This window comes from Erithacus rubecula, assembly GCF_903797595.1.
Source record: "Erithacus rubecula genome assembly, chromosome: 3".
In the NCBI taxonomy this organism is placed as follows: domain Eukaryota; kingdom Metazoa; phylum Chordata; class Aves; order Passeriformes; family Muscicapidae; genus Erithacus; species Erithacus rubecula.
In genome coordinates this window covers 29,042,142-29,106,343 of record NC_136689.1, presented here as the reverse complement: position 1 = coordinate 29,106,343, position 64,202 = coordinate 29,042,142, and the positions used below count along the sequence as shown (strand labels likewise).

Here is a 64,202-nt window from a genome sequence, read left to right as displayed (position 1 = left end):
AATGAGAAATCACAACATTTTTATCTTGAAGTGACTCTGTCAAGCCCTTTCTGGCTGAATCTCAGGTCACATAAGAAAAAGTTACAAAGCAACAAAAACCAATGTGCAGCATGGTTTTATAGGTGCTCTCTGTGAATTACAGCATGCAAGATGAAGGTGATCAGCTGTAATTAAGGTAGTGGGTCAAATGCTAGCCCTGACTTCCCACAGGTGGTTTCTGAGTGCAGAGAGGTGTCTTGCTGGTGTTCTGGTCTGTTGAAGAAATCAAAAAGTGCTAAGGAGCTATAATACCAGTGAAATAGAGTACACCTCCTTTGTATTTGACTGTCATTTTGAGGAAATGTTTCAGTAAAGCTGGGTGTCACCTGGTTTTGCACAGCATGCATTGCATTCTTTTCAGGGTTAATGGTTTTCTTGGGAAAACAAGTTGTCATTTCCAGCTAGTGTTACAGGGTGTTTCTGGTAGGGTGTTTCATTTGCTTGTTTTTACTAATGTGCTTATGGATAATAGTTCTTTTAAGTAGATCTGTTTCCTATTATGGCTGGTGTTAATCAATGATATTTGATTGTGTTTAACATTACTCTTCCTGTCAGTGTCAACATTTGCACAGATGAACCAAACAAATGGAGACATTGGGTGTATATTGGTTGTTTGGAATAGAATATTTTCAGATGCATCAAGTATTTTCCAAAGATAGAAAATACTTTTTGATAAAGAAAGAATACTATATCTTCTCCAAACTGTATTATGATATTTTTATCATAATGTGTTCACCCCAAAATTACAAAGGCAAAATTTTAAACCTCTGAAATCCGGTCCTTGTGATTTTTTTTTGCATTCGTGTTACATCCATTCTTCTACTTTGCTATCTATGTGCTCTCAATCCCACACCAGGAGTTTGCTTTCCAGGTGGGATGTCCCTCTGTCTAAAATTTTATATGCAAATACGGTTTTCTTCTGAAAATAACAGTTTATAACTGGTTTAAACAAAAATCTGAGATATGGTAAGGAGCCGAGCAAGAAGAAGACCTGTTACCTTTGGTGAAAGAAATACTGCATAAAATTTTGAAGCCCGAGACTGGGACAGTGAAGTAATTTCAGTTTGCTGTTCTGTCTCTTCCAAAAACTTGTAAATTCATATTCTTCAAGGCAGCAAAAGCCAAAGCCCTTCTTAACTTTTTGAAACATAGAACAGATGTGTATGTGCATAACACAGGCTTAACACTGAGCTGTAGAATCACAGAACCATTTAGGTTTGAAAAGATCTCTAAGATCAGTGAGTCAGACTCATTAACCCAGCACTGACAAGTCCACCACTCAGCCATGTCCCTACATGCCACAGCTGGCATGTCTTAAATGCCTTCAGGAATGGTGACAAACCAAATTCCCTGGGCAGCTATTCCAATGCTTAACAGCATTGGTAAAGATATTTTTTTCATAATATCCAAACTTAACCTCCTCTGGCACAACTGAAGGCCACTTCCTCTTCCTGTCCCTTGTTATTTGGGAAAATAGGCAGATGTCAAAACCTCCTTTCAGGTAGTTCTAGAGAATGACAGTGCTTCCTTTCTCCAGGCTATTATTAATTATATATATATATATATAAATAATTACTATAAAATATAATTATGTGATATAAACCCTAGGTAATGCTAATGAGATAAGAAAGTACTAAAGAAATCATAGGTCTGATATGCAGGAGTTTGACTCTACCTGAACATACAGGGCTCCAGTGGGCAGGAGCCAATAATACCCAATAATGCATTTTCTTCTGAGGTTCTTTCAGAGCATCATAAGCAATGAATGTAAAATATACATAATCTGAATACTGAGAGGGAGGTGGATTAGAGAAACCTAAATTAGGCCAGGTCTTGAACTTGTTACTTGAGAAAAATTTCAGCTGAGCAACTAGTTTAAATACCTGGGAGGCTTCTTTGGGATACTGGCATTTGAGTGGATAGAAGAACCACTAGGAGTTTATAGATCATAAACCCTAGAGGCATTACTGAAAGCAAATGATATAGATTATAATATGTATCAGTGGGGGAGCTGAAGAACTGTTATTTTTAAGCTTGTGCAGAAAACCTTGTTCACCTGATTTCTTCAGACAGGGGAGAAAAAAAACAACACGTCAACAAAACCAACCACCACCCTCTCAACTAACCCAAAACAAGAAACAGTCTAATTTCGGGGGGGGGGGGGAAGATATGTGAAAAATCAACAAAATCCAAAATCCCACACAAATTGTGGGGAAGAAGTGAGAACTAAATGAGCAAAACATGTTGCTTAGCTTCTCTAAAAACAATTTTGAATTTAGCTGCTTTCTGTTGTCATGTAATTTAGGAGTGGAACACATAAGCCTTTATTTAATAACATTTCTTAGATGAATTTCACCGGGATATCTTCAGTCTTATTTGAAATTCTCCAAGTGCAGTGATGCAATTTCCCAAATGTGGCAGGACCTTGCAGATAGCTTTCCCAAATCAGAATGTTTCCCTGGACAAGGAATCTTCAAACACCCCTTTGTGCCTGCATAGCAGCTGACTTTTCTAGATTCAAATTCATCTAGATTTAGTAATGGTGAGACTCTGTGTCCAGTTCTGGGCTTCTCAGGATAAGAGAATTTCTTACAATGGAACTTCTGGAGTCGGTCCAGTGTAAGGCTATGAGGATGATGAGGGTACTGGAGCACCTCACTTATAAGGAACGGCTGAGGGAGCTGAGAGGGATCTCATCAATGCCTGTGAGTATCTGATGCCAAGAGGAGAGAGCATCTCTTCCCAGTGAGGCCAGGCAAGGGCAAGGGACAACAAACAGAAACAGGAACACGTAAAGTTCCACATGAACATGTGCAAGAACTCCTTTGTTTTGCAGGTGAGCACTCTAACAGGTTTCCCAGAGAGGCTGTGCAGTCCTCTTTCGCTGGGAATATTCAAAATAAGTCTATACTGATCAAGCCTAAATTATGTGCTCTAGGTGCTGGGAGGTTGGGCCGGGTGCCATCCCAGTGGTCCCCAGCTAATATTTACCATTCTGCCAGAGTCGGGATGGCCAGGCAAAGGGCTGAGGGGCTCTCTGTTGGTGCTTTGCAGGCTCGGAACCCCTCGGGCGGCTCCCGAAGGGCAGCAGAGGGCAGGAACCGCCCAGCATCCCTCTGCGGAGCCCTTATCCCGGCCGGCTGCAGCACCGACCTTTATCTGCAACCCGAGCCGGGCTGGGCTGGGCCGGGCTGGGCGGAGGCGGCTCTGCCTTCTGCGGCACCGACCCGCGCTGCAGCCCCAGCCCCAGCCCCAGCCCCAGCCCCAGCCCCAGGCCGAGCCGAGCCGAGCCGAGCCGAGCCGAGCCGAGCCGAGCCGAGCCGAGCCGAGCCGAGCCGAGCCGAGCCGAGCCGAGCCGAGCCGGGGCGGGCGGTGCCGCCGCTATAAAGAGGGCGAGCGCCGGGCCCGCCCCGCAGCCAGCGGCCGCGGCACCACCGGCGGAGGCGGCGTGGGCTGTGCAGGTGAGTTGGGGCAACGAGAGGGGAAAAGGGAAAAGCACAGGCAGAAATCCAACAGGTTGTTTCTCTCTCTCTTTTTTTTTTTCCTTTTTTTCTTTTTTCTTTTTTTTTTTTCCTCCCATCTAAAGTTGTTAAGGCATTTTCTTGTCAATATTATTTAATGCTCTGTCAGATTCACGTGTAGCTTTTAATTCGAGATTTTGTTGCTATTTTTGTTTGATTTTTTTTTGGGGGGGGGGGTTTGGGTTTTTTTTTTAAATCAGTGTGCTTGATAGATCCAAAGAAAAGCCTTGGGAGACTCAGAGCATCATTTATTTAATGCCTCTAAATGCATCCTAGTACCACATGACATAGCGAGTGTGTGTCTATCATTGTGCTTGAGTTATGGTTGTTTATATAGTTTTAATCAAACATAAGGTAATGAGAGATGCCATCTGTTCAGTAATAGACTGCTTGCAATAACTTTTATATGAATGATTTCAGGATTTAGCATAAAAGACTACTAAAACAGGCTACTGACCTAAGTTACCTAATAATAGTGTGCACTGTTCTTAATATCTCATTAATAGGAGTTCTTTCTTCATACTGTTACCTATTTTATTTATTTTTTTTCAGTCTTTCTATTTAAGTAAAATAATGTTGAGACCAAAATGTGATGAGTCATGGGAAAACCTACTGATGCGAACTCTTTAAATATTTACTAAATCAAAGTGTTTTGTTGGGGGGGTTTATTGCAGATTCTAATTAATGTGACTCTCTCATAAACGTACAACAAAAACAACAATGAAGGACTATTCTGCAAATTCTATAGAACAGGACCTCCCTGATCCTGGTAAGAAGGAAAACCATATGCATGTTTGAAGAATATGTTCCCCAGATTTGAGTCTAAAGAAAATTAGAAAGCTCTCCTGATTGCCATAGTGGTTTTGTAGGAGATAAATGATGAGATTCCTACGAATGAGCAAATTAAAGCCGCACCTATAAAACATTTTCTGCATGAATCAAGTTCAACAAAATTAATTTACATTGGCAAAACCATTCAGGAAGGCATGAAAATTCTCCTGAGTTAAGCTGGAAGAATGTTATTGCTTTCAAATAGTTTTCTAAAAGAGCCATTGTAAGCCAACTAACATTAAAGCGGTAAAAAATTCTATTCATCGTGAGTCAGCAGCTAAAGTTAAGGTAAATGTGATTTGGGAGTGGCTGATGCAGGGAACACCTTTTCTTCTGTTTTACAACTGGTTCTCCACTGTGGTTACTCATTGGTTTATTTATATATTTATTAGGTATTATTCTATGCATTTAGAACTTCAAGCTTCCAGGGTAGGATGATGCTTTCATGTATCTTTGATGTCCTCAGCACAAAGGAAGTGGGATGTGTAACAACTATTACAACAGAGTAGTGAAGATGATTATTAGAGTCAAGAACATGATTCTTTGGTCAACTGCCACCTATTCTGTGCCACCTACAGCAATTATAACCTCCACTATAAGCAATTCCACTCATTTCATTAGAACTTCTCCTAATTTGCATGCAGTTGTGCAGGTATTTGAAGAAAGAATTAACTCTTTGTTTTAGTTTTTGATAATATTTTTGTATAAATATATTTTAATTATAAAAGTAAAGTTGATTCTATCTCAGAAATGGACACAGAAGCTTTTTCTGGGAATAAAGATGAACTGAAGAGAAAAATTGAGCAGGCTTTCTTGAAATTTCTTCCCAAGAACGCCAAAAAACCACGAATCTTTAAATGCAAAAGAATCAGCAGTGAAAGACACAAGAAGGGGATACAATAGATGGATTATTATGCTAAAAGAAGTCTTTTTATTTCACAGAATCTGGAAACAAGGGGTGTGATGGTCCTTCTTTCCAGCATGAAGAACATGTAGAACAAATTGACCAGTTAGAGCCCAAGAAGAAAAAGTAGGTATTTTTTTTAACTTAAAGTTAAATGGGTGTATGGGGAAGTCAGAGGGGCACGGGAAGGAAGAGCTTAATACAGGTTTGCTAAAAAAAAACCCTCATCTTAATTAGTCTTTTGTACTTTACTCTAGGAAGGAAGATGAGAAGCCAGAGAAACAAATGGTTGGCATTCTTGAATTGGTTAGTGCCCTGTTTGATGGTCTGCTTTATACTTTCTTTATTTGGTATTGTGAGTTGTTTATGAATTAAAATTCATAGGCAATCAAAAACTGGAGAAGAGCCAGAGGACTACTGATTCTAGACCTGCTCTCTGAGAATCAATGATAAGGTTTTCTGTCAATTTTCTATAGCTATTCCCAACAAAAATAGCTCTTGCAGGTGGACTTGCTTACTCTGAAACAATAAAAGTTTTATTCTTATTCATGGTTTATTCCATGTGTATTTACACTTTCTCAGATGGTTAGGCAGTCAGGAATTAAATGCTCTGATTTCAGGTTAACCACATCCCAGCATATCTATAGCAGCTGAAGTTCACATCCTTATCTGAAAAAAAAAACAAAGCTTCAGGGATAAACAAGTCTTACAATACAATCTCTCTCTGGTGAAAACATTTTCTACTGGTAGGTGTAAGCCAGGTGCTGGTCAATAACTCTCTCTTGTTTACATTGTAGAGGCATTATCTTAGTAAATATGTAACTCAAGGAACACAAAACACATTATATTGTACAAAGGTCATCGTTGTTTGCAAACACGTAGTTTTTTTCCCAGACTGAGAATCAGTGTCCTGCCAGTATTCTCTTAGCCGCCTGAGTACTGATTTAAAGTTGTGTTGGGCTACTATAATATCTTTACATACAGAGTTTGATTTCAGTTGGAGTGTTGCTCCTTAGAATATGTGGATGAAGCGTGTTCTGCACATCTGCTGTACTATAGCAAACACATGAACTGTCAGGTGTAATGTCACATTTTTCTCTTTCTTCCTTTTCTTTTTAATGCTTACATAGTTTCGCTATGCTGATGGGGTGGATGTCCTGTTGATGATAGTTGGTTTGGTCGCAGCGGCTGCCAATGGTACTGGAATGCCACTTATGATCATTATCTTTGGAGAGATGACAAACAGCTTTGTGTTAAGTGGCATTCAATCCAATGGTAAAAAGTTTAAATTAAATTTCTATACATATTGATTTGCTTTGTTACTGAGGCAAAGATTTTTTTTTTTTTTCCCCCAGACTATACACTAGTACATATCTAAGGAAGTATATTATAAGTGTCACTCATCCTGCTGGTAATAAACCAGTCATTTCCATCCATCTTTAATGACTATACCAGGCTAAAACCAAAGCATCAGATATATATACTTTATGAATGAATTTTTTCTTTGTTGAGATAGTAGGGAGTACAACCAACCTCAGTTCTCAAGCACTAATTGCTTAAAAATAAATATGCATTTGCCAAATTATTTGTATTTCATTTTGTATTACAAGACCCCACTTGCAAAATACAAAACATTCCCAAACTGATGACCCCATATTACTATGAATCAACTGTTCTATATAACACTTGCGCAAATATTCTTACTTTTCATTTCTCCTTCACAGATACTTCAGTAAACAGTTCCAGCTGCCCATCAGACCCAAGCGTGGATATAGAAGGTGAAATGACAAAGTAAGGGTCTGTAGTTATCCTGTTAATGTGTTGGAGGTTTTTCTTTTATTGTGTTTTCTGTGCAGAAGCCATATTTGCTTCCCAATAATGCACTCACAGGCTTCACAGTATTTACTTTGGTGTGATTAATGAGGACTAGTTGCTGCTCTATGTCTGACCTCTCTCATGAGATACAGTGGGATCACATGAGGTTTTTGTTCTCTTATCTCAGGTTTGCTTACTACTACGTGGCAATTGGCTTTGCTGTGCTTATCCTGAGCATCATCCAAGTGTGGACATTTTTGGTTACTGCAACAAGGCAAACCGCCAGGATCCGGCAGAAGTTCTTTTTTGCAGTGCTCCATCAGGAGATGGCTTGGTTTGATACTACCCAGATAGGAACACTGAACACCAGACTGACAGAGTGAGAGTTCTGCTTATGGGGTTTTGTTTTTTTTTACACACACATACGCACACCTCCAAGTATGGCATTTAGAAGAAAACTGACATTTATCTCAGCAAAATACCCTATAAAGGGTTTTTAAAAGCCAAAAAAACCCCAAAACCATCCACCAAACTTACTGTATGAAATATTGCAGCTCAAAGTGAGATATTGATTATCCTTTTCAGCTTCATTGTGCAGTTTCTGTGATATGCGCATTTGAAGGCTTTTTCATGAAATGCCCAACATTGGCTTTCTGAAGTACATGTCAGTCACTGCTAAACAAACATCTCTGCTGCCTCCACCTAGTTTATAAACACCAAAAGCTGACACTTAATTGAATGGAAATAAGTTTGCACTTACACCCAGTCCAATCTCAGGTAGTATTTTATCCAGCCAGTTAAAGTCCTTGGAGTTTTTCCATAGACTTAAATAGATTTAGGGGTGAAGACTGTAATGCCCATATGATATGGGATTATGTGTGAACACTACTTTTTAAAAATATTTTTTTTATTTTATAGTGGTCTTGGACACAGATCTGTCCGAAAAGTGTATGAGAAGCTTAAATGAAAACATTGTCAACTATAGTATCTGTATGTTCTGGGAAGAGAAAATAGGGAAGAAAATTTGTATGAAAAATACAAGTTATGCCAAATAATGGCATGGTGTAATGGAGGTAGCTCTTCATCTGAGTCAGTAGCAAAAATTAGGAACATAAAATGCATTGGAGAGCTGAGCAGAAGAAATTACTTAGAGGTGGTCATGTTGGGTGAAGAGGCTGCTTGATTGTTTATTTATATTGCTCCATTTGGATGCCAGATGAGGAAACTAGGTCATTGGTGACCTAGTGACATGACATAGAAACAGCAGAGAACATTGAGAATACAGAAAATGAGTCCTTAAAAATAGGAGGTTTCTGCTGTGTTTTGGCCACAGAAGAGCCTAATGGTACAGTTCAGTAGCTGTGGTTAGAAATTTCCTTTTGCCAGTTAGGAAATGGCAAAGCTCCTGACATGAGGCCACACAGCATGAAAAGGAGTGGGAGGGAGTCACAATGAGAGGCATTCTAAACTAACAAATCTTTTTCTATTATTGTTATTAAAGTGACATCAACACCATCCGCGAAGGCATCGGAGACAAGATCAGTATATTTCTGCAGTTTTTTTCCACGTTTGTGTCAGGGCTTATTATAGGATTCATCTATGGGTGGAAGCTGGCACTGGTGGTTTTGTCAGTCAGCCCACTTCTTGCTGCATCAGCAGCATTTTGGTCAACTGTAAGTGTGTGGGGATTTATAAACAAAGAAACCAAAAAATCCTTACAACTCCTATGCACAGAAAAGGGGGAGAGAATGGGAGAAACCTAGTGTGGTTTCTAAGCTGGGAGGTTGGCCCCTTCTTACTTTGATTTCTGCTCCTGCAGCCTTTCCCTGGGTTCCCAAGCACACAATTGTAAGTTGTGTTCCTTCTGTCTGCATATCCTGTCTTCATGCCATGTTGCAGGAGGGTAATCTGCATCAGAGCATCTTTCTGCTACTGCAAATTCCTCATGGCAAGCGCTGGGGATGCTCTTCTTTTTTCCCTCCTAGCACAAATACCCTTCAACCTCTTTCCATCTGCACATGCATGTACCACCTCATCTTCTGCAAATAATTTACCAAGCTTCGTGCTGTGCACAGAATAGATCTATACAGCTATGCAGACACATACAGCTGCTGAAAACTGAAGTGATATAAATCAGTGAAATGGCTGGAGAGGTTTCCCTTTCAGATAGGAAAGCTTTTTCCCCTTGTGCACTGTTTAGACACATTAATGTGTATGGTTCGTACTCCTGAGTAGCTATTTATATTATTTTATGGATTTTTTTTTTCCTACCCAAAGCATTACAAATAAGTTAAGAAGAATGTTAGAGGCTGTGACTGACTTGCTTATTTCAATATCTGCCACTGCTCTAGTGTCTGAACACCTCAGAAATGCAGAGCAACTCCAGCACTCCCTCCTTCACTCTTCCTAGTGTAGTTTGTAGGCTGTCCTCAGCTTGGGAGGAAAACAGATTAGTCAGGAAGCTCACCTGATAATTGTGTAGCCTTTAGTAATGAGGAGACAATGATAAACGAAACTCTATTTGGGGAGGACCTGACACCTCATTGCTAGTCTGATCTTGTGCACCTTGTGTGTTTGTTCTGATTCACCAAGAAAGTGTATGCACTCTTTCAGTAGGCTGCAATTACAGCTGTTTTTCAACTTTTCAGCTCATGGCTTCCCTTACTGCTAAAGAGCTGTCTGCTTATGCCAAAGCAGGAGCTGTGGCAGAAGAAATTTTGACAGCAATCAGGACTGTTGTGGCTTTCAATGGACAGCAGAAGGCATTAGAGAAGTAAGTTTTTAGATTAATAATTATATTTAAAATTTAGTCGTGAGTTAAGTTTGTGGGGAATTTTTTTTTTTTTTTGGAGGGATGAGATTCTCCTTGGTGTCATTCTGTCTTTCTACAAATGGACAAATCAGCTAAAAACTGTGTGGAAATAGGCCTAGTCAGTGAATACTTGGTGTCACTGCAGCATAGATGGAAATTTCTCCTTTAATTGAGATCTGGAGTTGAACTGAATGTGAAAGGGGTGGGAAGGTTACCTTTACCTTGAGTCAGATGCAATGAAGCATGCAATCAGTCATTTATCTTCTAGAGCATTTGTGCTACTGTTCTGATCTTTGATTACTGAGCTTACTTTTAAACTGCACTGGATAACAGCCCAGGATAAAATCACATTACTGGCTTTTACAGTGATTTGCAAATAACATGTGTAGCTGCCCAGTGCTGGCCCTAGTCATACATTCAAGGTGAAATGATTGTGGCTGATCACAAACTTATTGACATGCATATCAGATAACTCAACAAGCATAAGCAATAAATGTTTTTATACAAATACAAGGCATCAGTGATTCCAGGCAGCTGGGAAAGGCAAAGCAGATGACCTGATCCATATGTCCCATTAAGCTCTTCTGTCTTTTTCAATTCATGTTTGCCTTTGTCTTGTGCAAAAATTTTAAGGTGATGTCAACCCCAGCTTAGGATCCTACAGCCTGTTCCTGCATCTGCTTCCAGGAATGGAGCTCTGACTATGTTATAGCCCTGTCTTCTGCCTACTGGAATTTGTTATTAAGATGCAACAGTATTAAGACTGTGCCTGCTTGCACAGTAAAGGCAAAAAAAGCCCTGAGATGACCTAGATAAGTCCATCCCCTTGCCCCTTCCCCCCAGTCTTCTGGAAATTAAATGACAGAAGCTGCCAATACCCATTCAAAATACTTTGTCTAAAAACAAAATAACTGATACCTGAGTCAAGTAAGGCATTCCTTTTTATGATTGACCAGTCAGCCTCTTCCACAGCTCTATCTCCAATTATTCTAAAAACAAGCATAGTGGCTCCCCTAGGAACATCTTCTACTAGGGACAAACTCCTACTAGGGAGTGCATTTTTCAGATAGTATAGAGACTCCTACACAGTTCTTGAATGCTGATCTCAGAGTTAGGAAAAGCATCCTTTCACTGCAAAATGCCTCCACTGACCACAAAAGTTCACTATTGCAAGGGATCTTCAGACACCTTTAGTTTCTGGCTTGGCTTTTCCTCAGTATTTGAGTGTTTACCTGTATTTATCACACTACTTAAATGCAATATCCATTTCCCTGAAAGACCTATGATGCTGCTGGCTCAAATGTAGGGCCTGGTTTTAAGAGCACAATCAAGTCAATAGGTTTGACTAACAAATACAGCACTAGTGGCATCTTAGAAATTTACACGAACAAAACTAATGCAGTTTTTATAAAGTTGCTTCCCAGCTGAATTAATGTCTTTCTATGATGGGGTTGTACTTTATTGAAAATATGTATTGGGAAAAGAATGCAAGCAACTGAATGTGTTAATTACAAGTAGAAATTTATACTGTTTCTAGGGTACACTTTGCATAATGAACTTGAGTAAATGAAAGCTATTTGCTGAAAACTATAGATGAGTGAATTTGAACCATCCTTAGAAGAAATATTCTCTAGTTGAAATTGTTAGTCTTTATACTGATTGTCTGTGTCCGCTGTTATATATGTTAATTAGTAAACTGAACTAAGGGGAAGATACTTAAATCCCAAAATGGCCAGTAAGAGAACAACATTGCACTCAGAGGGACATCACATTTATCTCCTTCCCTATTGCCTAGGGTTGTTGGAGGATTTTACCTTTATTTTGCTTTTTTTAAATGGGGATGACTAACCTTTAGCTCTGTTATGAACAATGTTGCTAAAACTTTTTCAAGGTTTTCTGTCAGGATTAATGGGACCAATGAGTTCAAGGGTGCTACTGTGTCTTCCATTATGATAACCAATAACATTATGTTTAATTGTTTTCTGAATGTCTTTCATAATAATTTGCCATTTTATTGGCATATGTCAGAGCAGATGTATTCAAATAAATTACCTCTCTAATAGTTCCCTGTAAAAAAAAAAAAAAAATATATATATATATATATATCTGTATTCTCTTTGAGATTTTATTTATTTCTCTTACATAAATCCTGTTAATTAAGAAAAGGGTGATGGGGAAAAATCAACCAGAATGGCATGTGGTACCTGTCAAATTAATGGTTTCCTTTTCAGATATGATGCAAACCTAGAGATGGCTAAACGTGTTGGAATACAAAAATCCATTACCACTAACACATGTCTAGGTCTTTCACAATTTTTTATCTTTGGATCCTATGCCCTTGCATTTTGGTATGGAACCAAGCTCACTGTTGAGGATCCACACTATGATCTCACCCGTGTGCTAATTGTAAGTACAGCAATGCAGCTTTGAAAAAAAAGTTCTGAATCTTTAGGGAAAATTATGCAAGTGATGTCTCTGTTTTCTGCCACATGCTTGCTAAATAAGCTGTTAGAGACTTAGTATAAAACAACTAAAAGGTATTCATCTTTCCTAGCTTTTAATATAACAAGTTTGATTGTCTTGGACTCCATTTGTAAGGTGGGATGAATAACCTAGAGCTGGTGCTTAAGCCTTTCTAGTGCCCATGTGGGCACTGGTGGCCCTGTTCTCACTGATTGCAGTGTTCCTCTCCATCTCCCACAGGTGTTCTTCTCTGTGCTAATTGGAGCTTTCTCCCTGGGCCAGGCAGCTCCTAACCTGGAGTCTGTGGCCAATGCACGTGGGGCTGCCTATGAAGTGTACAAGATTATCAATAAAGTAAGCACCTAACTACATAGAATGGAAGCCTTTCATCCAATCTAGGTTCCACTCCATTTCCTTTTAATTGTTTTTTCCCTTGAGAAATGTAACAAAAGTGTTCTAAAGCCCCCAGTCATCTACAGATGTTTACCACAGAAATCCATATTTTTATTCATCTAAAAAAACCCAGCCTCTTTGTTACGGTGAAAGATGGAAAACTTAGCATGAGTGTCTGAGACACATAGTTGAGAATTTTCTCTAATTAGACTTTCAGCTCCAGAGGGAAAGTAGTATGGCACTATAGTAATTTTAAAAAATGCACGTATGCACAAATTCAGCTGAAATGGGGTTTATTGGGGAGGGAGAATTGGTGAAGAGTGATTAATATCACTATTGAAAGTTATAACAATAATAATCTGTAATGCTGATGGTGCTATAAAAATGGTTTTCCATATCATTATCTTGGTTTTGCTGTACTATGCAGTTATTGCATATCTCTGTATATAAAATATTTTAAAGTAGGACTAAAAAGTTTGTGGAGAAATGGCTATATCATTCTTTTTGCTGTGGGCAAAATACCCTCCTATAGAGATTACTGAGGCCCAGGTTTTAGCTGTAAGACAATACAGCTAAGTTCTGCAATTACAGATCTTCTGCTACAGATTTCTTGTTTTTGAAAATGTACTATATTTTTCAAGAAATCAAAATTTGATGTTCCCCCATACTCAGCATTCTGCAAGTAAAATGCAGCAATTCTGCAATAATGAACTGCAGTGTAAACTAGCATCTGAGAAAGTAAAGAACAATGTACATTGCAGAAATAAGAGTTTCAAAAGTGAAATAACCACTAATTTATTTTACAAACCTCTTTCCAGAAACGACTCATAGATAGCAGTTCTAAGGAAGGTTACAAGCCAGACAAACTCATAGGAGAAATTGAATTCAGAAACATCCATTTCAGTTACCCTTCTAGACCTGATGCTAAAGTAAGTGTTCTGTTTAGATTACTGTACCAAAGTTCTTCAGTCTATGCCCATATAGTTTGTCTAATTTTGTTCTTGAATGTGAAATGCATCCCTGTTTTGGGGGGTGGGGAATAATTTTCCCTCCAGTTAAGCACAAAGACAAAGTTCTAGATCTACTGTCACCATGTATCTCATTCTCTTCTGCAGGTCAAATCTAACACGTGTCGCTCCTAGTTTGAATTTCTATGAACGAGAGCTTTGAAAAATCAAATGAGATTTTTCAAAATCTTTCATTAAGACTTCCAGACTTTAAGCAGTTAAACCAGAAAGTTACTTTTTTTCAGTTTCTTGGCTCTTTGGGGTTACAATATTCCATGTGAAAAATTGACAGATTTTACAACAATACACTATCTAGAGTATTGAAACATATCCTAAATGTACATTTGGAAGTCAAACATTGTTTTGGGCATATGTTAAAATTGCTGTTCAAGAAACCATTGTCCCTGTTCTTTGCTAGTTCAGTTTCCATTAGTGGCCTATGTACATCATGTCATGGTGATTACTTTTGTGGTGACACAGCTGGTTTGACCTCTCTGTCATATTTTCTGTAACCTTTGAACACCTTGATAAAGGTGAAAGGAAAAGGAATTTGCTGCTGTTGTTTCATCCTTGATGAAGATGGAAATAGAGATTTCAAATGTCAACAATTGACAGCTTGATGTGCTGATAAAGTGGTGAGAATGGGAAGGTGTATATGATATCTCTATGCCTGTTTCTTCAGGTGACTTTTCCCAACTCAGTCATCTGAGTCTCTCCCGTTGTGCATCAAATCTGTTTCCAGGAGACTGGGATGGCTGGAGGGCAGATTCAGAGCTGGGCTTTCTCCTTAACTGTACTTTGTACAACTCATCTTCTATCCCTCTTGGCTCAGAAATCTAAAGGGACAGAGCAGAGTCTTCATCTTTCTTCCTAAAAATCCTCTTCAGGCTCCTGATCTGTGTTGTGAGCACACCAAAAGGGAGGGAAATAAAAAAAAAAAGTTCTCATCCTTCCCAAATCTGAGTCAGCAGCTCCCCCTACTAAGAGCATCAATGTTATTTAGTAGAGCCAAAAGGAATCAGCAAAGCTGCATGGAAGTTACCCACAATCTCTCAAGTAATTAATGCAACACAGTTTATTTTTTCCTGTTCAGGTTAAACCAAATAGAGATCTAAGGAGTACAGTTATTGTTGTTTTAATCTTGCCAATACGTTGCCTGATGAAAGAGTGTTAGAACTAGCCTAGTGTATGGTAGTGATTATTTGCATCTGGAGATATTGTGGTATCTAGAATAAAGTTCATTCTTGATAATGCAGGCACCAGGATATCAGCTTCCTGGAGATATAAAACTGAGTGAATGTAATACAGGGAGAGAAGAGGAATATTGCAACTATTTTAATCTCTCATTGCAAAAACATGTGTAGGCAAACTTATAAATCAGCCTGGTATAAACAAGAAGAGTTCCCATAGCAGCCAAATATTTTGGCAACTACACAGCATTACTTGTAAAGACGTGAACCTCTTTTGAGGTAAAATGTTCTCTAAATGTGAAAATAGCAAAAATTATATCATTGATCTGTAACTACTCCCCAGGTTGCTGAGGCTGTTAACAATAAAGAATGGGAATTTTTTAGGGCTTCCCAGCAATTACTCCATCAAAACACACATTTGTATTACAAATATAGGAGAAAGCAGGCTTGGTTTTTAGTGATACCTCTTAGCACCTGAAAATAATTTTCTGTGAGATTCATAATTATTATGCTCTGGAAAATGGAGGACAGCAGGAGAATTTAAAACTCCAAGCCCACTACCAGAACACACAAATTGGAAAAAATGAGCTATGAAGTTCAGAGTAGTGTGGCTATGTCAATATTAGTTTATTTGAGTGTGCTGGGGAATTTTCCCAGGCAATGGAATGCAATGGTCTATGCAAGGGAACTCTTAAAATGCTTCTTGGCATGAATTTGGCCTGTTCTAGCTATCAATCAATCAAAAAATTCCCAGGCTTGCTTTGGTAGCCAGAAGGATCTAGGGGCCATTCCCAAAAGGCAAGTTGCATGCAGCCATCCTGTTTCAAAGGCTAATACATCTCACAAGCACGGGTGAAGATTCTTGCTATCAGTGCTCCAGGATATTACCAGGTACAATCAGCTCATTAATGTTGCCATAACTTCAGACTGTGACCCTCACTACTGCCTTGAGAGCCTGCAACTAGTACAGTTACCTTGACAGATTCTCTAATCAAACTTGTTAAACTAAGGTATAATTATTTTTTTTATTGTTATTCCCAGATCCTCAAAGGTCTGAACTTGAAGGTTCAGACTGGGAAGACCATTGCTTTAGTTGGTGCCAGTGGCTGTGGAAAAAGCACTACTGTTCAGTTGCTGCAGAGATTCTATGATCCTGACCAGGGAGAAGTGAGTGTCTGCAAAAGAATTGTAAAATCTCAGAGTTATGAGGACATGCATGAGTTTCACATGTTGACTGAACCTTTTTTGTTTTGACTGAATTTGACTATGTATCTCCATAGTTCATATTTCCCCAATTTAAATTTCAAATGAATTGTCTTCTCTTGTTGGCTTGACTTCATTAACCTGCTACTTCTTACAGTGCTGTGTCACAAATAGCAAATGCCACAAATCTTGGAATAGACTTGCAAGATCTGAACTTAAAGTAATTGTTATCAACTGTTCATTTTTAAAATTCCCTAAAGATTTTAAGCAAAGCATAATCCAACAGTCTTACTGTACTTTGCTTCCTTTTTATTGAATGTAAGCTAAAACCTAGAGAGAGTTTTCCTATTTTAAATGTTGTTTTTCTTGGCTTGTTTTTCACTATCTGCTAACCCACAGCAGAAGTTTCAGTCATTGTGCATTGTATGTGTTTTACCACTGAACACTAAATCCAGTTGGTAAAGGGTAAATACTTCCCACAAGAAATTTCCAAAGGAAAAAAAAAAGAGAGAAAAATTAAATGTGTTTTTTAGAAAATTTGCTTTTCATTCTTAGTGTTTGAAGGATGCTGCTGCTAGTTGCAGGGAGGTAAACATTTCAAATATGAAAAATTGCACTATCAGTATATAAGGTGTCAAAGCTGTTTTCAACACAGTGCTTTCTTAAACTTCATTTTCCTGTGGTTATTCATTCCTGCCCCTATGCCTCATTTTGCTGTGTCAATGCCAATGTTCTTATGACCACACTGCAAATTACCTAGGTTAAAAATAACTTTCCCTTTCCTTTTAGCTAGCTTGAATTCTCTTTGATCTAGTGTAAAGCCCAGCCAGAGAGATAATTGTGTAACCACAACTGTGAGGATATCAAACTGGCATAGGGGCTTGAGAATCATGTAAAAAGCATGCAAGGAAACTGTAAAATTCTTAAACCAACTCAGACAGGATTGCTATGTGGGAAAACAGACAGGAAAACAAAAAAAAAAAAAAGCCCCAATGTATTCTCTGTTTATGCCACTTCTCATCATTTTCCAGCATGTGCAATGGATGGAAAAACTGCAGTTGTAGCTTCTCCCCCAGCATAGTTTTTATTAGAGACAACTTCTTTTTTTCTTCACCTTCTGGCTGATACTTCATTCGAGTAAGAGTAATTAATTCCTTTATGATGAACTATTTCCTTGACTTCTTTGACACACTCTTTTCCTCTCAGATTACCTTAGATGGTCGGGATATTCGGACTCTTAATACAAAGTGGCTACGAGAAAATATTGGCATTGTGAGCCAAGAGCCTGTTTTGTTTGCAACCACAATAGCTGAGAACATTCGCTATGGCAGAGAAGACATCTCTGATGCTGAAATTGAGCGAGCAGCCAAGGAGGCCAATGCTTTTGACTTTATATCTAGACTGCCTGATGTAAGTTCATGAGTTACTTTGAGTGTAAGAGGGAAAGGTCCATCTAGGCTGGTGGGCTGTTTCTGAGAGGCAGAGCATGGGAATCCAAGTTATAGTATAACTTCTCAAAATATTGCCTCCAGCAGCTTTCAGTTTAGAGAGTTTTTCAGCTAGATATTGTGCCTTTGGTTGCTCTCAAAGGACTTGTGCTGGAGTCTGGGAAAAAATGTCAATGCCTTAACTCAGGAGAAAGGAAGCTTCACAGCTGTATTGCCATTCCTACCCATTTCATAAGGCAGAGAAGAACTAGCTTTTAAAAAGAACAACCAGAAATCCAAAGCCCTTTGTCAGTAGCTGTCTGTATATTCACATTAAATGGGGAGAGTGGGTGGAGGTAAATAAGTATGCCCTGAACCAAGACCCTTTTAGCAGCTACAAGCTTAAGCTCTCACTTTTGCCTGAGATTCACAGCTTTGAGCCCTCTCTTAGCAGTAGGTGCCTTACTCATTTCAAGATGGGGCTGAGAAGCAAGGTCAGGCATCTAAACTCATCCTCATAAATGGATAATATGTCCTTCCCTTTGCTCCTGAAGTTAAAAAAATGTGGGAAAAGTGCCCACGTGGGATTTGATTTCAAATCCTTTTACTAGAAAGCTTGACTCTATCTCTCAAGTATGTGCCATTTCAAGCATGTCAATCTGTTCCAAGGTTCCTTCTTCTCAGGAAGAGTGATTTGATCATATTTACTCTTCAATAGCTATATAATAAAAAAACTATAGTGACTTTGAGGCTTGTCACTTTGCAGTAAGTGATCCTGTCAGTAGGAACCAAACTATGGCTCCAAGGGAGAGTGTCTCAGAATCAGAAGAGGCACACTCTTGCTGTGGCCCTGTAATTCCAACCCTTTTGGAAAGGTAGGCAATCCTCAGAAAATATAGACATCTCTTTTACAGGCTTGTCTTGAGAAACCCCAGGGTTTGGAGCACTGAGTGAGCAATAAAGATCTTTAAAATACCATAAGTTCAAAGTTAGGCCGGCACAACATGTGGGGTTGGGATAGTTTGGCTAAGGGCCATTGGATGGATGTCCTTCCAAGTTCACTCTGCCTGTGCTCAAGTCAGCTGGAAGAAGCTATATCTTCTTTCTAGAACTTGGGGTTGCACTGAGGAGTGATTATTTGAGATGTCTCACATCTTCTGTTCTGCTCTCTCCTTTATCAGAAATTTAACACCATGGTGGGTGAAAGAGGGGCTCAGCTGAGTGGAGGACAGAAGCAACGAATAGCTATTGCCCGTGCCCTGGCAAGAAATCCCAAGATTCTTCTTCTGGATGAAGCTACATCTGCATTAGACACTCAGAGTGAATCCATAGTGCAAGCAGCTCTTGATAAGGTAGGATTGACTGAAACTAGCAGCTGCTATGAAAAAGTGCAACAAGAACTTTAGAAAAATGAATACACGATTTTCAGTGCAGGCTTCCATCAGAATCAAGAACATTGGAAAATAAAATTTGGATGGATGCTCAATTTCAGTTTTTTTAGCAGGGAGTTTGAACTATCAAAAATTTTATTGAAAATCGTGTTTTTTTTATTTGGGGGTTTTGGTTTTTCATTATTGCTAATTACAAAAACACTTAGTCATGTGGAACTGTAACTTAGGTCTCCTGCACTCCCTTTCTCAAATTATAACTGTCCATTTGCTGGTCAAATAGTGATGGCATCCTATCAAAGCAAGATATGAGAACAGAATGGACTTTTTCTGGTGGATTAATAGAAAAAACATGTTACTGATATCCCTAGTATTTGTTCTTTATTGAATAGTTGCTCCATAATTTTCAGAAAGCTCTATGTACACAGTACCTTCCTTACAGCCCATCTTCATCAGCAGTTTCCATCAAAATACAGTACAACCCGTAGGCTTTGATTGAAAAATAACTTCATGGTTTGGCTTGAATATTTTTTTTCTTTTGTCTAATATTTATTTTAATGTATTCTTTTAAATGAAGTGAAAAATCCTGCCTTTCATTTCAGTAGTTATGCAGAGAGATATGAATTACCAGTATGGCTCAAGGGAAATACAGAATTTGTCATCTTCCCTTGCTAGTCAATTTACATTTGAGTAAAGTGCAGCTGTTTGTTATACTCATGTCATTCCAATGATACAAGTATTGAGGTAACATGAAGATGCAAAAACAATATTCATATAATCCTTCTTCAGCGTGTTTATTTTTGTTTTTTAAATTTTGTAATCAAGTATTTACCTTTTCCAGATGCTTATTGCTTCATTTAGTGCATTAGTGCATAACAGAGGGAGGTCACTCAGTTAAGTGAACTCTTTCTCATCCTTTTTCATGTTCTCAGAACACACCAAAATGAGCCCTGAGTCATAACTTAATCATCTTTTCACAGCTTTTTGATGTCCATCAGTGGAGTCCCCTAATGAGATTTCCAAATTTCTTTTCAACATCCCTGAGTGGAAAATGTGGTGCTACTATTGTTCATTATTTTTACAGCTGAGGAGCAGAGTTAACCTCATGAACGCTCACAGTTTCTGGGCATTCATGTGCAGCTCCTTGTAGCCAGCTGTTTTTCAGATTATTTTGTATTTTATAAAGCATTTTGCTAGTTCTGATCACAGCTCCCAGCTGCAGTGGTGAAGGCTTTGTGTGTTAGACCAGAGGCATAAAAACCACTCTGTGGCAACTTCCTGGGAGAGACTTGCATCAGGTCCATGAGAGTGGCAGGTGTAGAGGGAAGAATTTAAACCTCCATGGAAGCAGCCCTCTACAGCAGACAGCCTCATCTTCTTCATGCCCCTGTTCCTGTGCCCATATTTGCTGTCCTAGCTTTGTCTTCAGAAAGATCTAAATATTCTCACAGCATTTCCCCATCATGCTTGCATGCACATGGAAACACTTTGTGAGCAACTTTAGCTCAAACAGTTCAGGTGTTATAAAAAGTCAAATAATAAATGAATTTTAATTATGGTCTTTAATAATTGTTGCCTGTCTAAAAAGAGTAATGTGGCTCTCTTGATCTAAATTATTCAAACAAAACTGTCCTTGGACTGCTAAACAAGGACACAAAACCAGGAAAGAATAATAATCTTTGCTCTTAAAAGAAAGAGAAGTATTTTTAAAGTTTTGATTTACTATATATTACAGGTGGCTGAAATAACTTTATTTCTGTGCTGTTTTCTGGCACAGTTTAACTGTAACTGGGTGTTTGTGTTTCTGGAAGGCTCGGGCTGGACGTACCACCATTGTGATTGCTCACAGACTGTCAACCATCAGGACTGCTGACACTATTGCTGGATTTGAGAAAGGTGTTGTGGTTGAGCAGGGGACACACAGCGAGCTGATGCTGCAGAAAGGAGTCTACTATTCCCTTGTAATGCAGCAGGTAAGGGCAGATTTATTTACTTACTTTCTCCATTTCACAAAGTTGTCAAATAGTGGGTGGAGCCATTTTCTCTCTCTAGCTCCTGCATGTTGTCCAGCTGGCACTGCTCTCTTATTCTGGGCACAGACACAGGCTTGGAATTCTTGGGGCTTTTACCCATAAGCATTTCATATTCACACAATCCAATATGTCAAAAGCATAAGTGAGTTAAGGCACAGACTGCATAATCATGGCATAACCACAGAGGTGTTAGATTCCAGGGAGATTCCATAGACTCCTTTAAAGGGAAAGAGAGGGAAAATCAGAATTAAATAGTCTATTGCTCTGCAATTGCAGACTAAATAGTGTGGCTTATAGACAACTGCAGTTACACTATTGACAAAGCAGCATTCGTGAGAAAAAAAAACATGCTTTTTTTTTTTTTTCTACTCAAAATGCTCTGTAACTGTGTATCCTGAATTCTCACTAGGGTTGTAGCAGTGATGTTCAAGATGATGGCACATCAGAAGATAGTGAAGGCACAGAAGCTGAGGAATATGAGGAAAAAAGTCCTATGGAAGAGCTGATTCTTGAAGATCATTTTGAAACATCTGTGATATCAGGGAGAGGCAGCATTCAAAAAAGGTCCAGCAGATATAAGAGCAAGAGGAGGTCATCTAAAAATCCCTTTGGAAAAAAAAAGAAAAATAAGGAAGTGGAGGTTTGTATTAGAAATTCAGCTTAGAATTTTAATTATAAAATTTAAGCATTAAAAAAAGGCACATAACTTGGATTACTTTTAGATAGCTGGCTTTCATGCAACCTTTACTCTGGTGCTGTTGCAGTTGATACTCACCAGTCTGAGTATCTGAGGACAATTTGTCTTAAAGATCTTAATTTTAACACCACTGGGTTAATGTAGAACTGAAAAGAAATTGCTATTGATTTGTCACATTGCTTTGCACAGTTTTGGAGTACTATTTCAGTGGTACAGGTATTTTTATTTTATCTAATTAAAACTAGTTATGAAATTTCATTTGCAAGATTGTTTGCTTCTTGGCATTTGCTGTTGCAAAGACTGCTGGATAATATAGTCCCTGGAGTGAGCATACCAAAACTGAAGGCACTTTGGAGTATCATACTACATTTATGTCAAGCAGAAAATAAAGACTCAAAATCCTGACATTTTGAAGAGTATTCCATTAAAAGAGCCATAACTCTCTCTGTTTTAGTATATGCTTCAGTTCTGCAGGGTTTTTACAGATAAAAGAGCAGTTGACATATGCCATATATCAATAAAAGTCACATAGGAAGTTTGGGGTTCAGAAAAATTGTTTCCTCAAAGTTGAATCAAACTTGCTCATAGCATCAAAAAGAGCAGCTTTCTAATGCATTCTGAATCAGACTTGGGATGAGCAGCTCAACAGAAACTTGGGGTTTTTTTCTATTTTGTAGTACTTTTTTCATGAAGCATATTGGAAGGGTGGTTAGGTATATTAAGGTTGCTTGAGTTTTTGTGTAGTTTTGGGGTTTTTGATTTCACGACCTTTGAAGTGAAGAACTAAAATATAAATTACAAACTAAAACCATTAATTCTTCTGAATCTGTGGAAGTTAGGATCTCATCTGTAATAAATAATATTTAAAATAATTACTAAATCCTTAATATAATTTTATCTATAGATTTTTCCTCCTCTCTAAAACACATCTTCCAGCTAATAAATATTTCAAATAGCAAGAACAAGCTGGATCCATTCCCATTTTCATATTGAAAGTCATGTAACTTCTAAAGATACTTTTGGGCTGTATATTAATACTGCTTAAGACCTTAGAGGAAGTAGAGGGTGTTCATGCTCAAGAACACAATATTCATTGCATTCAGAACAAATGAAGAAGTTGAACATCCAGCAGTTGTAATTATTTCAGAAAAAGTCAGCCCACTTTTATAGCTGAGGCTTAGCCACCCTCATTCAGCATCTAAAATACAGGATGAAATAACCAGGAGGCAAGAGCAACTTGCTTAAAATCCTGATTAACATTTTGTCTAATTTCTGGTGTTTTTATTATTTGCTTTTCCAGAAATATCCCTTTGAAGGCACAGGCGGTTAAAAAATGTGTTAGAGCAAGACAGAACTTTTTTTTTGTGCCTTCAAAGTGCAAACAGGTTAACTGACTAACAAATACCTCATTCCTGGTTTGGGTAATGATTCAATGGATATAGTTTGGCAAAGATAAAAATGATCTCTCTACCCAATTGTTCTATTGCCAGTCCACTGGCATTTACCTGACTGGAGGGATCTGTTCTGTCCTCTGAACTGTGAGACTTTCAGTTCTTTATAATGATTGAGATGTTAGTTGCCATTCAGGGTGACCAGTCCTATCTGACTTTCTGTGAACTGTCCTGGCCCTTCTCCCCTCGTGACTTAGCCTTCTGTGAAGTTTTCTGCCTCCAAATTTTTAGAGTGCAGTTGATGCTCCAGGATGTGCAACAGCAAAGCAGCAAATCCAGCATGTTTGGAGTGCACACAGAGGGTTTCCAGCACTTTACCAAGACAGTTCACTGCTCAAGGTCTAATGAACACTCACTGTCTGGGGAATTTTATGTTCTGCAACTTTCCAAGGAAAACTACAACTGTTTCTTTTTCCTGTAGGAAGAAAATCTCCCTCCAGTGCCTTACTCAAAAATCCTGGCTCTGAACAAACCTGAGTGGTTCTATGTACTGCTGGGAATGATTTCTGCTGCTGTCATAGGTGCAGTCAATCCTACATTTGCTGTTATATTTGGGAAAATCATTGGGGTAAGTTTTTGGGGAGGTTTTCTTTTGGCTTTTTGTTTTGTTCTTGATGGGAGGTTGTTTTTGTTTTGTTTGGGGGGGGTTTTGGTGGGGGGAGTGGTTTGGTTTCTGTGTTTGGGGGTTTCTGTGCAACTGAAAGTTGCAGTCCTGAGCTTTCCTCATGCTCAACCACTCAGTTCTTTCCATGTAAGTCTCCGAGTAGGATTAACTTGTATAAATGCATCCATTGAAAAGTGTTGAGGGGACTTTCTAGAAGCAGAGAATAGTGAAACTGCATCTGACTAGCAGAGGAAAGGAGGAACATTGATGAATCTGGGAGAAAAAATTAGTACAATGAAGGTTAAACAGAAAGCTGGACTGTCTACTGGGTCCTCAACAGAAAATTCACTGAAGACTGATTTTAGGACCTAGGATACTTGCTAAAAGAAATTAAAGCAGACAAGCTTCTTGAAGTGAAGTCTGGCTAATGTAATGGATGCCTGTCTAAGTACTCATTTTTATGGGTTATTTCCTTCTCTTAGGCTTTTCAAGAAACAGATCCAGAAAAAAGGAGTAAAAACACTGTGGTGCTTTCTTTAATATTTCTTATACTTGGAGTGATTATTTTAGCAGCATACATAATCCAAGTAAGTGTCACTACATTGAAAACTTAAAAGTTCTGAACTCTCCAGAAGGTTGCAGGTATAATTCATATCAACAAAATCTGATAAGTAAAACAACAATCACAGCTTATGGAAATATGCCCAAGTGCCAGGGTCTTCCTGAGATACGTAGGTTTAATGTTAATGTTTATCTAAAGACATATGTCTATATTTGCTCTTGGTGCAAATAATCCACTTAAGGCAGTGTCAATTCAGCATGATTGAAATCAAAGTAGAGGGTCTGGCCTTAGAAGTCAAAGTTAATATTGATATTTCTCACTGACTAGTCTGAAGGCTCCTGCCAAAGTAAGTATAAAGCAGACTCACTCTTTCCATTGCAGATTGTGTTTGTCATGCCATTCTGTAAATTCCATCATTTTCTGTCCTCTTATGACTGCTTTAAAACTTGCAGAAAACACTTAGTGCTCACTGATGTCCATATAATAAAAATCCATCAGTATGGCTGCTGTGAGTAAATATCTCTGGTTGCAGACAGAGTAGGGAGACCAGCCACCAGACAGGTTGATTTATCTTGCAGTGCTGCTCTGTGTGTGCGCAAGGTTGACCAGAAAAGTTTAATCTCCCTTTGCTTGGGTGGTTGTGATACAAGTATGTAATTTATAGATGCCTTTTTTGCTATGTTGCTTCCTCTCTGTACGAAAATCAAGTTTCAGCTTCAGGAATGTGAATGATGCTCTTCCCAGGACATATATATATTCTCAGGGGGGTTGTAGATGTGATGGCTTTTGTTGTGCTTCCTGGTGTGATTGCTTTTGTTGCGCAGATTTATAAACAGAGCCACAGCATCAGATGAGAAAATGTGACTTTCCTCCTGCAGGGAATCATGTTTGGGAAGTCTGGGGAAGCCCTAACAATGCGACTGCGCTCTTTGTCCTTCAGGGCATTACTTCAGCAGGTATGAATTGAGCAGTTGGGACATAAAGAGAGCAGTGGGTGTGGACAAGAACCTATATGTTCATAGAGACATCTGAAAGGGACCAGAAGACAGTGAATTGGTGGTTGGAAGAAGAAACCTTACCATAGCATTTGCAAATAAAACACTTCCTTTCCTTCCTGTGTGGATAAATCATTGTGGGTCCTTTCCAGTTCAGGATATTTTATGATGATGTGATAGATGATTTGTAAGATAATAGTTTTAACCTCTTCAGGACTCAGGAGTGTCTAAGTAAATAGGGGTTATAACAAAAGTTTCATAATAGGCATAATCAGGAAAGCATTGCAGCCAGGAGCACTTTGATTATGAGCAATTAAATGTCCACAAAATAATAATGATTTTAAGCTTTTTCTTTTTGTGTACTTGGAAATGCTGACTACACAGAGAGACTATTCAGTTAGCCATCCTGTTTTGTACTTTCATGCAATTTTTTGAAATAAAAATCAATGTCTTTTCTTGCAGGAGATTGGATGGTATGATGACCAGAAAAATGCTGTTGGTGTTCTGCTAACTCGTCTTGCTACAGATGCTTCCCAAGTTAAAGGCGTATGTTGATTCTTTTATGTGTATATTTTCAAAATATCTTTTTCCTTACAAATATGAAGTGCAATTGGCAAGGAACTCCAAGATTGTTTCAGAAAACAAAGTAGGAAATCTACCCCACAGACTGGCAGATGCACTTACATAGCATGCTACAGACACTGGAAATGGTTTCCCAGCTGATAATTTACAACTATCAACAACCCAGCAGATGTTCATGTACCTTTCATGTACCTCCCTGCACATCTTTAAGCTAAATATATAATAATACATTTCAGCCTGCAAAGTGAAATCTGCATACTTGTTTGGACCACAGCCACTGAACCCAGGTTTTACACCCTGTTAGGGGTGTCACCTGAATGCCACAAAGAGGTTGCATTTGCAGAGGATAAAAACCCTTACTGGCCTCAGTGAAGAGAATTCTTCTTGCCATTTCCACAAAGTGTGCTTCTCAAACAGTAAGAAATAGATCAGCATGACTAAAAAGCACCATGGAGGGCAATGGCCAAGGAAGGGAACTGCTCAAGAAGCTGGTGTGGGAGAGGTGTCCACTGGCAAGAGAATATGGCAAATCCTGCACAGTTCCTTCAACTGCTCACTTCATCAGCAGAACCTGATAGTCTGCCTAACATTTCTGTTTCTTCCTGTCTCTTTGCAGGGAAAAAAAAAATCACTCCAGGACTTGGGGGGCAAAGTTTACTAGTGTCTTTCTTTTCCCCTTCAAATTTCTATATCACTACTACTTTAATCCCTACATTATTCAGTCTCCATAGCATTTTCTTTCCAGCCCTCCTTCATTGTTGGCTTACAGGGATAAAAGTCTTTTTAAAAGTTTAGTAATTTTCATGTTTTAAGTTTTGTTTACTTCAGTGGCAATGAAGTCTATCACTCTGTCAGGGTAGTGGAAAGGAGGGGTGCACAGTTCCCTAATGACAAAAACAACTAAAAGGCATGAATGAGTCTCCTGAGCCATTGTGTTCTCTGGAGTGACAGACATCAGAAAGTCAGTACCATGCCTCATGCTGCACTGATTGAAGTTTCCAAATCCATCTTTATGTGCAATCCCTAGAACATATGGCAACAATTCACCTTGGCCTTGGTTTAATTAATATTTTAAATTTATTGAACAAGAAAAGTCTTTTCAGGGCAGGAAAGCCTTTGGCAAAAGAAAGAAGAATATTTGCTTCCCACCCAAGGGTTTTTAACCATCACAACTCTTGAAGATGAACTATTTCCACAGGGCTATTTGCAGAAGTTCTTTCAGCAGATCAGAGCCCACCCATATGCTGGATACTAATCAACTCTCATTTTAAAAGGTTTTTGATGAAAAGGTTATACGGGCTAGGAGGAGTTGAGAATTCTTCAGTCAGAGTTAATCTTTCCTATTTATTATCCCACTGAGATAAAACATTTCTGCAGGGTGGCCAAATTCAGATTTTTTTTCTCTAAGAACATAACCTCAAGTGCAGCAATGTAAGAAGCTGAGGATGAGTATTTTTCATCACTGTTAGTGTGGAGGGTCTCAGTGGATGGCTGTTGTTGGAACCAAGCCCCTCTTTCTAATGCTGGTCATATACCTGCCAACTCACCCTACTGTCACAGTGGTCACAATTTTCTCTACCTTGGATAGTGTGTGAAGTCCCAGACACATTTAATTAAACAACTGTCACATCCATCTCTCTAGACTACATTAACACCTTTTGAAGGCCTGAATGCTGGCAGGTGTGAGCAATCTCCAGGAATGGTTACCAAAGTAGGTGCATAATGTCTACACACGTGATTGCACTTGGTTTCCTTTTCCAAACCTTTGGCCTTGACTATTTGAATTTGAAGTGGGAATCTAAGCAACAACAAGGAAAATCTAATGACTGTATTTGGGGGGTTTCTGGGGTTTTGTTAGGCAACTGGAAGCCGACTTGCACTGATGACTATGACTGTTGTTACCCTTGTGACTGCCATCGTTGTTGCATTTGTATACAGCTGGCAGCTAACTTTGCTTGTCCTGGCCTGCATTCCTTTTGTTGCTGCTGCAAATGCTGTGAATGTCAGCTCTATGGCTGGTCATGCTGCAGAAGACCAAAAAGCTTTGGAAGAGGCTGGAAGAGTAAGTTCTTCAATACTAACCACAGAGATCTTGTGTAAGATCATTTTTAAGGACAGCATTGTAGTTATATTATAGCTGACTCAATTGTCCAAGATAAATGGAGGGTGTTAAGGGGAATGTTTATATATCTCCAATAAAAGAAAAACATAGATAACACAAACCATCTGCAAATTAGAATATACAAATGAATTTGAAACCTCCATAATGGATTTCTGGGCAGTGGCAGCAGAAGCAGCCCCAGCATGGGTGCACCTTGTGTCAAGGGTGAGCAACGTGGCTCTGCCCTGCTCTGTTGCAGCCACAGGTGTTGCAAAATCAATACTGTTTTATTCTGTCATAAAGGCAGAATTAGTGTGCTCAAGAGTTTCAGGGTACTGTTTTTATTCACATGATAGTGCTCTTCCAGGAGACAGAAGCAGTCCATGCAAAAGAGCAAGCTGTGTCAGATTGCTAGTGCTTGTCCCCATTTTATTAAATTTGGTTTAATTAATAAGGGCCACAACCCATGGGTAGGAAAGACACTGCTGATGAGTAATTTCATTTCTCAGGACTTTCCTTACCTTGATCTCTACTCTTAAGCAGTCGTGTTCTGATCTAAAATAATCAATGCTAAAGCATAAATCAAGTATTCAGAAGATATCTTGCAGATTGCAGTTGTAAGAGTAATAAAAGTTGTACCTCTTATTTGTTTAATATCTTTGTTTAGATTTCAACAGAAACAGTTGAAAACATAAGAACTGTAGCTTCACTGACCAAGGAAGAAGCATTTTATGAAAGATATGTTGCTAGTTTGAATCATACATATAGGTGGGTTTTTTCCTTTACAGTACACTTTAGTCTTTCAGATTTACTGCGAATACCTTTCTTGGAACCTAACCAATACCCAAAAGACTGGGAAGAATATCAATAGCTGTTCATATAGCTTTGCAATGTGTATAGTCTCTATATTTTAATAAAAAAGTGCAGAGTGAAAAAACTTTTGAAGGATTTGTCTTTTATTATGCAAACACTTTATAAAGTGCATTCTCTGCATATGTTTTACAGAATATTGTGTTTGCCTACAACATAAGATAGATATTCACTCCTTATCAGTGTATTTCACTGATACTACTTAACTTAGGAACTGACAGTTCCCCCACACCCTTTATAACATAAGTGAGTTTTATTCCCCACATGACTTTGAACCTTGAAAATAACTTCATACATTTCCTTTGTTTGATCCACTACATCCCACTGGCTTCTCTCCACTGAAATGCATTTGAATCACCATGGTTGCCAGATTTTTCTAGCTCCATTTTATTTAAATAAAATAGCCTATAATCTAAATTGCTTCTAATGTAAAAGAGGGAATTGAAAATGATCTATTGCAAAAACTGTCCTCAGCCAAAATAGCATTAAAATTCAATGCCTGGTGAACTGCTAAGAACCCAGATTTGGGCAGGATGCTTGCTTGGACTGTCACAGGTCTGATTTACAGCTCAGATTGGAAAGGAGATTTCCTCTTCCTCAGAGAGTATCCTAAACAATGAGGACAGAGTTCACCAGACTCTTATTTGGTGTGTGTGTTCAATTAGCTATACAAAATGAATCCTTTCCAGAGGGATAGATTGGGAAATAGTGGCATAGTCTGATTTCCTGTGGGGATACCCAGCAATGCATCCCTGCTCTGCTCAGATGGGATGAGCTGGTGGAAGCCTGCAGGCAGCTCTGAGGCCAGGCTGGAGCCTGCTTATTTTCTTAATACAATGGGTCATACGGAGTATTTAGTAACTTATTTCATTTTAGCTAACTGCTCTAGTGACCTGCCCTGCTATAAAAGCAAAGGAAAGGGATTCAGTTTAACATAACTGAGGATCAAGGATTTCATTGCTTTCTGTCCTAAGGGTGATTCTGTTTCATGAAGCCAGGGACTCTTGGGGTCTGGCAAGGGTTGTTTGTGAGTGTGTGTGTTGTGGGCTGATTTGTTGTGGTCTTGGGGGTGAGCTGGATTGCTTGAAAATTTTATTCTAGAAGTCTGGCTATCCCTCAGCGAGTGTCTGTTTTTCTTTTACAAATAATTAATGGAAAGTCTCTTTTTTTTTTATCAGAAAATCTCTGAAAAAAGCCCCTTTCTATGGCTTTACCTATGGAATAGCTCAGTGTTCAGAGTACTTTATTAATGCAGCAGCCTTCAGATTTGGAGCATGGCTCATTGCTAATTGTCTGACCAACTTTGAAAATGTATTTATGTGAGTATACTTTATAAAGCATAAAAATGATCAAAATCAGTACACAGTGTAATGGTTTCAATGCATGCAAATTATTTTATCAAATTGCAAAGGTAATGGGGCATGGGAATCCAGGAATTCAGTTTGTTGGGAGTGTTCTTTGGGCATAAGGGCTGTTTTGGAGAAAGGTACATAGTTGGGCAGAGAAAGGTACATAATTGGGCAAGAGTGAGCAACAAGCTCAGCACACCTACTCTGGAGAAGCCTTTGCCCTTTGACATCCCTTCCAGGCAGAGGGTGTTAAAAAGAGAAGTGACATGAGACCACTGTTCAGCTGTAAAGCAGCTATGAGAACAAGCTGACCTTCCTAATACTGGATGACATGGAGTGTGAGGAGCTCCAGAAATATCATAACCTAAAGATGCTAAAACACTTTATTCTGAAGGTATGTTTTACAGGAAGAGGAAAAGAAAAGGAAGTAGAAAGTATGGAAAGTAGGAAAATAATGCATTGTTCTACCTGGAATGAACCATACTTTGTTCTTTATTCTTTAGAGTCTTTTCTGCTGTCGTGTTTGCAGCTATGAATGTTGGTCAGTCTTCTTCCATGGCACCAGACTATGGCAAAGCTCAGATTTCAGCCCAAAAAATCTTTCAGCTTTTGGACAGAAAACCTCTAATTGACAGTTACAGTGAACAAGGTGAAAAATTGGTAAGGGTTGGTGGTATTTTGCATGGGGGTTTGGGGGGGATGTTTGAGATCTGTTTCTTTGGATTTTGAGTGGTTTTTTTTTTTTTTATTATTAACTAGAAAAGTTATTTATTGTGAGGGTGGAACAAGTTTCCCAGAGAAGTTGTGGATATCCCATCCTTGTCAGTTTTCAAGGCCAGGTTGGATGGATCTCTGAGAAACCTGGTCTAGTGAAAGGTGTTCCTGCCCATGGCAGGGGGGGTGGAACTAGGTGTTCTTTAAAGCCCCTTCCAACCCAAACTCTTCTGTAGTTCTGTCAAAAGACAGACTGCATATTAATAGTGGTACTGACTTCTTTAGGGACCATATTATTTTTGGATTTCAGACAGAATTGTATAGCCCTTAAAGTAGTTTTTCTCAAAATTATTTTAAAAAGTGCTTCATTCTACTGAGTCACAATGTAAATGACTTCAGGAAAACACTGATAATGCCAGTTCCAGTAGAAGTTTTTTGTCTTTGTATAGGTTTATAGGAGAAATTAAATACTAATGCATTTTTCTAATTATTTTGTAAATAAAAGAGATTAGTTCCTTTACAGACAGACACTTTGCAGAAGCTATCCTTTTTCATCTGTGGAAACTTTTACAATTAAAAATGTGCTCTTGTGAAGGTCAAAACAGGCTTAATGAATAATTTAGTTTGCTCTAAAGTTGGGGGAGGAAAGACACAACAAGCAAAGACAATAAAAAGTAAAAAGCCAGAAAACATCCAAAGAGCTTTGCTTCTAAACCAAAATTGTCATTAAGGAGGAAGACCTCACCTCTTGTCAAATTTCTGCATGTAATGCTTCCAATTTACATGTTCTGGAAGGATTACAATGGCACATCCAGGTTCATCTAAATTTAAAATTAACTTCCCATGTAGGTTTAGATGGTAGTTCCTACTCAGGAAGCCATAATTCAGTTTTCTATAAATTCAAATTTATATACAGGATTTTCAGCCTTTAAAGTTCTGAGCATGCTTGCATGTTTTCTTGAACCAGGGTTCTCTGGCACAGACATGGAATGACTTGGCAGAAGGTCTCCAGTAAAATAAAACCCCAGTAAAATAAAACTTAAAATAAGACTTAACATTTTTAGTATAGATTGGACTTAACTGCCAGTGATGCCTGCGACTTAGCAAAGCAAAGCTTTGAGTCTATCAGATTAGGTTATTATCTGCTGTTAGAACATTGTAGTAGTGCTGTTGGTATGACAGGGGGGCTGACTCATACCCCAAAGAACAAGACAGGCAATAGCCTTGGCATGTGCCCCATTTCTTCCATTTGTGCTTAAATATTTGCCTGGCTAGGAAGTCTAATTAACAACTATCACTGCTTTTAAAACACAGCTTGTCCTTTGTGCCCTGAAGAATTTAGCTCTGCTATCTTAATCTCTGATTTTGGCCTTGTGTTACACTTGTTCAAATTGTGCTACCTGCACAGTAAGATGAGGAAAACAAAGGACACAATTTATATCACAAGTAGAATTGTCTCAGTTAAATATATAAGAAACAAAAAATCTGGATATTGCCTATTTTTCTGAAGAGGATGCTTGGGCTCTGGAACAGCCCCCCAGAGAACTGGTCACAGCACCAACCTGACAGAGCTCAAGAAGTGTTTGGACAATGCTCTCAAGCACATGGTGTGACTCTTGGCAATGGTGCTGTGCAGAACCAGGAGTTGGACTCTGATCCTGGACAGTCCCTTCCACCTCAGCTTAGTCTGTGCTTCTGTGATATTCATTTCAAAGATGAACTGAAAAATGAAGAGATGCAGGAAACTTCTCCAAAGTCACTACAAAGATGCAGTGACTTGCAGAACATCCTATAAGTAGAGATACTATGCTCAGTCCAATATGTCATTTGAAAGAATTTCAAAAGCATTTTTGAAAACATCTTCCCAAACTTTCTTGGATCTCTCACTTTAATAACCAAATCTTAACACCTGTTGTTACAGTTAAGGCTAATAAATGTTAATGTGATCATGTGAACTCTCTACTGCTTTTCAGAGCCATTTTGAAGGCAACATTGAATTCAGAAACGTCCATTTTGTATATCCAACAAGGCCTGAAGCTCAGGTTTTGCAAGGACTCAGTGTGAAGGTTAAAAAAGGACAGACTTTGGCATTGGTAGGAAGCAGTGGCTGTGGCAAAAGCACATCTATTCAGCTCTTGGAGAGATTTTATGACCCTGTGGAAGGACAAGTGGTAAGAATAGACTTGTGTAGCTATTAATAGCAATTAAATCTACAGAACTCTTTATCTGCCAAGGCTTCAGAGGCTTTCTGGCAGTCCCTCTGTTGAGATGCCTTTTTTTAGAGGTGTGAGTTACTGAGGCTGTGCTTCCAGGGGATCTGTGGATCCCAAACCCCTCTTGTTGCCTGCCCTGTGCATTTGCCCACCTGTATGAGCAATGTACCCATACTGGCACAGTGTCCTTCCTCAGATCTTGCCTGGGAAAGGAGTGACCATGTCTGACTGCACTTCCTCCCCAGGGCTCCTCACACCTTGGTCAGAGGGGGAATGCTTGTCAGTGTGTAAGTTTTCTTGCTGATGTGAATTGACACATTAGGGACACAGACACATGCTTCAGATAACACAAATGTAATCTCACAGAGATGTTGTTTTGTCACCAGCAGGAGGTCCCAGTGATCTTTTTGATGCACCCCCTGTTAATGGGTATAAAAAGTCAAAAGAAATCTCCTTTGGAGGTTGTAGGATCAAAAGGCCTACAGCTGAAAATATTTATTATTGTGTTCACCTTCTTAAGGGGCAGATTTCCCATGAGCTTCCAGGTGCTTCTTGTAGTCAGTAGGGCTGGAAGGACCACAAGAACAACCTGTAACCTGCATGTTGTCTCTGCCTGCTAGCAAATGGAAGCAAAACAACACAAAATTAAAAATTAATGCAGGAAAATGTTTCATCTATTTTGCTGTTTCTTTTCCATTAAGTGTGCAAAACATTTACTTGATTACATCTGGTAAAATTACACATAATGGGCTTTCTCTTAGAATTCACTTTCCTATTTATAGCAGGTATGTGTGGGTGAGCTCAGTAGCCAACTTGGCATCATGTTTCTTTTGTTTTTTCTAGCTAGCAGATGGATTTGACACCAAATCTCTGCATTTACAATGGCTGAGGTCCAGGCTGGGTCTGGTGTCACAGGAGCCCATTTTGTTTGACTGCAGCATTGCTGAAAATATCCAGTATGGAGACAACAGTAGGGTGGTTAGTCAGGAGGAAATTGAAGAAGCAGCTAAAGCAGCAAATATTCATGCCTTCATTGAAAAACTGCCAGAGGTAAGAGACAGTGATATTTTCTTCACAGTGATAGCATATATTTGGAATGTTATAATGATATCAATGTAGTGCTCACTTGCATAGATCAAATTAAAAGCAAACACTTTTGTTTCCCCTAATATAAAAGCCATTATGTTTTAAAATGTCAGTGTGTTTCAAGTTCAAAATTATTTTTGTTTTGTTAAAAAAAGCCAATGTTTCCACTATCACAGTGGTAGACAACCCAGAATATTAGAGGGGTGAGGGGCAGGGGGGAGAAGTAAATGAGGGGATGTTTTATGTAAAAGTGCTCATAATAATTTTTTTATATATTTTTCCATTGACAAGAGAAACTCTTCAAGATACTCTGATAATGACATTTTAATTTTCTAAAAAAAATTAGTAAAACAGAGCAGTATCTTTATAATTGAATGGATATGCATAGGGAGTGTTTCTTAACAAATACAAAATCAAAAGTGAATGCCATGGCATTTGACCTTCATGCTTGACAAGAATTTGGTTTAACAAGGAAAAGTGTTTTAGTAGCTTGTTTTCACTGCAGTTCTGGGTACCTGTAACTGAGGTAATAATGCTGAAAAATATTTCATTTTCATTACTACTAATAATGTTTGAGATTCTTATTTCACAAGTAGCATCAAATTCTTCGTGTATATGTCAGTAAACATTAAATTGTTAGTTAATCTTATGATCTTATGCTCTCTGGATTCCTCACTGCTGGTAGTATTCAAGACCTATTCCAGCCTTTGAGGGAGCAAATTTTCAGTCTGGGTATGAATATATGTGGCTGTATTTATAACTGCTTGTACTAGAGGTGTTTATAAAGCCTTAGCTTTCTTTAAACCACTTGCACTATTCTTCCTTTCAAAATGAAAATGCTTAACTTTTATAGATATGAATAAATTTTACTTCCCTAATCTCCCTTCTCTAAGAGTATTCACTGGTGATCTTTTTATTTTTTAACATCCAGAAATATAATACCAGGGTGGGTGAGAAAGGAACACAACTTTCTGGAGGTCAAAAACAAAGAATAGCGATTGCCCGTGCTCTGGTCCGTAATCCTGCTGTTCTGCTTCTGGATGAAGCCACCTCTGCTCTTGACACAGAAAGTGAAAAGGTGAATAATGATTATTATGTGGAATACTTATGCCTATGTACGTGGCTAGCTGCTTTCTGTAGAATAAAATTAAAGCAAATATGCTACAAATGCTCAATTGTGAAACAAATCTGGTGTATCACAGCACCTTTCCCATCTCTTTATATTTACTAAATAAAAAATAGTAAAACCTAAAACTTTAAGTGTAAAACTCCACATTGATCTGATACTCCTCAGCTGTCTTCCTATCAGATGTATTTGATGGTAAATAGTGAATTTGTGTTCTGACCTGAGCTGGATGCCCAAAAACCCCCTTCTCCATGTCTCACACTTGTTTGCTCAGGCTCACTGACCTCAGTGAGAAATCCTGTGTACATCTGTGGCATATGCATTCAGGTGATAAGAGAGTGAGAGATCAAACGTGGCTCTTGGGACAAGGGAAGCCTTTTGAGGTGCTGACAGCCTTGTGGTGTTTATGTACAGATTGTGCAGAAGGCTCTGGACAACGCCCGGCAGGGTCGGACCTGCGTCGTCATCGCTCACCGCCTGTCCACCGTGCAGACGGCCGACATCATCGTGGTGATCCACAACGGCAGGGTGGTGGAGCAGGGCACCCACAGCCAGCTGCTGGCAAAGGAAGGACACTACTATGCCCTTGTAAATGCACAAGTCTCTAATTAGTGCTGTTTGCTGAGTTGGCGGGTTTTTTTATTTTGTTCTGTTTATTTTACGGGAAGATGTGAAAAGCTGTACAGAGGGTTACTGCTGGCTGTGTCCGTGCTGAATGAGCAGGAATTGTGTTGCTGCCTTGTTGCTGTATCCAGTGTAGCCCTTGGCCCACACACCCATGGGGATGAGCAGTGCATGCCTGGTGCTGGGGCACAGAAGGTGAGTCCTGGAGACTGAAAGAGTTGAGGTGTTTGTGTGCCACGTGCTCTGGAGGGTGTCAGACCTGGTGTAGTCTCACCCACAGCTCAGGGTACCCTGTTATCCCTGTCCCCCCAAACCCTGGCCCACAGCAGCTGCTGTAGACCAAGGTGATAACAGTATGGCAGCAGCTCAGCATCACTGATAAACAACCTGGTGCTTGGGGTTGCTCTTTGAGTTTCATTACCAGCCAGATGAAGTCAAAAAGTCTTCTTCAGTTAAAGATGATTATCCTTATTGAAAACTGAGATTAAAAAAAAAATGTATTAAAGAGAAGGATGGTGAAACATGGGCTTGTTTTTTTTCCCTACTTTATGCCACATTTCTCATATTACTGTGCTTCACACATTTCTTGTGTTGCCTGGAGAGGCTGGCCTGGAGCGGAGACTAGACAGAGCAAAAGGAATAAAATAGGTATTTATTGAAAGGATGCACTTTGGGCAGTGCAAGAACCTGCCCAGGGCTACACCCAAATCAAATCCAAGATGGATCCCGGTCATGAGTTTTCACACTTTTGTAAGTTTTGGTTCATCTGCATCTTGGGGTCAATTATCCAGCCACAGCCCCAGGCTATGAAGTCTCAGCTTCCTGGCTTGCCCCTTTCCCTCACTGTTGTTTATGCTTTCTGGGCACCAATTGTCCTTGATTCTCTAACTAGAAAGGAATTGTTTTGTCTAACTACCCTGTGAAGAGAACTTACACCTACTAACACCTAATATGAAGTTTCAGAGTTACACACTAAGCAGCAGAGATTCTGAAAAATAGAAAAGTTAAAACCCAAGGCATCTTCAAATTGCATATTCAATACTCTGTTTCAGAAAATAATTACAATAGTTACAACCTTTCCATATCAAGATAAACCGCATAAAATATACCATTTTATTGTTTAGTATTTTTCAAATGCTGACCTAACAGAGTTCAGTCATTCTTTGTATCTGTCAAGATAATTTCAAAAGTTTTGTGGGGAGCTGGGATGACATTGATTGGCATGGACTCCTGTCAGACATGTAAATGGCTTTTCTTTAAAATACAGGAAAAAGGAAAAGTTGCTTTCAATGTAAGTTCCTTTCTTTTTAATAGGCATGGTTCTTAGGGTCATGGTTTAGTAGTGGACCTGACAGTGTTAGGTTAACATTTAGACTAGATCCTTTAAAGGGTCTTTGCCATTCTAAATAATTCTGTTATTCTATAAATAACAAATAAAGATTTTTTTTTTTTTAAGATTTTTTTTTAAGTGTTGGCAAAGCTTGTTTATACATATGTTTTAATAATTTGTTATTTCTCTGATATATTCCTCAGGGTGCTGCAATGCATCCTTTAACTGTTGAAGACTATGTACTCTGTACTCAGAGTGACTCAGCAGCTGGAATTTTTTGGCTGGTTAAACCCAATTGCAGCATTTTAATTTTCCAAGGCTTTACACGTGGCTTTGGGCTAAGATTTATAGCCTGGAGCAACCTGCAGTACTTTATAATTTCCAGATTGTAACAGACAAACTTGCACTAATTACCATCTCCTTTGCTCATTTCAATTATTTTCCAGCATCAGGACCTACAAGGGGAATAAAACACACAGAATGAAATCTGATCTCAGGTTTGCCAAAATAAATACAGTTGTTCTCCCTCGCAGTTTTTCTCAGAGACTGTTTCAAGAGGAATTTTTATTCATTCAGGCACCCCTCTTGTGTGATCTCTTAATTTTCTTGTGATAGACACATACTGTGGAACTGCTGCCCTTGTTACATTCCAAATTATCTAATGTGGGCTCAAATTAATTCCCTTTTCCCTGACTTGTTTCTGCACTGGAGTTAAAATTACAATATTAAATTACAATATTAAATAAAATTAGCACTATATTTTGATTCTCAGTTTTGAAAATAAAAAGGGGAAGTAACTTCAGCATTCATTATCCATTCAGTTCAGTCTCCATTACTTTTCAACATGCTGTGCCTGCCTACTAGCACACAGATGGAGCTGGATGACTTTACTGACTCCATGAGATAGAAAGAGAAATGTGTTCAGCTTGTAGGCACTAATAGTAAACTCTATGCTCTGTTAGTTCATTTCAGACCATCCAAGTCACCTTCCTGGCTGGATGTGCCCATAGAGCTTGTAAACTAGCTATGCTCTGATTAAAAGCAGACCTAAATTAAGACAGAAATGTATCTCACCTATTTCAGCACCAAGCCCTATGTGATATAGAAATCAAAAGAATCAACCCTAAAAGAGGATTTGTTGGCTCCACCAAGTAAACTCTCAATTTTTCCTTCTATATGCCTTCTCTGAAGTCCTCACTCTCTTTTCTGGGAATTCATATCTTAATAATAGGAGACTTACATCAGTGCTGGCATTAAGTAAATTCCAAGCTAAGTTCCTCTTTCAGTCATGAATGAGGCTTTCGGTGTTCCTTGATAAGCACAGGCCAATGTGTTCCCACCACCCCTATCCTTGTGGCAGTCATTTTAGGGGTGAGGTCCCCAGTGACACCAGCAGTGACTCAATGTATTGTGAGCATATTTGGAGAAAACCAGCACTTGTGCATGGTTAGGGGAAACTGTTAACTCTGACACCTGAGATATAAAACAGCATAGAACAACATTTCAGGAAAAAAAATGTAACCATGTCCTGGTTCTGGCCAGGACAGAGAGCCAAGAGGGAGCCTGGTCAGGACCCAAAGGTTATTCTACACCATCTCACCACTGCCAGGGGTGGGGCAAAAGGAGTTTCTTCTGGGAAGAAGTGGTTCTTGGTTGAGTAAGTGTGGTTTTGTTATAGCAATGCTCCAGCTTGGCCCCCATTTAAGGCTCATCTGTTGCCTACAGCCATGGGCACTCTGCCTACAGAACTTGTCTTTTCCAAGCAGAAACAAGCAGCTTACTTAAGGGAGACCAACAAGAAAGCTGGAGAGGGACTTTTTACAAGGATGTGCAGTGGTAGACCAAGGGGTGATGGCTTTAAACTGAAAGAGTAGATTAAAAGCAGATATTGGGAAGAAAATCTTTACAATGGAAGTGGTAAAGCACTGACATGGGCTGCCAAAGAAGGGTGGATGCTTTACCCCTGACAGTGTTCCAGGCCAAGGTGGACGGGGCTGTGAACTACGTGGAAGGTGTTCCTGCCCATGGTGGGGAGGCTGGGACTGGATGATCTTCCATGTTCCTTCAAACCCAAATCAACCTGTAATTCCCTGGAAAGCAGGAAAATTCACACAGTTTATCTGGAGATATGGTTGTGTTTCCTGAAGCAGGAAATACAGTGGCAGCTTTATCAAGGTGTTTCCAAACTCCTCTGTTTCTTAATGGATTTGGATAATATTAGAGGAATGTGGTCTGGCAATCACTAGAACTATATCCAAACTGCAGATAAACTGGGCAAAACAATGGATGAAAGCCTGTACTTTGCCTCTTTCTGTGTATCCCTGCTGTATGTAGATAAACCAGACTTCAGTAAAACACATTTCCATGTCTGAGACATTAAAGTGTTTCTAAGATCATCAACGTAGTAAAGAAGGAAAAACAGCTGGGCAACAAGGTCACAAACAGCATCTGTGTAGTTTTGTCTTACAAAGTGCACTTGAAGGGCTTGTATCAGGTTTAGTCCTCATCCTTAGGTATTTGTAAATGACTGATAGTTTTAGATACAAAGGTAGAAGAATCCAGTTGCCTTGTTATCATTTATCACCTTCCAGCTGCCCTATTTATAAGCTTCACCACAGATTGGCCCTGAAATTTTCCAGGGTTATGGCTCTCCCTGACTGTTCTCTTCCAGTTGCTTGGACTGCCTTTCCTCCTCAAGCACCTTGCCTAGCACACACAACAGATGCTGCACCATGTGATCTGGTAAAAAACACAGAGAGATATGAGAGGGGAAGCGACAAAAATAGTATAGCTAAAGGATTTCTTTTTGCAATTAACAAAATTTCTCAGGAGAAAACTGGTCACTGCATTCAGTAAATTAATCATTTACACAGAATTGCTTTCATCTGCCTCTGTGCTGTGCCTTGTTATCCAGAGTGCAGGCAGATCCTACCTGCCTGATACCCTAGCAATTATCTCATTTTAGCATTTTACTTCCTACCTGGTTCATCAGCAGTTAAGTCCAGAAACTGAAGCATATCTTTTGATTTGGAAACAATAATTTTTTGTGCCTCAGGGAAGCTCAGACATCCGCTGAGGTTATCCCCCGCCTGCTCAGTGACATCAGCATCCCAAGCTCCAAAGCAAACTTGCTAAGCCTTCCTGTAATTCTCCTGAAAATGCCAGGCTACTGAATGTTTTCACAGAAAGATGTTTTAAAGTCAACGTTAACTCAACAAGTAGATTTTGTGGACTTGTTTAAATTGACCTATATACTTTTCATTGCACTGTAACGTTCTCATTTGCCTCTAATCCTTATGAACACAATGTGTTTTTACTGCTCTCTCTGTCCTATGTTGTCCAAAGCAAAAACCTTGCTGTCAATCATCCCTGGAATAGTTCCTTTTGTTATGGTCCTTGAAGAACACCTATATGAATATGGCTATTTTTGTGGAAATAATTGTTCAAGTCCACACCAAGGAAAAAAGGATTTCTTTGGTATTTGATCCACTGTGAGCAGCATTCATGGAGAATGCACGTTACTCTACCAAGAGGGTAACAAGGGGGAAGGGGCACTGCTGTGGGGCACTTACACATAACTGCAGACATTTGAGTCTCAAGCAATCAGTCAGATTGTCTTTAAAGTGCTCTAGGATATGGCTCTTCTGTTTCCAAATGTCTGCCTGGACAGACAGTGAACTAAATCAAAGTGCCTATTTCTTACTAAATCAAAATGAAGAATATCAGTTTTCAGTCAGAGTATGCATTTACATTTACATCAGGTGCAGGGAGTTTGACTCTGAATTTATCTTTCTTAAAGAAATGACTAGGTTAGTTTATCAGTCCTGCAAATAATTGTTGAAAATCTTACCTGAGCTCATCAGGCATCTCCAGGCAGGCACTGGGGAGCCCAGTTTTGCAGCCAAGTGCTCTGAGGAAGAGGAAGGATCTACACAGTAAACAAGGGCCAGTTTTCTTCATCTAGATATTAGCAGTGCAAGAAGCTTTGAAGTGAAGGAAAATCATTCATGAAATATCAAGAATGTGCAAAAATTGGAAGGAAACATACAGTTTGCAGAAAAGACAAACCAGCTTTTAACTATGATTGAATTAGGAGAATCTGCATTTTTTCCCTTTTGGATGGCATGCATAAAATTTTAAACAAGGAGTTAGCATTTTCAGGAATCAAAATAGTTGATGTCTTTAACATCTACATGGTATGAATTAACATGTGCATGCATGAAGCTTTTATGAAATCACAGTAAAAATTGTAAGTAGAGTTCCCATTTTTGCATCTGTTATTCATATGAACATATCCCTGACAATGCATTGTGTGTGTTTCTTCAAAGCAAACTCAGCCAGAAAAATATCACTTTATACAGCACTAATAAGTTTGGTTATAATATGTGTTTACTACAAATGAAGTGGATATCAGCAACACTGAATATGGAAACAGAATTATAATGGGTAACTTTTATTATTCTAGAGCAATATGAAGAGATATCTGCAATGTGGTTTACTTTTCAGTAATCAGTAATGTAGTTTTAGTTGGAATAAATAGGATTCCCAATACAGACTTACACTATTTTCTTCAATTTCTTATTTCACACAAACTCTGAGACCCAGGACAACTTTTTCCATGAATTGATGCCAATTCTTTTAGGACTCTTCCAGTGTCATGTTTTAATGCTTTCTTTCTCTCTCTCTCTTTTTTTTTTTTTTTTATATATATTACAGCCTCAGTGCAATTGTTTTACATTCATAAATATAAATTTAGATGCACACTATGATAGTGTATTTTGATTCTGATAAATTTTTCTGCATCCACCACCATCATTTAATCTTTGGATCTATCAATACATAATTGTTTTTAAAAAATAAACTCAGTTATGAATATACTTTTTCTAAGAGGAAAATTCTAATCTGCCCCACTCATAGAAAAGAGGAAAGCATACAATGTATGCATACATATGAGAGCATACTTAAATGGTTATATAGTTCTATATTTATAAAATATATACTACTGTATACTTATACTGTAGATTGTTTTAGGATAAGAAGTGTGAAAATAATCCAATAAAAAATTCAAATCAATCATGGGAAAAGTCCATTTGCTGTCAGCACTTTAGTTCAATTTTGCAGCTTTTTCTCCTGAAAAATCTCTCTCTCATCAAGCTTTGATGATGTAATTTCTCTTTTCAGCTTAGTCAGACTATTAAGTTCTCCCTTGGCTCCCATACTGCACTTGCCCACATGATGCCAGTGACTCACACATATTTATTCTGTTTTTCAGTAGATAAACCACTGTTAGTTTTATATCTAGGCCTTTTAGCCATATCTCCTGAGAAAGCAATTAAACTCCTTGCACTTGAAAAGCCCAGACAGCTCAGGCTATGAAAGCAGCAGAGGGTCTGTCCAGCTGCGTCCAGCTTTCATGAGAGGTGCTGTTATGAAAAACTGCACAACTCAAAACAGCTTTACTGAAAATACTTACAGCAAAATTAAACCTTTCCTCGTCCCTCTGCTTTGCCAGAGGCTTCCCTTCTTCCAGAAAGCATAGTTTTCCTGTGAAGGCTTCATATTTCATTCTTCCCCTATCCATCCTACCTATCCTATCCTACATCATTCTTGAACAAAAGGGAAACAGAAATGCCTCACTGCTGCTCTGAACCCCTCTCAATGTTAGAAAATGCTCAACACAGAAGGAGCCTAGAAGTGCCACCCACCATGGTCAACACTCTCACTCTGAGTGTCCTTAAAAACTGTGTCAAGCCAATGGCAGCAGAGCTTATCCCACCCTAGTCATCATCACACAGCACTGCCAAGCACCAGGGAAGAAACATGTTGTGTAGTGATATTTAAAATGCATTTCACTGAAGTCCAGCTTTTGCTGCAGCTTCTTTGGCTTGTTTGCCTCTTTATGGGGAGCACAGTTCACATAAAACTGCATTTTATCCTCTTTCATGTTAAGTACACTCAATCATAGTGCCACCAGGAGTGGTGTATTTGCATAAATATCCACAGGTATTTATAACAGACTTGTGCTAACACTAGTCACAATTTTGTCTGAATCTCAGTTTTTTAATAAAAAAACATAAGCACAAGAATAGACACTGTTATTTTTTTAGTGTTGCATATGAAAGGTTGTGTTCTTTGATTACAAGTGATTTGTAAATAGCAGAACATTGCTAAAAACTGCCTACTGCATTACATACTTGTATTTGGGCTGTTTGTTTTTTTATTTTTAATACCAGTAACTCTATTCATTTCCCCCAAAATCTGATGCAATTTCCTTCATCTCCACTATTTCTTCTTAGATTGCTCCAGGGTTTAGTCAATGCTTCAGTTGCAAAAGCTGACACACAGAAAGAACCTTAGGTATCCTCATAGCTCCATCCTTCACTAAGACTAGCAAAGCCCCATTTAGGGAGACATTACTTGAAATAATGATTCTCTGGAAGCAGACGCACACAAAAAGTGGCTTGCTGTGTTTTAGCTACTGTGCAGGGAGATAAAGATGTCCTGATCAGCTTTTAGCACTATAAATGTCTGGGAACTTCCAATATTGAGATGCAGTTACTGCATGTAAACCTAGTTTGATGGCAAGTCAGAGACCAATGGGACTTTACTATAATTGCTACCATATTTATTATTTGGACAATTGCCTCTAAAATGTGCCAGCCTTGTTGAGGCAAGGAAAGTCCTGTTTTAAATGAGATCAATCCAACAAAAAATAAAACAGGAAGAAAATAAAACCTTAAACACTTGAAGTACATGCATAGGTAAATACACACAAACAGAAGAATCTCCAAATCTTTCTCAGGACTGCACTATTTTAACCTTAAAAAAATCTTGGCAACCATTCAAGGTTGAGTTGAGGGATAGTCAGATGTGGGTGTTTTCTGGAAGTATTTCATGAGGCTTGAGGCATAAATTATGTTCTACAAGGACATAAGCCATCCATCTTTCATGTGGCCTTCCTTCTTTCAGCTCATCATATTCTCTTGTCCTATCTTGCTTCAGAATAAATGGCAAGCATGTCAAGAGAGGGGGAGGAATTTCCCCAGGTTGTTTATAAAATGACTGGCACCATCCAGCTTCAGTCCTGTTAGAACAATTTCAAGCACAAGAAACACAATAATAATCCTCAGTGTACTTCTCCCAGTGTTCACCACACAGGATGAGGGTGTCTGTGCCACTCTGAATCTGCCCAGCACAGCCACCACCTGCACTGTGGTCCCTGTCCCAGGGAACCCTTGCAGGGCTGCCCGAGGTGGGATGCTCCTTCCCTGCCCTTCTCCCATGGGAGACCTCTGGGGTCCAGGGCTGCTGGCAGTGCCCTGTATGGGCCTTCTGAGCAAGCCTTGCCCCCTGGGTCTGGTCTGGAGTTTTCATCTTCGTTTCATTTTATTATCTGGTTTTAACACTTTTACTATTAAAAAACCCAAAACCCAGCTTCCTCATATTGATAAGCTGCCACCTTTCCTCCTTCCTTAACACAAGCCCAAAAGCTCTCAGGGCCTTTTAATGCTTGAACAGAGAGTCAAATATTTTTAAGTTGCCATAAATCGATATTTTTAGCCAAAACAGGTCTTGAGCTATGTTTTTATAAAAAATTCTCTGGATCCTCAATACAGGATATATCTGAGATTCTTGAAGAAGAGCAGTATTAACAAAGCAAGATGATGATAGTCTGCACCTCCAGCTTTTGTTATTGGGATGAGAAGGGTTTCAAGACAGCTTAACCTTAAGGAGTTCTGGCTTCTGATGTAAGTTTAGTAGCTCATAGTATGCTCCAAGAATTAAATTATAATAATTTACCAGAAAGGTTTTTTAACTTGGACAGAGAAAGGGAGAATTGGAAATAATAGTCTTGACTTAAATTCTCATCTGCTTTTTTCTTTTTTTTTTATTTTAAAGTATATATCTTGTTGTATGACGTACAATATTACTGAGGGAGGAAAGAAAAAGAAAACAAACAAAAAATTCAGGAGAACAAAACCTCTCACCCATTGGGAATTTTTGTGTAATTTACAAGGCAAATTCCTCAGGTCAGAGTCTCATCTTTGGGGATTTTCAACTTCCCCACTCTTGAGGAGAGCAGAGGCTATTGCACACACTGACCCCCCACAGAGAAGTGACCTGTCAGATAAGAGATTGCTTTTTCTCCCTCCCACTTCCAGGAAGGTACACAGTGCACAGATCAGTGTTTGTGTTACTGCTGAAGGGAAGGATTTTGGCCAGAAGAAGTTGCCAGCCCTGGCTTTTTAATGAACCATGTGCTGACAGGCCTGGTTGTGAACTGTTACAGATATGCACTGGACAGTCTAATGAGACTCAGGAAATTCAGGAGGCCAAAAACCCTCTTCATATTCTCTGCTATGGTGGCAGTATCAGAACTGCTTGTGTTCCACCTGGCATCGCCAAGCAAGGGGTATTCCAGCTGTCCTAAATCAAAACATTTCCATTTGGGGTAAAGGCACTGCTGTGTGTTGATTGCCATAAGGGGAAATAAAAGAAGGGCTGAGTCACTAGTCAAGAATGAGAGCACAGGCAGGACAGGATCCTGCAGTGGCACATTAATTATAGTAACATTTTCTGTGATTCCCCTTCTACGTAACCACAGATGCAGGAGCATGAGTGGGGGCTGCAGTGGAGAAGGAATTGGCCAGGATGAATGATGTGGCAAGCAAAGGAAAACAAACCTTAGTGAGAGAACAAAAACCCCTGGAAAATTCTCCTTCCTGCATTCAGTCTCCCGCTGATGTGTCCAGTGTGGAAGAGGCACCTTTTCCCAGTGCTTTAGCAGAGGAGTGCTCTGGTATTTCTCTCAGAGCATGAGTCACACCCAGGGGTTGCCAAAAATACTTGCCAAGTCCTGCTCTCAGCTACGTGTGCCCACAACAACTCGGCACATGAGCAGATATATCAGCATCACCAGAGCCACGGGAGCAGCTGTGGCTGCTCTCTGCAGCTCTGCAGCTCCTCCATTTCACCTCTGTTCTCTCTCTGAAGTCTGATCAGCAACTGGATTGCAGATGGTATTGCTAATTGTCTGGCCTGCAAATTTAATCAGATCAATGAAAAACGTCTGGTTTTACTGGTTTTTGACAGATAAAACTTATTTATAACTATTAACTGATGAAGAACTAGCCAGCAGATGCCCCAGCTTGCTTGCTCCATGTCATATGGGCAGGCTTAGGTACAAAAAAAACATAGACAAGAGCCCATGAAACAAAACAGGACACATACACAGATCTTTCCCAGCACAGCTAGCATTTGCCAGAACTGTGAAGTTACATAAGATATGCAACACTGACATCTATTGGCACACAAACTGATCTCTGTGTACTGATCCCTGCTTGTTTATTCTGTTTATTCTGTGTGATATTTTTAGCCATATTCACAGTGCTGTGAGTGCATGCCACACACTGCTGCAGTAGCAAGCTGACACTCCAGGGCACAGCCCCACAAGCTGCCCTGTAAAGAGCTTCTGGGATAACTTGCCAGTAGGACACTGAAAAATTCAGTCTAGACTGTGAATGGCCCATTCCCTTTGCAAAATATGAACTGCAGAGTCCATTCTTCTGCAAGCCCCACTCACTGTGGGCCCCTTCTTTTTGGCATGTTTTTATTTTAAAGACATTTCCACTTGTGTAAACATTCATTTGTAGCAACAACATTGTCTTGTGTCATGCTGCGTTCTGGGGAAAGACTTCACTTCAAGAATCTCTTGTCTCTTGGAATCCCAGTGCCTCTCCAAGGGGGCAGGAAGTTAGAAATTAAAGTGCTAGTAAAACTATTTCCCCTAGATGTAAAGTCCTTGAGGCTGTGTGTAAGTCCAGCCACAAGGTACTGCAGTGTTTTACATCCCTCTGATTTCCCACCCCAAGAAACAATTATTAGCTTGTTAATTTTGGAAGTCCTTGGTTGGAGTTTTTAGGTCACTTGACTCGTCATGCCCATATGTTAAAAAAAAAAATAAATAAATTGCACCACAGTAGTAACTTTCCTGATGAAGAGTCCCAGGGAATTTTGCAGTCAGATCCTGTTTGTCAATAAGCCTGTACACTGAGAGGACAAGTGAGATTTAGTCAAGGTAATAGTAATAGTAATAGTAATAGTAATAATAATAGTAATAGCAATAGTAATAGTAATAGTAATAGTAATAGCAATTAACACAAGGGCATTAGAGACTTTATCTGCTGCCCCTTACTGTGGAATATAAGCAGGTGATTTTATTCCCTTTCTTATCATTGTAGTCTCAACTTCTCTGATTTAGGGTGGCATGCTTTGAGTGTTTTGAGATTTGCTTCTAATGGGTGCTGCCTGCCAAATATGTTGCCAAAATAATGATTCTAGCTGAGTGTGTGGTTTAATAAATATTAAACCACAGGTTATCTTTCCTCTTTTTTTCCCATAATTGTATCTAAACTGTGTAGTTCAAGGCAAAAGGATAAACTGCATTCTGGGAATACATTTTCTTTAGTATTTCAGAAGTATTAAGTTTAATCTCCTATTCTGTTACAGTTTTTTAGCGTTTTTTAAGACTTCTTTCAGTGAAATTATTTTCTGATTATCTCATTTACAAGGAATTTACCTACTATTGTGTAGGTCTGAATAGATGTAGGGAAAACTTAAAGTATTATATACTTTAACCAAGAAACTGTTGCTTTCTTTGTGTCAGCAGAGACGCCTGGAAAAAAAAGAGAAGACATCCTATAAAACTAATTTTAACGTAGATGTTAATATCTATTTTACCTGCTTCTGCTAATAGTGTTGTCAGGTTTTATTGTGTGAATGAGTTTTAGGTTTCTCATATCTGAGACAGCTGTCTGCAAAGAAACCTAAGCTGAGTAAGATTGCACATCATGACCTTCATGAAATCCTCTGGATCAAAAACAGAGAAGGCAGGCACAGTGAGGAGACTGGATTTCCATTGCTGCTTGCTCAGAGAAAGAGAGTGGCTTAGAAGAGAGTGGCTTTCCTAGCAATGCAAGAACTCCCCACTGAGCAGTCAGGGCTGTCAGTGGCATCAGAGCTGTCCTGAGTGAGCAGTTTTATGTGTGCAGGACATGATAATATCCCCTGGTATGTCACTCCCTGGGTGACAAGTTTTTCCCTCTTTCCATGAGTAATCATCCTGCTAGATGACAACTGGCTGAGAAGTCTCTGGAGCCAAAGCCAAAGAAAGGCAAGGGAAAGCAAATTCAGTTTTCCACAATGCTTCATTCACTTCTTTTTTTTTCTTATTAAAATTAAAATGTTGCTTTTATCTGTGTGCTTTCTACAGATCTCATAACTGATTTTTTTTTTAATCCAGACGTGTGGCTCTTGATCTTGATTGTAAACTGAGTCACTGTTTTAGGAGCTACATGGCACACACATTAGATGATCCATCGTTATAAAACAAAGGGAAGAAACAGTCAGCAAAGGTATCTTGTTAATGACCTATATTCCTTTATAAAATGTTCATTAAATTGCAATATTTTCTTTATCAATAATGCAGATAAGCTCAGCTTTTAAAAGTCTCTGCAGTAAAAGAGTGAAATCTGACAGCAAAGGCAATTTGCTGGAGTTCAGAAAAACTCTTATTGTTTCCTCCTTGGCTTCTTTCTTATACACATGTTCTTGATAAAGCTTTCCAGCACAGCATTGCTTGAGGAGCCAGCAAGCAAAGCACCACCAGTATGAGGATTAAGCCCAGTCAGCCAGTGAAATTAATATTAAAGAAATATTAACATAGAGACAAGTGTGAGAAGAAAAAATGCCACAGAATAAAAGACTAGTCCAACAGGTTTTCTACTTTGCTTCAAATTTAACTTGGTGTCTTTTCCTGAGGTGTCAAAACTACTACTCACAGAATCATAGAATTTTCTGGCTTGGAAGGGACCCACAAGGGTCATTGATTTTTGAGTGAATTGCTCATACAGGATCAAACACAATACTAGCATTACTAGTCTGAGCTTGGACATGGAAAGAAGTCCTAATCTTTAGTTTTGTGCCTAAAATGAAATCCTGTCAGGTACTGATGCATGTGCTGAATTTGGATAGATGGAATGGGCTCTGGGTGCTTGAAGATGGACATTACAGCAAGGAGAGATGCACAATTTTCTATTTTTTAATTGCCTTTTTTTCCAATATATTCTGCAGAGAATGTTGTTTTATAGGATTGAAACACAGGGTCCCCCTCTAGCCTTGCTTGCCCATGTGTCTTGCTGAGATGAAAATTGTAGGAGAAATGTCCTAAATAGCAAATCTTCTCCAAAATGTATCAAATCTATCCTTAATCCAAGTACAGCAACTTTCACAATTCTGGAGGAAAAAGGCTTGTCATTTAAAAATAATTGTATTGTTTCAGAAAACATCTTCCTGCTCCAAGTTCCATGCTGGCTTTAGGTGTGTTCCCTCCATCATTTCAAATTTACTGTTAAAATGCAGAGCTTATTTTTATGGTGTATGGTCATGAACTTTTTATTCACTTTTGTCAGCATGGAAATGTTTGTTTCCATCAGAATTTTCTTGTAAATTCACTAATCCAGGGGGAAAAAATAACAAAACAAAACAAAATTTAAAAAAAAAAAAAAAAAAGTTTTAATCCAAAAAGTTTCTGTATAAAATTGAAAAGATATCCTACTGAACTTACATTTTGGCTGACTATTGATTATATGCTCAGGTTCAAATGTCTCACCAAGAAACACAGATAAGATACTAAAAAGAAAATCCTTTCAATACATCAGTTGAAGAGTTGGCAGAATTGCTCTAGGAGTCAAGAGTATTAATCTTGAGGAAAAGACAGGAGAGGTCTGGGTGGAATCTGTTCAGAAAACAAATATAATTTGCTGATATTTTAAAGGAAAAGTGCAAAAAGACAGCAATGCTCATTAGTCAAAAGCAAGCCTGTAAGCATAAAATGAAAAAAAAATAGATAATAGCTCTTATTTCAAGCAAGTTATACTCTAAAATCAAGGATTTAATTAATTCATGGAGAAAATACCATATACTGACCTAAATCTCTGTACTCTTTCTGGGGAAACACATGTATATATATCTCCATACCGAAGAAAATATTATTACACATACATGGTGTATAAATATATATTATATACAATGATGCATTTAGTATATTTAATATATTGCATGTCAAAATTATATCAGAAATATGTGGTAGTATTTATTTAATTGCCAATACATGAAAGAGTGTAAGCAGGTTCATCATGTCAAATACAAAAAAAAAAAAATTTAAAGTAATTTACAGAATTTTCATAGACTCATACAATCTTTAAGGCTGGAAAAGACTTTTAAGTTTATCAGGTCTAACTGTCAATCTAGTGCCACTGCCATTAAACTATGTCCTCAAGTGCCATATCCATGTTTTTTTCAACACTTCAGGATGGTAATTCCACCACTTCAAATGGAAACATTTTTCAGAAGATTGTATTTATTTATAACCACAGCTCTTTGTAAATCAGGTTGTGTTCTCTACACCTCATGTGACTTCCGTCATTTTTGATGTTTTATTTTTATATGTGCAATTTATAAATTAGCAGTCCTAGAGGTGCTCTAATAAAGGCAACAATGTAATAATAGTTTCTGGTCTGAATATCTGTTTTATATCCAAGAGTAGTGGTATGAATCACTATCCTTAAACAGGAACTTCATATACTATAGTACACTATCTGAATTTAAAGGAGTTAAAGATTTAATTTTGTCGTGTCTTATGAGTAGGATATGCTGGTGGCAGTGGCCAGACTTTACTTTGCACCAGCAAAAAGGGTTTTTTTCTGGTTTTACAGGTCTTACTCATCATTGACCTAACAGAAAATTTGCACAACAAATCTTGCTACACATTGGAATGTTCTCTTTATTTAACCTGGTCATTTAAAATTCAATTTCTGCTGATGCGGGAAGAGTTCATTAAATTAAATTACTGGTCATCAATTTGAGTTCAAATTAAACTTTTCCTTGATTTGTCTTATACACACTATTTATTCAGTAAAATGAATTTAATATTGCCTAAACTATTTGCACAAGCCTAGAATACAACTCTGTCATTTCTAATCAATTTCTTCACATTCAGAAAACGTTGTGGTATCTGTTTTCTGCCAAGTAAAGCATGCAGTGTACCTCTGATGTCCCCAGAATGTCCCAGACTGGCTGCCTCTGGGCAGAATCACAGATGTCATTTCCTTTCTGGAGCAGAGATTATCCAAGCTGAGCCCAGGAGCTCCCTGGCAGTGGTCATTTCCATTTCCAAGCTGTCTGACCCCTTTGTGATCCTGCTTTTCCCACGTACATGAAATCACCAGCTTCCTGGGAAGCTGAGACAAGGTAATAACTTTGTAGTTACCTAATGCCTACATTATGCAGTGTTGATGGAGGCAATTATGCACAATGCCCTTGCTGCTTCCTTCATTTTCTCTCGCTGTGTCTTGAAAACTACTTGATGTTCAGTTTAATTTTTTGCAGCATCCCAGTCTGCTTGATTTGTCATTATTCTAGCTTCATTGTTATAATCCCAACATCCAAAATACACCTACATTTGGTGATAAATATATTTTTCCCTTTCCCCAGGTTCTTTGTTCACTGGTATTGGTCTTCTTTTGAGATGAGTATTTGGCCTAAGGCAGTTTAATTCTTGGTAGTTTTTGCTTCTTCTAAATAGAATGACCTTTCATGTTCAGTCTCTGAGCTCTATTGCTCAATTGACTTCACTGGATATTCAATCCACCTGAATACAAATTCATAATAAACTTAGCACATTTTTAGTTACCATATTTGTGATCCTGATGACAGGTGAACTCAATGGAGGAATGGTATAGGATGGTTGGGAAAGGATTCCATGTGTCTTTCAGTTTTAAAAACATATCCCATCTACTGCTAACTTTGTGTTGCCAATCATCCTAAAATTAATTCAAGAAAACTTTTTCAAGACTGCATTCTTTTCTGTATTATTGTGGATCTGCTGTACTTAAATGGTGAAATTCATGAATTAGGTATAGTCACATATTTTTAAAAGCATCTTCAACCACCTTTTTATCCTCTGTCTTGGAAATTCTATTCCATACTCATTTCCCTGCAGTAGAATTGAAAGCAAAGAGATATACCTGTTTTTCTTACTCTGCAATGCTTATCATTTTTTATGCTGACATGTTTACCCCCATCAGTTCTTCACCTCTGACAGCTCTTTTCAGCTCACAGGGTGTCATCTGGTGGCATCACCTGGCCTCCTAGCATGGCTTGGATAAACATACTTCATGAAACAATGCTGTAGAGTGGTGCTGTGGCTTTATTTGCTTCTAGAGGTAAAACACAGAGGTGAGAAAATGCAGATCTGCAGGTGCAAAAGGTCTCTGGGATCAGGGGATTTCAAGGGATCCTTCAGCCCTGAAATTTAAATTGTCACAGGACAGCCTCAGGACCCTCAACTACTGTCAGCAGCAAAGGCTCAAGACAACAGTGAAGCAACCTTTGTGAGTGCCCCTTTGTCCACCACATGCAGAGCCAGCAGCTTGGGTGGAGGACTTTTATTTAAATTCATTTTTCTTGGCATAGATGGCACAATAGGATATACCTGCCAGAGAAGCTGGTCTTTCTCTCTGTTTTCCTTATCAGTCCCTAAGACTTTATTTTCATAATATTTTGCACCAGCTCTTTCAATATGTCTTTTGCTATGATTTTTGCTGGTAAAACAAAAGGCAACAGTATTATTTCTCCCTTTATATACATTCTGAATAAGTCAATTTTTCCAAGTTAATGTTTGCTTTGATAATCCGAAGGCAGTGCGCCTGCAGCTACCACAACATAGTAAAGAAATAACCCAGGTTAAAAATAGACTCATGCAAAACAGTGTCCCAAGGCAAAGGGCAGGAAATTGGTTGCAGTTGAACTAATATTTCTCTTGAAATGATCTGTAGCTGCTATTTGCTCCCCAGCTTCTGCTCATCCCTGGGCAATTCCGGATGCCTTTGGGAAAATCCTCTCAAACTTCATGCTGTGCTGCCTATATATGGAGTGATTCCTCATGGTTGTACCCTTTGGTGCAGAAGAAATGTGAGTCTTTACATGAGGGGTGTAGAAATTATCTGTTGTATGAGATGACTCATTCATAGTATTTCCCCTTTGAGTGGAGAATAAGGGAAGTGCATGCCAAAACTGGGAACTTCCATTCAGGCTTGTAAACTCTTCTCTCCTGGATATTTTAAATAGATAAACTGAGGGAAAATTATACACAAAAAGATTGGTCCAGTACAATGTAGAAGCTTGAAACAATTTTTGGACATAGATATCATGTTCACATACATTAAGTGAAGCTTAATTTGCTAGTTGATACAAGACTATAGATGAAATAGTGATGTCTACAATGTCTTTTTGTTATAATCACTTTTTCTCCACAGGAGATAACTAATCCTGAAAGCAATCTATTTGCCAGTCTCTAGCATTTCAGCCTATAAAGCATTTTTAGTTTGAACTTTATAATTGTTATAATTCATGTGGGCATTATTTTGCCTGGATTTAGCCATCCATCCAGAAGTTTGATGTCTAACTACCTGCACCTAAAGGAGACATTACTTAATGACTTTTTAATCTGATATCAGATTGCCCTATCACATATATCAGTCTGATCCAGAGGTGAAAGGCCATAAAATGGAATCTTGTATTTTGATAGAAATTGTGATGTTTTCTGTAGACCATCCTGGAGGAACATGACCTAAAAATCATTTTACATTAGAGTTTTTTGAGAACTCATAGGCATGGTCAGACAGGCAGCCATCATTTTTGGATGACTAATAAAACAGGTGCAAGACATAGAAAATGCAATTTATGAACAAGTTTTAATCAAAACAAAAGGAGAACGTTTTTATGATCTATGTTAATGGATCTTTTGTTATGATATTTAAATCACTTTCTTTCTTGGAAATGAATTGGCACAAAGTTCAAGACTAAATAAGAGCTGGGGATTTTGTCATGTGTGTAGTGGAGTTTTGTGTGTTTGTTTATAAATCAGTTTATCTCTAAAATGTAACTTTTCTCTAAACCAAACAAAATGAAAACGAAGGGGTTTACATGCACACTGGGAATAGGGAAATTAAGATCAGTCAGATAATAAGAACAAAGTTGAAAGCTGCAGAGTGGCTGAGTGAATGTAAATGCAGTGGAAATGTTGGAGGGACATGGGAAGGGAAAGGAGAGTTATATGCCATCCCAAGTGAGACACATCTGCCTCCCTGCAAATCCAGTAAAACACAGAGAGGGAGGGTGTGTGTGTGAATTCAAACCACAAACTGATTTGCTGCAGCCACCTTGTGTCGAAAATCGAAAATGCAGCTCTCAAAATCTGTTTTCAAAAGCCCAGTGTCCTGCTCCAGCAAGGTGCTGCACCCAAGGGACTTACAGCTCATGAATGTTGCTGCTGCTGACAGGAGACCTGCTCACACATGGAACTTTTGTCAGTAGGAAAACACCCTGAATTAGGGTGGATTTCCACTGATACTCAGTTTCTAGGAGAAAATGTCACCTAGAGAGAAAACATTACTTTTTGATCCCATTCCTTCGCAGCCTGAGCTTTGCAGAATCAAAGGGGATCTCGCCATTTATCTCAATGCTCAATTAGGTCCTATAAGACATTATTTTTTCACTGTGAAAAAAGTGATAGATCTTATGCCCTTCTTCTCAAAATGTACTAGCATTTTAGTTGAAAGAAGAAATCTGCAGAAATCAGATTTCTGAAACCAGAAATGGCTGTTAATTGAGCTTTAGTGTGCAATCCCAGAATTCTCTTACTACATAACACTGCATCTGCTCTAGACATAGGTGAGACATGGCTAGCTCACACTGGACTAGGAAAAGCAAGTGCTTTGTCATTGATATATCTCTAATTTCTCTTGTCTCCAATCATGAATTCAATTTAAATTCAGAGAAAAGACACAAGTGACAGTTACCATTTTCCTTGACAGGTTTGTAACAAGCACAAGGATTATTTCCCATTTAGGTCAAAAAACTGCCTACTGTTCTTCTGTGACAATATCCTCCTCTCTTCTACCTCACCACCTCTGCAACAATGATTTCCACCTGGCTTATCTAGCTGGGGGCTGGGCTGACACCATGGCCATAAGAAAGGAAGAGCCCTCACTGCAACACCCCAGGCAGTTTAACTGCACTGTTTAACTTCCAGCAGTTCATCAGGAAGAACACTGAATAAGATGCATTTTGGAAAAGGTTTTTGTCTCTATTTGCTTGCATAGGCAGTCTGCTGGTACTAACCTGTATGTTTGTGTTTATTCCTGGAAATTCAGCATTTGTGCTTATGTGAGGTGAATAGCTTTCCTCCAGAAATTACCAAATTATAGCCTCTATGTTTTTTATGTGGCAAAGGAAGCCCAAAGCTGCCTATTTAAGGCAAACAGATTGCTTCAGCCAGATAGTGCTGAGCAACATTTACCAGTGGCAAATAACTGGTGTCATGCTGTTAGAATCTGTGAGACACTGGGAGCAGACATGTCCTTCAGCAGCGAGTCACTCCCCATGGAAATGCTCCAGCTTTGCACATCTTGGCTGGGCTTTTCAACAGCAGTTTAAAATGACATCCTGCAAGAAAAGCAGCAGCAGACAATAAGCCAAAAAAGAGAACAGGTGATGACTTCAGTCTGCCAGGGAAAGGAGCTCTTTGTTGGTTAAGTCAGTTGGGAGAGAATCATGGATAATACGGATATTCAGCAGGTGGGATCAATGGGAGGTAACAGCAGTATCAATGTGACAAATTAGAGGAATTACTCCAAACCACCAAGCAACAGGGGACATGAATTACAGTTTGGTGTTTTGTTCATAGGCCTCATGAGGTCAAACAACCCTTGTTATTGCTCATTGTCTCTCCACTGCTCAAACTGTGGATGTAACAGTGGGCATTGTGGATGGCACAGTGGTTGAAATGGGAACACACAAAGCTGATGGAGAAAAAGGAGCCATATTATTCATTTGCAACCTCCCAGGTAAGTTGATTTTCATTGCTGTTATTACTTGCATAATCATAGCATGCAGGCTGGATATATCATGGATCAAATCCCTACTGAGACATTTTTTAGACATGGGAGCTGGAAATATGATCATGCATAGATACATTTGTCACTCAGCAGTTTTACAAATGCTGGTTTCTTGTATGTACTGCTGTGAGTTTGTTTATTTCCGAATGGCTCAGATGAGCTTTAAAATACAACATGACCTGTGATTCAAGCATAATCCAGCACATGCTTTAAAGTGACACACACAGATGTGGACACACAGACCTAACAGCTACATCACGGCCATCATCAGGAGAACCCTTGGTGCTCTGCTGTCAGTGCTGCCTGCTACTGACAGACCAAAATCAACTCACCTCCAAATAAGATTGCACCTCTTTATATCACTTTATATCTGCAATCTCCTGGCAACAATTTTGCCCATAGTCTCAGTTAGAAGTGTGGGTGAAGGTTTCCACAGTTCAGAGTGGGCTGTAAAGACAAGAGCAGCAGCTGAGGCTGCAGCTCTGAGGCCTATGTGTATGTAGGAGCCAAACTGAAAACAAAACCAAGAGAACCCAGAAAACATTCCCTCCCTTGTTTATACAGAAATATTAACACTTTGGACCTTTCCATACTGGTCTACCTCCAACAGCAAAATGAAAAGTACAAATGGAAGTTTTGGAAGGGGTTAAGGAGGCCAGGTATGGACAGGCTCTCCACCACTCCATCTAATGAAGTTTGATTAATTGTCAACTCTGTCAGAGGAGTTCTGACAGCATGACAGAGCAGAGAGAGACTGTCTTGATCCAGCACATTGTCAGTTCACATACTTAGTAGGAGCATAACTTCTTTTTAACATCAAGCTAAACCAAGTGAAAATGGACAATAAAAGCAGTGAAACTGGATTTCCAGAGGTTACTAAAGCACAGTTTAAAAGCTATGTTCTGGAAAATTACTTTAAAACAGGTACTTATCTGGGCCTGCTCAGGAATGCCATGTAAGCCATTTGATAGGTGTGGTTCTGCCATAGCTGCCAGTGTGCTGTGGCCAAAGCCTGTGGGGGGAAATGTGGCTAAAACTAGAAGGACTCACAAAAGAAATTACTGCAAAATTTTAAGGGTGAAATCTGGCTCTACTTGACTTAACGTTGGCTTTGGTAAACTGTAGACACTGACAAAAATGAACTTGCAAATTGCAGCAACCACCAAAAGCATTTCATCAAGAATTTGACAAAGTTCCAGAAAATGAAATTAAAAGTTGTCAGTGGATGTAAGAATCTATTGTTTGCTTGCAAACTTGCTAAAGAGGTGCTAAGTAATTATTACATCATTGTAGTCAATGAACACTTGCAGGAACCTTTAAAAATCACACCCAAACCCATTGAGGAAAAACAAATACTCTTTTTCTAGGGCTTTAAAAAACACATTTGCTTTTTTTTCTGTACTGTAGACTTGTATGTGGATTCCTAATGACTGAGGGAAATTTTTATAATGTTACATAGAATAATAGAGTTGTTAAGTTTGGAAAAGATATCCAAGATCACCGTCCCATAAAAAATAAGTTTTAGTATGAGGCTAATTTGGTAAGATGAATAAATTTAAAACTGAATACCAGAGTATTTATGTGAATCTACAAAGAGCAACTAGTGCACTTTTCAGAGCTACAGTGACCAGCACAATACATTTCTGCCTGATTGAATTTTCTCATGTCTTATCCTCCTTGAGCTAGTTTGAAATAGGTGTAACTAGAGGAACTAATCACCACAGAAGATCCTAAGGGATCAAGCATCATCAGTATGAAGCCAAATGGAAATCATGCTCCATAATAAGAAGACAAAGAAGTAATTAACAACACATGCTAAAAGGTCCAAGGAACTCATTGAATCCTAAAACAACTAACATGAAAAGGATAAATATTTGTCAAGCAGTGTAACTGTGTGTTCTCCATCCTTGGAGCTGGTGAAGACTCAAGCAGCTCTGAGCACAGGGTGTACTGGATGACCTCTGAAGATTCCTTCTGACCAACAAGGTTCTATGAGCTTGTGACAGCTGGTGAGAGCTCCTGCCCTCCACTTCCCCTTTCACACTGACATCACTTCTTCAGAACAGCACATCAATGACTATTTCTGTAGTGATCAGAAGAACCATTTCCTTTTTCTAAAATTAGTGTTACTGATACAGCACAGTCATTAAGTTTGGATTCTGCCATTATTTATAGTCCTGAGGCAGCATTATGGAATGACTCAGACCTGTATTCTCACTCTTGTTCTCTGCTGCCTCAGGATTCTTCTGTTTGATTCCTCCTGCAGCTGAAGACAACACTAAGAGCAGTGTATCCTAAAACTGTAGAAATAACTATAATTTCAAAGTATTTTTTGATTTTTTATTTCTGAGGGTACTAAAATTAAGTATGAAAGATCCTCTGTTGGTCTGTGAGCATTGACCACAGTTTGAAAGTGCCCCGGTCCCCTGTTTTGCATCACACTTGTTGAAGGTGTAAAGGAATTATTTTTATTACCATAATTTAATTGAAAATATAAATTTAGTAAAGTGACATGGTAAGTACCTTTCACAGTCTTTGATTATCCATAAAACAGGGAAATACCAGTTAGAGATGTTCCTTAGACTGATTATTAAACAGTATTGCCATCACTTTTCTTGTCTTTAATCCCCCAGCTTAAAAAGGATATGACTGTTCTCCAAAATGGTTCTGAATGTGGTCCTGCTTCATTCAGGGAAAGAATGAATGAGTTCCACTACTCAAACCAGTTGTTCTTGACATAGTTTTTTTAATGTTATATTGAGTCCTAGCACATATATGGCAAATTTCCCATTTACAAAGATGAAGAATTAATGACTGAGCTTTTACAGTATATTTGAGAATACGTTTTCCCAGGAGTACACTTTGCTGTGTCTCAGGAACATATGAGGCTTTTGCTCATTTCATTTACCCATAAAAGTGAATTCTTGGAGTCTCCAATTTCCAGTTATATTTATAGTGCTAAATCATTCATTTTTCTAGCATTTTCTAGTTCAAAGAGAAGAATTTCTCAACAGAGAGGATTGCAGTCCCAATGCTAAACTGTTGTGTGATTTTATATGATCCAGCCCTTGCTCAAAGAAGAGAGAACTATGAAACAAGGGCAGGTTACTCAGGGCTCTTGAACACACTCCTGAATAGCCCTAGAGCTGGCAAACCCACAGCCCCTCTGGACAGTCTGAGCTTGGCCACTCCCCTGTGAATATTGTGCTGCTTTAGACAGTCAGTGTTTCCTTCCTGTAGTTGGCATCTTTTGCCCATCATCCTTTTCCTATTTCCATCTGACAAGAATGTGGCTCCAGCTCCTCTGGGTCTTCCCATCACCCAGCAGTAGACAGCAATCATGTACTTGGCTTCTCCAATGGGAATACACACTTTTCTCAGCATCCCAATAACTTCTCATGCCCTCCTTGTCTTTGTAGCCTTTGTGCAGCTCATTTCATGTGTGTCATTGTCCTTTTTTTTTTGCAGTGGGAAGCCCAGGGCTCGACACAGTGCTCCTCAAATGCTCCCAGATTGTGAACAGAGTAATTGCCTCTCTCCACCTGCTGACTGCACTCCTCCACTGTTCATATCCCCTCTGCTTGTGTCCTCTTTGCTGGAAGGACACTCTGCTCATCATGCCCACCTTATTGTCCACCAGGAATCTCAGATACTTATAAAATAGGGAATGATATAAAATGATGATCCAGTAGTGAGAAGCTGTAACCTGGCAATAAGACAATCCCACTTGGCACAGTCAAAGCCACGGTCAAGAAACCTTTTAATACACCAAAAAAAAAAAAAAAAAAAAAGTATAAACCTTCATATGACTGAAATATGTACCTATATGTATATCTAAGTGTATTTTAAATACATGTACTCAGCATAGATAAGCCCAAAATATTCTTGTGAGGTCTAAGCAAAGCTATAATGACTGCATATTTTGAACAAAGCTACTATAATCTCCTTCTATTTTTATGTTTCTATTGCTGTGTTTCCTATGGAAATACTCTGTGTAAACATAATCCTTTTCCAGAGTCAGTAACTTTCACCAGAACATCCTGCTTTAATTCTCCTGTCAGGAAGAGTGAACTAATTTTATTGATCAGTTTGTAGGAGAAAAAAAGCAAAATTAATCTTAATATAAACCTGTGAAAAAAATTACCCAATATGTGTTGTACATGATCTAGAAATTTCCTTTTTATTTCCATTTTCATTTAATATGGGCTTCCTTTTCAAAATTTCGTCTAAATATTGATGTGTGGGAAGCAATTTCCATAAAAGTAGTATATATAAATCTTTAATTCAAATTGCAAGTTTCTTCATTTTTTCTAATGCAGCAAACAGCCAAATCCTATTACCCTGAACAGTTTGAAATCATGAATATTTATCTGAGCTCAGTGGTGATTTGTTATAGAGAGGTTAGACAGTGTCTTCAACACAAATTTATTTCCACAGTTGAAGTTGGAGCTAATGAAGTCCATATTGTCACACTGATGATGTTCTTTCAAAATGCACATTGGAACCCAATGTCTTCAACAGAGTTTGCAACACAACTGCATTTAAAAAATTTTATACTGAGTGCTCATTCTTAGTCTGGAAATTATCACTCAGACAGCATTTTCTTCTCTTTTCCATTTTCAAGACTGTGACTGAGAATTGTATAAGATTAATGAACTACAGCATTCTTCAGTGAGTTATTAAATCAGTTTTATTTTTTTGCTTGTCTTTTTATTTTTTGTACATAAAGAATGGGGACTGAGAAGGAACCAAATGCCTTTTCTACTACATTAGTGATTCTTTTCTAATCACTGAAGTCTTGCAGATAACTCTTAGGTTTAATAGAATAGGGTTTAGAAGAAGATTCTAGTCGTCTTTTTTAAATTGGGATAGATTCAGTTTTCACAGCTGAAGGATCATGACATAAGAGGTGAGGAAGTGCTTGACTATGCAGCTGTCTTTATCCATTCCCTTTAGAATTCACCTGTAATATTCTATTCTTAAAGGCTACTACAATAACTTACATAGAATATGTAAAAATGGCAGAGTGTCTATAAGTGCAAAAGGGAAATATATTATGCACACAGTTGTTTTCTTGCAGGGATTTCATTATAGGAAAGCAGGATAAATCCTACAAACATTGCTCAGGTGTATAGAATTTTAAGTTTACTTTAGTGGGTTGCTGTCAAGCACAATAACAAAAACAAAAACCAAACCGTTAGTAAATATTTATATTATAATCTTGTCCAGTTCTATTTTATTGTATCAATTTCTATGGTAAAAAAGAAACTATACCTGAAGCATTTGCTAACTCTCTACCGCTTGGTGTACCTGTCAGTCTCAGAGGAGACCTTTTCTAGGTACACCCACAACTGAAAGTTGTCTTCTCCCACAGTATCCCTGACCCATCATGGCACTAAAATGCAGTGGGAATGGAGTTCAGCTTTCTTTTAATAACTGAGTCAACTGACCAAACATGTTGCAGTCAGTGTTTGTATGTCTATCCCAAACATACATCATATATACATATATGTGCCCAGAAAGTTGGCAAGAATCTCCAATGTTTGGCCACAATCCTCATTTTGCTGATTAAGACACAAGACATTGTTTCTTATTTTTAGCAGCTGTAACTCTGCCTGCCAAGAGCAAATGATTAATCAGGTCCTTAAAATGACTTAGCAGCTGTAAATCAAGTAGTAATTTTAAGAAGCAGAGCTCATGGACAAAATAGCTGTTTCATTTGCCAGGGAGCAGAAAGATATATTTAGTCACCTCTGGATGGTAGCACTGCCTCCCCATCAGATCTCTTAGAAGGTCAAGTTGATTATTCCTCAGGTCTTGTATGAATGTTGCTACTGAAAAAATCTCACTGCAACATGCATAGATTCCTAATTTTTTAAGGGTTTCTGAGTATCACAGCAACAAGTCTCTTTGAATCTAGACTTTGCTTGAGAAAATGGGAGGTGTTTCCATACATTTCTGGCTATGTGTCCTGGACTTCATTCTTCATGTCTCTCTGAGGCTGTTGTCACTGCCTGCTTTCCATGCTGCTCCTTGCATCCTACTTCTGCCAAATCTACTAGCAAGGATCAAACAAATCTGGCTGAAAGTTATAATTTTTGTCCAGAATTGCCTGTATGTCTCCTTATCTTGTATCCTAGTACCCATGATTATTCTTGGACCTCATTTCTGGCCATCTCAGTGCCAGATTCAGCAGGTTATTTCAGGGTCACTTTACAGAAAACCATTGCCACGGTGTCCATGGTACACCAGTGACAGGCACTTCACTGGATGGGAATGACTGTGCTTACAAACATGACCAGGGCAGCAACGTAGGGTGCACACTCAGAATGGTGAATGGTTGAAGATGGAGAAGAATTCTTGGGTATCTACTGCCCAGAATTATTTGCCATAACCAAATCACCTGCTACAGCTGACCCTTAAATGAGAGCTTATATCATATTCTGGATATTTTACAACTGACTTTTCCTTAAAAGGCCTGTTGCTCCACACAGCAGAACCAAGGGACCATCTCTGTATTCTTTAAAGTCAGACTAATCTTATGTCAAGAAAAATTACATTTTATATTTTATGAGTTCTGCAATACATCCACTGCAAAGCTTTTAGCAATAATTTTGAAACTCCTTCTTTAAACCTAAAAATCTAGAAAGTCTCAAAAAGATATTTTTCAGACCACATTGATGTCATTTGGACCACAACATTCCATAATCAAATGCAACATGGCCAGTAGTGACACAATGGAAATACTCTCAGGTGGAATCAGAATCTACATCAAAATAGCCTGCTCACTGTTAGAATAGAGTTTAAGCTGGGCAAATATTTGAAATATTAAGCCTTTTCCAGATCTTCATTCTGCATTCTTCACTCCATCCTTGGAATCAGACTGCAGATTATGGGGCATGGTCTGAGCTTCAGGGAGAAAGAGGAGCTTGAGTTTATAGAACTTATAGACAATGCAAAATCCAGGTCATCATTAGAGTCAGACACTATCTTTACTAGGAGTGCCAAAAGTCAACTTTTTAAAGCAGATCCATAACTGTGTCTATAGTTCCACAAGAATGAAAATTGCCTGAAATAAAACATGGAATATTCTGTAGCAACTGTGAACCAGCATAGTTTGACTGCAGCCTGTGGAGTTATTTCAGTTTACAACAGGTTAAGATCTGGCCTCAGCTGGACATTTGCATGTATAAATCAAGTAATTGCATGCACAAACTGATAGTTATTTTGATTTGCATGTGTAAGTGTTCATACTAATTAGCAAGAGCACTATTGAACTAACGCTTGTCATGGTTTTTTCATGTGCAGACAGATGCATTTGCAGACACTGGAGACTTTGTTAATAGCAATAATGTGGGAAGGAGAGAAGAGGCCTCTTACACACTGAATAATCTTTCTTCTTTCTATGCCTTTGCTTCTTAAATCTGTTCTTATATGAAACTCCTACCTTATTAAAAACAAAATACTGGACCTTTGGGGACAAGTTAGCCATAGAAAGATAAAAAAGTCTTACCCTGTGTCTATTTATGACATTTCTGTGTCCGTTTTCATTAAATAAAATGACATTATGACATTAAATATGGGTCAGTCTTAAAGGATATTAATCAAATCAAACTTACTACAGAATGCATATTTCTATGGTGAAGCACTGCAAAGCAAGCAATGAGTCACACTAGGGAGAAAAAAAGAGGCAGGTTTTAGACAGGAGAGAAAATAATCAAAGTGAACCCAAAGTGTACTTGCAAGAAATGAATGTAAAGCAGGTATGTTTCAATTGAATTCTAATTAAGCTCAAAGGATGAAGAGGTGAAGTTGAGCTGTGAAGTTAAGAAATTTGTACCACAGCTTTCCAG

At 38.7% G+C, this 64,202-nt stretch overlaps 1 protein-coding gene across 2 annotated transcripts; it reads left to right on the top strand.

Moving 5' to 3' along the window:
• Positions 1 to 3,535: 3,535 nt before the first annotated feature.
• Positions 3,536 to 38,057, top strand: ABCB5 (ATP binding cassette subfamily B member 5). Of its 2 annotated transcripts, XM_079302260.1 has the most exons (29): positions 3,536 to 3,555; positions 4,235 to 4,329; positions 5,334 to 5,421; positions 5,553 to 5,601; positions 6,426 to 6,570; positions 7,020 to 7,086; positions 7,298 to 7,489; positions 8,612 to 8,783; positions 9,759 to 9,883; positions 12,154 to 12,328; positions 12,626 to 12,739; positions 13,597 to 13,707; positions 16,017 to 16,142; positions 17,385 to 17,588; positions 18,787 to 18,957; positions 20,805 to 20,966; positions 21,436 to 21,666; positions 23,596 to 23,742; positions 24,261 to 24,365; positions 25,219 to 25,296; positions 25,798 to 25,881; positions 27,776 to 27,979; positions 28,686 to 28,786; positions 30,067 to 30,207; positions 30,741 to 30,897; positions 32,925 to 33,122; positions 34,008 to 34,214; positions 35,182 to 35,328; positions 35,791 to 38,057. In XM_079302260.1, exons 2-29 carry the CDS (start codon positions 4,281 to 4,283, stop codon positions 35,986 to 35,988), a joined length of 3,948 nt encoding a protein of 1,315 aa, XP_079158386.1. In that variant the 5' UTR covers positions 3,536 to 3,555; positions 4,235 to 4,280; the 3' UTR covers positions 35,989 to 38,057. The 2 variants fall into 2 exon arrangements, with proteins under 2 accessions (XP_079158386.1, XP_079158387.1); XM_079302261.1 differs by lacking the exons at positions 3,536 to 3,555; positions 4,235 to 4,329; positions 6,426 to 6,570 and having other exon boundaries at positions 5,344 to 5,421.
• Positions 38,058 to 64,202: the final 26,145 nt, after the last annotated feature.

Excerpts from the sequence above, each read along its gene's own strand:
- ABCB5 (XM_079302260.1), top strand. The coding sequence starts at position 4,281 with ATGAAGGACTATTCTGCAAATTCTATAGAACAGGACCTCCCTGATCCT. Across the intron at positions 13,708-16,016 it reads CTTCTAGACCTGATGCTAAA|ATCCTCAAAGGTCTGAACTT; the intron begins GTAAGTGTTCTG and ends TGTTATTCCCAG. Across the intron at positions 24,366-25,218 it reads TAGCAGCATACATAATCCAA|GGAATCATGTTTGGGAAGTC; the intron begins GTAAGTGTCACT and ends TTCCTCCTGCAG.